At 39.7% G+C, this 72,089-nt stretch overlaps 3 long non-coding RNA genes across 3 annotated transcripts; 1 reads left to right on the top strand and 2 right to left on the bottom strand.

The window, feature by feature from the left end:
- Window positions 1–23,418: 23,418 nt before the first annotated feature.
- Window positions 23,419–55,790, bottom strand: LOC136018997 (uncharacterized). Its single transcript, XR_010614693.1, has 4 exons — window positions 55,542–55,790; window positions 41,362–41,512; window positions 24,706–24,783; window positions 23,419–24,380 (listed from the first exon to the last, which is right to left on the bottom strand). It is a non-coding gene; the product is annotated as an uncharacterized LOC136018997 (long non-coding RNA).
- LOC136018998 (uncharacterized) lies at window positions 45,484–61,558 on the top strand. The gene is made up of 5 exons (XR_010614694.1): window positions 45,484–45,625; window positions 47,828–47,878; window positions 52,300–52,339; window positions 54,439–54,503; window positions 59,189–61,558. It is a non-coding gene; the product is annotated as an uncharacterized LOC136018998 (long non-coding RNA).
- Window positions 55,916–56,994, bottom strand: LOC136019000 (uncharacterized). The gene is made up of 2 exons (XR_010614696.1): window positions 56,661–56,994; window positions 55,916–56,568 (listed from the first exon to the last, which is right to left on the bottom strand). It is a non-coding gene; the product is annotated as an uncharacterized LOC136019000 (long non-coding RNA).
- Window positions 61,559–72,089: the final 10,531 nt, after the last annotated feature.

Below are 72,089 nucleotides of genomic sequence, written 5' to 3'. Positions count from 1 at the left end.
TTGCTCTAGTGGGTGTCAATCGTCAAGACGTGGCAGAAAGGTGACCTTCTAATTCTGCACGGATACTGACTGACTAAAATCCCAGTATGTCCCAGAATGGATTAAGAGCAGTTACCCTCCTTTGCAGCTAACATTGGCCGCTGGAAGAAGAGGTTTTACTCAGACTGCTCAGGCTTAGTCCCTGCTTAGTGCACTAAGTATGGTTTCCAGTCTGTGGACAAAGTAAGACTTGAAGGCCCCTTCTTGCCCCAGACCTCAAGGAGTCAAAGCTGCTACTAGAAAAGATGTCATTAACATTGCTGTCACTTCTTAAAAACAAATAAGTGATATGACTCAAGGAACCCAAACCTAGCAAGGCAGCACAGCGAGAGAAAACACTTAGACTGATTCTCAAACCATAGTAAAACAAAATCTTCCCTGATGCATCCTATGTCACCCCAGCATTTTGGCTCTGAGATCATTTCCATACCTGCCAACCTCCCACCCTGGTGGAACAGACTGATAATGAGGGCCAAATTCTGCTAAATATGCCATTACTTTCTGTGAGAAGAACAATTTCTTTCACTTTGCCTCTATAAAACTATGGGCCCTTTCTACCTTGGCTGAGCCATGCTCTCAGCCAGGGTAAGCCAACGTAGATCCACTGAACTTCAATGGATACATGTTGCTTTACAACACCCAAAACCCTGTGAGAATGCATAATTATAATAATAGCCTAAGATGGAAAAAAAAATCCCTATTAGCATGAAGACGAATTTAGATTATAACTTTTCGGAATCCTATTTTTCCAGCACGTTCCAACAAGGAACTTAAACCAAAACAGAACAGGCTTTAAAGTCTCTTTCAAGACTTAAAATTTCCCTTCCGACCAACTGTGCTTATGTTACCCCATTCACCAGCAGTTATTTAGCTTTAGTCCAGCCTTCCTTCTTGCCCACAATTACCGTCTCCTTTGACATGGTTAACTAAAAGTGAGTATTAATATGGATTTAATGTTGTTTCAGAAATTGGTGGAGCACCGAGGGTGCCAATGACCCTACTTTCACTTTGTACTAAAACTGTGTTGATCTGTGGTTTTTGGCTGCTGCTTGAATTTGACTTGAAGGTTGAAAGTAAACACATCACTCAAGCACATGGTGCATGAATTAAGGTCTTTCTGTCACCAGCCTCTGCTTTTTTTTCCCTACTCCCTGGGTCAGGCACCTCAGAGTCCCCCCCTTTCCCCTTTCCTCTCATGGGACCCTGGGGAAATATTTCTCTTGACATGAACTCCTGCGTGGCTAACACCTGCATTTCTTTCAGTGCACATTTCCATGGGGAAAGTTTTGCTTTTTTCATCTTTTTTTTCCCCCTTATTTTCTCCTCCCCAGAAAATATTTCTCTAAAAATGATCAGTTTTTCTAAGCCACTCCAAACACAGAGACCTGTTGCATTTCCAGCGGTAGAAAGCACACTGCTTGACATTGAATTCCCTTTGGCCAAGAGATCGTCTTCAAAATATGTGTGCTTTAAATGAACAAATTTATTCTGCACTAGTATGGGTTGTGGTGGAATTGGAGACATAGCAAAGCCAGTTTTTTCTGCCTCTCAAAATAAAAATAATAAAACCTATGTGGCAAATTTCTCTTGGCTTTCAGATATTAGAATGCATTCAACACATCTTTGACAAGTTTATACCTACAAGGTTTTGCTGTGTCAAAAACCTCCCTCTTAGAGGATGCCATTTTTAACAGCAAAAAGGGACATTGTTTGTTATAGTTTGAAGTAGCTCCTTAAACAAAATAAATCTATGCTGTAAAATAACTTTTCTCAGCGTAACTACATCAGTGCTTGTGCTGGCACAAAAATGTTGGTTGAGGTGTATGGAGGGGGGATTGTTCTTTTTTTATTTTCACACACTGACATCTTTATTCCAGGGAACAAAATTAAGTGTAAACCAAACATTACTGTCTACAGCATTTTCTTGGGGTCAAGGTTTCCAGGGAATAATAGAAGAAGAAAGCTTCCTAAAGACATATCTTTGAGGAGTAGGGATGGGGGTTCCAATTTACTAGTCTTCATCTTATTGAGGGCAATAATTTCCCTGAAGACTTAATTGGCAGGCTATCACTGTAGAAAACGTTTGCTGCCGGCAACCCTATTATTTTCCATGAGAAATACAGTCCCGTGAGAAAGCACGTTCTCACTCTATTTCTGTGGGAAACACCAGGAGAAGAAGAATTCCAAATCCCGCGAGACAGAGCAACTGGAAACAACACCAGAAGCCCTCTTGTTTGTGTAACTTATTGCAAAAATATCAAAGGGGGGGGGGGGGAGAAGAAGAACATGTTTTCATAAAATTTTCACTTTGCAGGAGCTCAGTTTTAAAAAGACCCTGGATTTATATTTGACAGCCCAAAATCCCAGGGATGTTCAGTCTATTCCAGTTGTCAATTTACGATCTTTAAAGCATTTTTAAAATTGACTGAACCTTAACTACATCCTACCTCATCTTGTACTAGCCAAGTTTTACAGATGCCATCTTAAAAATCAATTCAAAGAACAGCCATAAACTTGAAAGCTTCCTATTTGAAGTGTATATGGCAGAATGCAATTTTGTTTAATTTTAATTGACAGAGATGTCAGCCTAAGAGAATATTTTAGAATATTAGTAGGAACAGTAAACTCCTGCCTTGACACTTTTATGATATAATGGTATAATTCTCGGGAAAAAAATCACCACTGTCAGGATTTACACAAAAGCAGTACATGTTTTACTTTTTCCTCAGTAAAGGAGTGACAAATGTATTACTAATTACAAAATTACTTTATTATGTAGAACCCGTAATAAAACCCTTGACGTACACTCAGAAAGTCCTAGTTTCATTAAAAAAGACAGGATTTTTTTCTTTCTATTTTTCTTTTAAATTAGTATTACTGATCTTCTGGTGAGGTTTTAGCCTGTGGGATGTGGTTCAGTTCACTGCCCTCTGCATTTTTGCATGTTTGCAAGGCCCGTTTGTTCCTAAGGAGACAAATCCTCAAGTGGTGTAAAAATGCTATCGCTACCTGTTTGAGCAACCTGAGAATTAAGCTTGAAGAAACGTCATCAGTTACTGCAAAAGATCCAGATACAGTGATTTCTTTTGGTTTTCTTAGATACTGATTTTTATACATCTTTAAAATTTTTTATATGAAAAAGCAACTTCACAGTAAGAAATAAATGCATGACCTAACATAAGTTACTCATGCTGTAAATCCAGGTGAAATAGAAGTAACGTGCGCAGGAAACTTCCCTAATTTTGAAAGTGGCCAGATTCTGAATCTACCTATTTTTTTTTTTTTTTTTTGCAAAAGTCTATAAAACCAAATACTGAGTTCTCAATCCTCCACTTTGGGTCCCTCTCCAAATTATATGTTACTGTCCCTTTGCACCACTGCTGTAAAGAGAATTCCCAGACAACAAAGAGGACCACAGTGATCCTCTTAGTTTGCAAAGGCAAACTATGGAACTTGGCACTGCTCTACAATAAATAAAAATGCTCCCTAACTCCTCAAGGCCTGATCTACCAAACTACTTAAATATGCAGCTGAGTTTAAGCACATGAGTAATCCTTTTGACTTTAAAGAATCAGTCATGTGCTTAAAGTTAAGTATAGTGCCCTGCTGTATTTGGACCTAGCCTCCAAAACAAAGTATGGCTGCGATTCAGTGATTAATTACAGCCCACAGATGGACAAGCCAGTTGGGTTAAACAAGAATTGGCCCAACCCTTTGCCCTTCTCCAAAAACGAATCTGAATAGAGGTCAAAAGAGTTTGGTTAAGGATGTACTTGCCAAACTTTCAAACCTTTTGAGGACCATCCACCACTAGTAAAGGCTCTCACATTGTATCCCTCTGGGAATCCCATAGGCATAGTCGGTTGTAAACTCATTTTCCTATACGGTCAGGCACGCGTGTGGGGGAGAGGAATGAATGACAATGTGGAATGGCCAAAGCTGGTGTCCTGTGACCATGGAGCTTTTAATATGGAGGCACCGGAATCAGGATTAAGAACTGCAGCTGCTAAGATGCTAAACCCCACATACAGCTCCTATGGCTCAGATGTTATCAAGCGTAAAATCTTTTGAATAAAGCCTTACATGGGGGCACCATTGTAAACTGCTTTCCCAGTTAAAGCCTTTACATACCAGTAAGAGGGAAAAGGTTGTATTTTGCTGTATTATTTTCAGTAATATGCCAAAAGCCACTGAAATCAATTCCCATTAATTTTAAAGGACTTTTCAGAGAAAAAATAATGTCCATTAAAGGCACTATAATGGGACTGCTGCTTAAACTATTCCATTCCTCTACAGATGGACAGGAACTAATTGTCTTCAATGAGATTTTTTGCTATAGTCTCTGTTTATGTTTGCTTATATCTAATCCAAATTTTCTGTCTTTAGTATTTATGTCAATCTCTGACAGAGGCATCAAATTCTAATCCCAGCACTGCCACTATCTGGAGCTGCGGCTATGAGCAAGTTCTCATCTCAGTACAGGTGGCTGACTAGATTAACTACATACCTTGTGTTAATTCACAACCTGTGGTCACACTGCACTTATGTGTATTTAACAGATACACAAACGAATCCTTAGCTGTCTAAATTCTTTCTCTAGCTACCAGAATAAAAGGTCCATGATGGAAAAATTCCTCCATACAGAAAAGCATAGCAGAGATTATGTACCACAGAAACTCAAAAGACAACAGAATCTTCAATATTTTTTCCTTAAATATTCTTTCTTTTTTGATGTTCACTTTCCTGGAAGAAACATATAGAATTTCAACCCAAGCACAAATAACAATAGTGTTTTAAATTGGAATGGCTTCATACAGTTTTTGTTGATTAAGCAAAAAACAACCTAAAAGAAAACTGAGGCCACAGGATTCCAAGACTGAGTCAACAGTGCATAAGGAACCTCTGTAACGAGCAGCATAACATAAACAATAGTTCCTGACTCCTTGAAAAATCAAACTAGCAGCAACAACATGGGTGGAAACACCATCAGTAAAAGAAGACATTGTAAGAGAGAATAAATGGACTGGCAAGAATAACGGGAAGGCTGGAGGTGAAGGGATTTAAGAAGTGAGAAGAGGAAACAAGGAACTGATGGATTTTTTCTGCATTTGTTTTAGGAAATGGGTAGGAAAATAAGTTTCCTCCATCAGGTTTATCCCTCCTTATTCACAGCAGGCACATGGCCCATATGAGGTATTAACTGACTGCTTGTAAACTGTTCTGTTTTGCTAGTAAGCCATTTTTAGCTGCAATTTGGCCGTGTGATGTGTGTACATCTGCCACCCTATAACTCAGCCATGACTTCTACCATGCTATGAAGAAAGCACCACACCTGGATTGGCATCTCCCATGCCAGCGTTCAGCCCTCTGAGATTTGCATTGAGTTTAGGGGATTATCACATTTTAAAATGTAGGCTTTGTAAACGTAGAGTAAAAACAGTAATCGCTAAAGCAGTATAGTAATGCTTTGTGCAGCTGAACAACAACACTGGAAATGGTAGGTGGCACGCCTTTCTCAGGAGCTATTTTTAAATGTATCTGCTATTTTTTTGGACAGCATAAAAAGTTTCAGCCCATGGTATTGACCAACAGGCTATAAACCCTCAGGTTTAAATGAAAAATGCAGCTTATTCTTGTGATTTCTAAGTGAGCTTCAAAGCCACTACAAATAATCACTTAAATACTCTTTCCTTGGTTTTCCAGAACTTTGTGCAGCTTACTAGATAGAGACACCTGAATCAAAATCTGTTGAAGTAAATTAAAATATTTCCATTGACTTCAATGAAAGTTACAACTTGCCCACTGAGTTCTAGCCAGATCTAATTTTAAATGAGTTCAGTTCGAAATCATCAGTCATTCTTCTGAATGCTGTGATGAAAAAAGACTGTATTCCTTAGCTCAGACTCATTGGGTTTAAGACCTGCCACATGGGACTTACCGCATCTGACTAGCAAGTATTAAGAGGCCTTCCTTTTTCATTACTTTTGTCCTCTATATTGCATAAAATCAAGCTCTTTCTGTTTGGGGAAGGGTTGGTTGCAGGTTTTTCTAACATCGGTATCTTGCCCTGCTTTATTGGCTCCACATTTTTTTATGAGATGCTTTCAATATGGATACTTGACAGTCAAATCCTTCCTAAATAGTATCAACATTACAGTGTATTCTAGCACCACAAAAGACAAAAAGAAAAAAAAGGAAAAATAAAAAGAAAAAAAAACACTTGCTGATTTTTAGTAATATCTGGCATGATATTTTAAGGTAAGCAATAAAAAAATGGTGTTGTATAAACATATAAAAGAATGCAATTCTGAAATCTGTAGGAAAATCTGATTTGGCCAACAGTTTTTACACAGATTATCTGTTAGCTTTCATTTTTAACAAACCATGTTATGAGATCATGCCTTGCTGTCTCATCTATCAGCCAGTTTCAATTTTGATGACAGGAGGAGGAGGAAGAATGTCTCAGAAGACAATAAAAATCTCTCACGAGTCTTACAGATGTTTAAGTTCATGGAAATAGGGGCCAGTTAGCAAAGAGGGACCTAAATTGAAGCCCCACCACAGGAAAGAGTGAAATAATCTATGTGAGGAACCTACAAAGCACAAAGCTGGCCTTTGCTTCCAAGCAATGTTTTGAGAAGTTCACATTATACAGATAAAACGAGTACGCTGTTAAGCAAATATACAAGCTGAGATAAATGATGATCACATCGCAGTGGATGTAGAGGCTTGTTCATGAAGGCAAAGATTTGGGAATGGCCAAGTAGTCTGAATAGGCCAATCTCCTGGAAATTCCCATTTCCCTTGAAATGCTGAGAGATTTGCAGTTGTTTAGTAAAACTGGAGTGCTTCTTAGGCTTTGTTGCTTGGAGGCAAATCTCCCCTCACAATGACCTTCAAAGTATATTTCTATACCCCCATGGGCTTTCACATTCAAAACCTATTGCAAATATTACTAGTCAAAAGTGATTTGCAATGGAGCTAAGATGCAACCTGCCTCCTGCAGCCCTTGTTCATCCTAAGTAACAGTTTGCTCCACAAGGATTTCTGCTGACTTCTGCAAGAGCATATGACTCTACTCCACCAAACCTGTCCTGTATCAAACCCCAGATCATGACTCAGCTCCATCCTTCTGAAAGAATGCCGTTTTACCCAAAGAAAAATGATTAAAATGAGGAGACCACCAGATTTAATTCTACATGACCAAGGGTCTGTCACTATTCTCAGCGACTCTGGACAGCACACTTAATTTCCCATGCCCTAATTTCCTCAGCTATAAGTTGTACCAACCTCTGCTGTGGATCAGTACCAGATTTAAAGATGAAATTCACTACATGATGTGCAGGCATTACTAGTTGCTATTTTTTAATAGAATATCAAAAGTGGTCTGTAAACCCGAGCAATAGGAAGCACATGGGAGGCTAGAAGAATAAAATTAGATAAATTGGACCACTTAAGCAATAGAAATAGAAAACCTTTCTTTCATTTTTATGTTATACAGAAGGTTCATTATGTGCTGTATCGACAACATAATATTTTTCAGTGTCACCTGTTCATTAAAGAGTCATTTTAAAGGCACTTGATGGGTTCCAGAATCATACAATTCATCTAAGAAAAGTATTCTTTAGTTTGTATGTTATATTTCTCTTCCTGCTGGTCTGGTAATCCTTAAATGAAATGTCCCAAAGGTACAGATTCTCATCTCACATCAGTGTATATTAGTAAATGCATTAAAGTTAATAGATTATTGTCCATTGATGTAAGAAAATCAAGGTTAATGAGGCTACTTGATTATGCAAGAATTACAGGATTGGAACCTACTGTCATTTAATATTTTGGAAGGTTAGGTGCCTTTTCAAGATAGGACATAATTTTCCTTAACATAGCTTTCAATAGAGGTGCATTAGCCTCTAGTGGCAGTAGAGGTGATATACTGTATTGCTAATTTAAAGGATTATGCATGAAAAGTGAATATATTGCAATAATTATGAAGTCGTGTTTGACTTCACTTTTCCACAAGTGTACTTTGTCATGCTTTAAATACTTCACAGATTTGAAAAGCAAAATCAAGATGCTGTAAATTGGGGTGAAATAAAAAGCCTATTAGCACATTCTTAGAGCAGATTTAGGTTTGGAATATTTTCTGTGTGATTGCCATCATTACTGCATTTATATCCAAGCAGTGCCTCTACCTATTTGATTGCGAGCATGTGTGAGTGCGTGTGTGCATGAGCGTGCAGAAGGGGTCATGACATTTATTAAAGCAGTCAATAAGGCACGCACAGGACAGGCGTCTAACCCTGGAATATATTTATATTTATACTCATTTCTGATATGGAAACTAAAGAGGAAAAATCAATTGGAATCTAATGTTTCATTGTCCTTCACCTTGACTCTTTGGTTTAAAGTAAGCAGTTAAAGAATAAACATTGCTGGGGAGAAATAAATAAATAAATAGATGAAAAAGCCACTCTCTAACATTATTAGGACTTCCAAAGTAAATAAAAAGTGGTAGAGCTGAGAGCAAATTGCTGCAGTGGTGCCAGGGAGAATCCTGATTTTAGCACCGCTGTACCAAATTTGTCATTTAGGAAAGCTCTTGTTCCCTTTATTGAGTTCCACTGTAGTGAACAATTTCTGCCTGCATCCCTCGTGTGTCCTTTTGGTTTATTATCTTTCACTGTGAATTGAGCATCCACAATCAGTTTCACAGGAAGCCTAATTTCACACACTGCTTATACATATGATGAGGACTTCCCTCTCCCTCCCCCCTTCCCCATCCCTTCTCCCAATGTTCTTATCAAATGAAGAATTGTGGATAAGGGTTAGGTGCAGATAAACATGAGTGTAGCACTTCCAGAAAGGTCATGATCCCCCCATAAGGTGCTTCTTGTTATGCCTGACCTTCAGATTTTCATCATCAGCCCGCCTGACAACTTAATAATGCAGAGGTGCAGGATTCATTTCTCCCCTCTGAGAGAGCCAGTACGGGACGCCCTTTTCCCTGATTATTTCCCTGCACTCCCGGCTGCCCTTTATAAGCCAACCAGAACTCCATCAATCATGCTCTTCTCTCCTTTCCTCCTCAGCCCCCAGTCCTGAAAGCTCGAAAGCTGCAATGTCCCCTTTTGTCTTGCGCTGCTACACAGCTACAACAACAGAAACGACTCACCGTCTGAAAACACCCTTAGCAGACAGCAATCCACCTTCCTATTTAAAAGAGAGAGTCCTTCAGCTTTCCACCGTGCTGATTATGTTATCTTACAGAATAGCTCTTCATGGACTCTAAGTGTCAAAGGAGGGAAGAAATTTTAGCTGAAATTAGAAGTTTTGTTCCTTTTTTCTATTTTCCTTTTTTATTTTTTTCCCCTTCTTGATCTTGCACTTCTTTTACTATAGTTCAATAATAATTAAATGAAGAGGAAAAAAAAAAAACCCTTCCAGGATTATTCACTCTCTTTTTTTCTATTCTTTCTAAAGATAAGGGATAAGCAAAGACTTGATATATTCAGTGTATTAAGCATGTCAGTTTACTGAAAAGAAGTAATACAGAAAAGTTTGGAAGAAAGTCGTCTTAGGATAGGAGCATAATGATTCAGATCACATTTTAAAGGCTGCAATAAACTCATATTATAAAATATGTATTCGCTTCACCCCAGCCTTACTAGTGCTTTTTCAGCCAAAGATTCCTAGAGTGAAAACGGGATGACAACGCACCATGAGCATCTGGTGAGAGCGAAGTACAGTATGTTCCATGACAGAGCAGGGATATACCAAGGCCATCTCCTATTGCCTAAAGCAGCTGCCATTTGTATCTCCAAAAGGGAAAGTATCCCCCGATAAGCTACAGCTCAGCTGGGTATGAGAGCTACACTATACCCAGCAAGCAAGCTTAGATCCTACCCTGCCCAGTGGCAGCAGGATGCAAATCTGTGCCCAGCTGGATAGGGAAGTTAATGTGATAGCCCAGCTCACCCGTTAAGTCACTGTGCTGGATCGGGAAGGATAAATAAATAAATAACAGAGCTGCATGAAGCACCGTAAAACCACTCGTTTGCCAAATATCAGCATTGTGGCTGAAATTAAGTTTTCCTCACTCCTCCTGTGCCTGGATGCACTCAGCGCTGGTGCATGAGAAAAACTAAACTCATGGCTGTGGAGTTTTTAAACTGAACTTCCTGATGGAAAGTAAAAACCTGCTTAAAAGCAGAGAAAACAGCCTCAGCTCTATTCACTCTTCCAAACAGGTATTGTGGGAATCATTGGGAAGCCCCTGAATAATGTTTTATTTCATACATCATAGATTTGGAAAATCCCAACACAGATCTGGAGCCAGTAGTGACATACAGAATTGCATTTACTGGTTGTGAAAGCTAAATAACTCTTCGGAGCCTTCTTTTTCTTAATAAAAAAAAAAAAAATTAAAATTTTTCCATGAAGATCTTCTTTCAAACTAATAACATGTCAAAGATTGCAAACTGCCATCTGAAGAGAGCTGGAAAGACTAGCAAATGTTCAGAAGATGCAAGAAAAAGGAGTCTGTCCCTATCTCCCATTGAGTCAATTAGTGCCGTTGCTGACTCCAGTATGATTTGGACAAAATCCCAAAAGATCATCTGGTTCTTTTTCAGACTGTTCTCCTGTTCAGTCAAGGGCTTAAGGCAAGTCTAAAGAACATTCTTAGAAAGACCAGAAAATGAGTCAAACCTAAAAAATTGTGGGGAAAAAAGCTTAAGAAGCAGATGAAAGAAGGAGGAAGAAAGGATAGAAAGGGTAGAAAGAATGAGGCACAGTGCAGAAAAGGGAAAGATCATTCTGAGATGCTACAGAAGAAAAATAGATGAGTAGTAATGATCTATGAGTGGGGGAGAACCTGTCTGAGGGAGAGAGGCAGGTTTGGACAGCAAAGGGAAACACAAATAAATGAAACAGAAAAACAGGAAGGAAAGCGAAGCAAACTGATAGATATAGAGGAAAAGCAACAGGAAACCTGTGGTGCCCAGTATCCTTTCTTGACCACTAGATGCAGGAAATCACACTTCAAAAGGACAGCCAAGAACTGGAGACCTGATAAGAGTGATACAGATGCCATTGCCACCAGATCAAAGTGTAGGGATGGAGAACATAGAAGGAGGAAAAGCAAAGGATTAAAGTAGCAAGAAGTTGATCTTAAATGAGGCTGGAGTCCCTATTTTTTTTTCCTTTCAATTTTCATCCCAAAACATGTCCAGCTTATTTCTCTAAGCAGGGAGGGAGACTCCCTGGGATATTTCAACCACTCCCAAGTCAAGCTCCATTTAAGCTTCACAACCTACAGCAAATGCAAATGCTTTGCTTGGCACTTCTTCATTTCAGTCTTGATCAGCTGCAGCAGCAGTGCCAGTGGCTGTCCACAGCCCTTTGGCAGGGTTTTCCTAGCTGCTTCTCACCTGGGACCCAGGCTGCTCTGCTCCTCTTCAGCTCCAGCCCCAACACCCACAGGGGCACCTTTGTATGGTCCCAAGTGAATGAAGTACAGAAGGACACACAGGGTGAGGCTGCTCTTTGGGGTGGAGTTTCCCTCTGTGAAACACTGATTTTGTAAGCAGGAGGGAGATTGTCCCCTCCTGACATTTGCCAAGGGAAAATGAGGAATTGTTTGGATCCTGACCAGAGGGCCATGGCTACATCCAAGCCCTTGCAAATTGACTTGGCAAGAGAGGATTCTCTCGAGGAGTGGGGAAAACCAGAGAGATGTCAGTCAGAGAAGTAAACACCATATGCTTGTCTCACAGCATCTGACAGTAGTGAAGTGGACAGAGCAGAAAGGCTGGCAGATCTGAGAAATAGGGCAGTGTAAATCAAGACACATTCTCTGCTTCCCAGAGGAGCTCCACAGACATGAGCAGTGTATTCCTCCTAAATCCAGGGGTTCTTCAAAGCCAGTTGGTGTTTTCCATACTGATTATTTACACTAAGCCTTGATTGAATGAACTGTAGGTTACAGAGAGGTGACTTTTCTTGAAACGTATGAGATAAATCCTTCTTGGTCCAGAGGGCAAAGAGTTAGTGAGAGAAAGGAAAAGACTACAGAACATTTAATATGGTGTAATTGGTTCTAAATAAGATCTTCTCCGGCTATATATTTTTTTATTTCCTCAGTGCTGAAAAATTTGGAGGCAAATTTTGCCCAATATCTTCAATTTTCTCAGTTAAATGCTGTCATTTGATTCATGTGAGGGTAGTGAAGGTGGAAGGCAACAGTTCTCTGGTGCTCCTTTGCTTTACTATTCCACCTATTGCCTTCTTTACTTTAAATTTGTATCAGGGCCACAATTCTCTCCCTAGACTTCTCCAGAAATGCTATTAAACAGTGGAGACAGGCTGCAGAGACGCCAGCGAGACTCCAGTCCACAAGCAAAGCTCATTCCTTAAGTCCACCAGTAATTACCCACATGGCATTCAGCCCATCAGGTTGCTACTGTTTTTAGGGATGGTTTTAAGCCTTCAGAAAACTTTCTGAAAGCCTGGAGAAAACATGAGAGCTACGGAAATAAACAGCCTACAGACAAAAAAGGTAGGCTGTTGATAAGACAAGTTGGTGAGGAAGTAAAAACCTAGAGAAAATTATTGAACTTAAGGTTAGAGCAAAAGCTTCTGAAATGTGTAAAGCTGTATTAACCCCACTGTATATTGACAGCTATAAGAGGAAATAGCTGAATTAGAAATTTTACAAGTGTAATCTCTGACAGGTTTTACACCAAATATTTACTTCTTTTATTCATCAGGTTAATAAACTCATAACCTTCTCTTGCACTGGTCATTTTCTGATGGGATTCAATTTTCTCCTATCTGGCCGCAACACGCCCAAGTGTTCAAAGCAAGTTTCAAACACAGGTATATCTTCAGTGCTGCCATTCGGCTCGGAGGAGGTGGCTCTGAAGCCACTGGCTCTGAACCATTTCAGCTCAAAATCAATGGGAGATTTGCTCGTGTCGTGGGTGTAAATTTAAGCCATTCAAGAGTGTCATTCTGTTCAGCAAACCTTTCTGTTCCTCTTGTGAGCTCAACCCAGGAGTTTCCTGCCTTTTAGCTTAGAATTAGGAAAGTTTTGAGCTTTGTCTGTTCTGTCTCAATTATTAGCTCTAGAAAACTGATACTGAGAGTACAAAACCTTCCCTTTCTTACGATTCTTCCCTTTTGTTAACTTGCACACAGTAATGCACGCAGGAAGTCTAACTATTCAAGTAGCTAATATCAGTATGACTTAGAAACTACACTCTAGGACATGGACTATATTTTGTCTGACAATGCACATTTTCTTGGAGTTTCTAGCTTAAACAACTGTTAAAAATCCCCCAAATCACTGTAAAAAGAGTACAGCAGGAATGCTATCTGTGAGCAAGTGGATAGTAAGCAAATATAAAATACATCAAACTGGAGAGTCATTAAAGAAAAATAACTAAAGAGCCTGTACTCTGAATGACTATTTTTTTTTTAATCAGGGAAAGTTAATAAGAGGCCATAAAGCAAAAGAAAATTATTGCAAAAAGAATCTGAACCATAACCACTAACACAGAGAAAACTTTGTTTAAATATGTTAAATGTTGTAACACAATCAAGTTTTTTTGCACCATGTCTAATCCAATGGCTCTTCTTTACTGCATTCTACTTTTGATTTACTATTTTACTGTTAAAAATCACTCCTGGCTAAAGACATACGAAAAATACATCATTTTTTCATTGTATTATTTTTATATTCTTTTTTAATGATATGGTATAAAAATCCTATTCTAATAAAGAACATATATAGCATAAATACACTAAGACACTTTTATATCAATGGCAAAAATCTGTAGTCATTTAATACCCTGGTATGATGGGTTCATCAGAGCTTCAGAGGAGTAACATTTGTGCTAAATTAACAAAAATAAATACTAACTTCTGAAAAATGTGATAGAAAATCTTTACTGCAAAACCGCCAAAGTATTTGTTCAGAAAGACGTATCAGTTCCTATCCCAACTCAAATGAAAACGGTCATTTTCATCTGCTAAATATTTTCCCGGGAATAATCATTGTGCTTGGTGAAAAGTTGAACAAAAGATCACATCAGAATGAAGATTTGTGTAAAGAATGTATCCTACATGAAACTGAAATATCCGTGTCCTCAGTGTCTTTCTGCTAAAGCTCTTCCTTTTCAGTTCTTCCTAACAAACTGCACCCACCTTCCTCAGGTCCCAGTTCAGTGATCAGTACCACTGTACAGTCAAAAATAAATGTACCTTTTTTTCTGTGGGACCATTTTATTTCTCTGCCTTTTTTATCAGTATATCCCAAGTTGGGTCCCTTTCAGAAAATAACACCATATTTTTGTTTAAAAAAGAAAGAGGTAAAATGAGCAGAAAACTACTTTTCTCTGCAGGAATTCACTATTACTTATGTTTTAATATTTCATATTAAAAAGCAGAAGAATATTTTTTCAAAGTCCAAATACATTTGCCAATCAGTTTTTAATTGCTTCATTCTGCCACTCCACTGCAAAGTCTTCCTAACACCTCGCAGCGTGATTGTTTCCTGCTAACAGAGACATTTTGCAGACAGATTGAGTGTCAATATTATTAGCAGCAAATTATTCACATTGCGTGAATAGCCTTATAATCCTTATTTAGTGTGAATATTCAGGAACCTATTGTTTTAAAAATGATAACTTTTAATAAGCTCTTGTGGTTCTGATGGCATCTTATGGATATTATCAAGGTTTTTGGGCAACAGAGGTAGAAATGTTATTCCTCTGATTCAAAGAGTGTCAGTGACACCAATACCAAGTTTGTCTCTAAAATGCTGAAAGCTGCAGAAAACATGTGTAACGACCTTGTGCCCATACTATTGGGCACTAGTACTTTTCTGCTTGTGTGGTACATAGATAAAGGTAGAGAATGTGTAGCTGTATCAACCAGTTTGCTGCTAAAATAGCCTTTCACTGTTTATTTTCCAGCTAAGTCAATTAGGCAAGGTGGTGCATCAACATGCAGTATGTGCTGATTTCAGATATGTTGGCAGGATTTTAAATAAACACCAATGAAAGGAGTATACATCTGTTAAAAAAAAGGCAAGCTTTTAGGGAAATAAATACCAAAGATGGCGTGCTATAACCCAAAACCACAGAAATTGGAAGACTGTTTTGTTGTTGTGTTGGTATTTTTTCTGCAGATTACTTCATTTCCCAAATAGCACTGCTGTGAGATGGCTTTTGGGGAGTTTTTTTTAACAAACACAAAAATTTAATCTCTCAGTTACTATGTTGTCTAGTTTGAATGCATGCATAAATAAACGTTGTTCATCTGCTTCAGATCTAACTTTATGTGAAAGAATAAAGAGGTAGTTTTGAGCTATCTAATTAAAACACTGAGACCTGCCCTATTAATTCCAATTTTATGTCAACATGTGTGCTACCATAATTCAAAGGACCTGATTGTTCCAAGCCTGGCCAGGATTCATATAAATTGTGGAGGCAGAATCAGCAAGCACTTTTTTGCAAGGACACCCCCTGATCAACAGGGCTATGCTCTGCAGGCACACTAACCCAAAGATGTGCGGATAAAATAGAAGGGGAAAGTGAAATGTTCAAGGTCAGACAGCAAAATATGACAGGATCAAGAGTAAAACCTAGAGACCTTAATCCCAAGATCAGTGTCCTACCTGCTGTATCTGTAAGTCAATAACTATCCAGTGTAACACCGAAGTACCATTTTTGATGCATTTGACCCACGAGTTGGTTCTCACTCTCTTGTCTGATTAGTCAAAGCTCCATTTGATGGATTTGTTCCTGCCATGCTACAAAGGGTTAAGAGATGCCACCCACCAGAACAATGACTTTTATGGACAGCATTTTTCCTCCTCATCCCCCCAGCCTCTGCTTTATTAAACACTTGATCAGTTGGCTTAAAAATTAACCATATGGTGCTGTTTGTAGGGTATAGATTTAAGGCTCAGGAAGGGCATGATCTGTTTAGCCTGTCTGGGCAAATGATTTCAGCGTGAACATCACAGTCTATTTACTGCCATTAGTGGAACACAAGCAGAAGACTAGGAAACTTTTAAAACCATGGATCTATGAATAAAGAAACTAAATTGCCCTGAGAAATAATCTGATGACAGTAGCATATAGAAAAAGTGTGAGGAATTGTGAATGCATTGACTTGTTTCCAGTGTATTACTATACTTCAGTCCATTTGCCATCACTTATTAATTGTACAGCCACAGGAACTGAGTGAACTACAACATCTGTGAGTCCACATCATGATTCAGAATATTTGTTTCACCCGTGATAATGCCATCTGACTACTTGCTTTATGGAAACATGCAGGCAACTAGTTTTTGCTCAGACAAAGTTTTGGGGAATAGATATTCTGGCCAGGGAAGTGTTTATATTCCTACAAACATAGTCTTGCATGGACTGAATATTTGATGTTCTTTCTTCTGTGGCTCAAAAAAAAGTTATGTTAATCAAATCAAGAGGAAGAAAAAATAACATGTGATCTAGGTTACTAATATCTGCCAATTAACAATCTTGAGCATCAAACCCATGGACAGTTTATAGGACGAAATGTGGCAGTGTACAGTCATGCAAATAATTACTAAAAAAGAATCAATTTTATGAAAAGCTGCATGTAAGCAGAAAAAGTCACTGTAATATGAATAATTTAAGCAACTTGAATACACAATATCGAGCTTTCTTTGCAATGTCATCAAAATCATAGAAACGGCAGTCAGAAATAGTCTATACTCTTCTGACTTTGTCACCCATGGGAAGTTATGGTACATCTAGGTGACTTGTGAATTTGTCTGTCTCAAAAATGGGTATTTTAAATAATATGAATCTAATCTCAAAGCTGTTTTCAGTCCAGTTAGTGTTTGGGAAATGTTCTCAGATCACTGTGCTATATTAGTTCAAACAATGATGATTATTATCTTTCAGGGATTTTTATCCTCTGTGAAAAGCAAAAAGAATTACTGGCCAATTTTGTCTAGTAAATGCTGAATACTTGGAAGACTTCCCGTTCATACTCATTCTGTGGCTTTCCTGTGTCTGACTTATGTTTATCTTCATTAAGTGGAATAATGCAAGTCAAAATAGCTACAAGTAAACTGTCTGCTGGAGAGGGAACAGTTGTTAGTTCATGGGAAATGGATCGTAAAAAATGTGCTCCTGTGACTTCAGAAAAGAGCTCTAAATTGATCCATTTCCAGTTCAAAACTCCTTAAAGCATACTGAGCAATCTCACCTGATACTTCATCACCTGATGATGGTGATGTCTTTCTAGTTCAGAGGGGATGGATTACTGTGAAAGTTTTTGTCTCTATCAAAGTTCACAGAAAGTCCTGATTCGCATGGGAAAGTCGGGAGAGCATCTATACTTACTGGAAGCCTGTTCAAATAAGCAATTGTCCTGGGTTCTTTGAACTTTGGAAGAGGTGGAGATGCAGTCATATAGAAGACGAACTACTTCCCTTGAAGGAGTACAGCACATATCTGTGCAGATTGATGGAGTCATAAGTCACTAGAAGCTAACCTGGGTACAGCCTGAGGTAAAGCTGAAAGCTAAAGTCATTCCAGGTGGGCTGGTAGAGGGAAAAAACAAATCCTAGACATTCACATATGAGGTCGTAACTTCTGTTCCATTGCAGCCCACATATAAATATTTTAGATTTATATTTTGGAAGTTTTAAGCCTCTCTATAAATGCATTTAACTTCAGGTTTTATTTTAAAATGCCTCTTGAGTCAGTGAGGTGCCACACTCCCTCAAGGATTTCAGGCAAATCTCTTTTGACCAATCCAAATCCATAAGCCAAACCATATGATTCCAAAATACTCTCAATTGCCTCCTGGATCAGATGTCCACATCTGGAAATGATGGATATTTTCTTCACAGCTGCAGAAGAGGGAAATTCTGCATTAGGCTAAAAACACTGTGTAAATTGCAAAGCAGAAGGGTCAGCTTTCTAAAATTACAGTGGTCAAGGCAAGTCAAGCACTTTAATGGCAGGCTCGGATCCAAGATCAAAATCGTTTTACAAATCTTCAAGCAGTTCTCCCTATAAACGTGCAGAACTTTTTGGTTGGTTTTACGTGAAGATAGCCTACGGGCAACAGATTCTCAAAGGTAAAGACTAACCTCCCTTCACAAGGGACACAAAGCAGGTGCGCCCCGCAAGGATGAAACTGTGCCCCAAATTCTATTGATATAAAGCAGGAGAGAACTTTTGGGTGGGAAATTGCTGTAAATCACAGGAAGATCAATTGAAAAGAACGATTCAAAGCTGAAATTACAGTTTTGAGCTCACCCTGTTGAAATCTCTGTGTCTAAAATATGCTTTAAAATGTTAAGGAGTTTGTTGGTCAATTACAATCAGAAAAAGAAAACACTTTAATGAAGAAAATGGGAAGCAACTACGGAATTTATGAGATGTATGACTGAATTTAAATGGACCACTTAAGTTATCCTAAGTACCCCTTTTCTTAGCTTTATGTATAATCATCCATGCTGAGATGTCCTCTTCCTAAGTCTAATAAGAATCACTCTCATATTAAGTGATACACAAAGAATTCATTGGAAGGTATGTCACTGCAGATCATCATTAGCAATAACAGTACATTAATAATTAAAATGAAACAAATAGACCATTTGTCTACCTATGCCTCTGAGTCATTACTTCACAAAGTCTTGTCTGGGAAAATCTTGCTACTTCCAAAATCAAGCACCTTGTGTCAGAACTTAGGTAGAATGAAAGCATTCTCTAGAAAGGACCGCAGTATAGACTGTATAGAGGTTTTCTTATGTTATATTTCTCCATTCAGGTAGCTTGGAAATACGTGAAAATGGTGAAGCAAAAGTATAGTCTGAAGATCTCTGAAATTACAAGATCTCAAAGCAAGGGTGTGCAAATCAAAGTGAATTACTACTAAGCCAAAGAAAACTACATTCAAGTTTGGGGATTGATAGGACTGCACATTCTTGCCAGATACCCATCTAGAACTCTTGAGTGGGGAGCAAATCTTTCAAGATAGCTTTCTCACAATATTTCTAATAGCTTCTGTTTTTAAAGAGGCTAGAGATAACAGGAAAACAGTACATATCCATGTTATTTTGACTCTTGCATCTAAGTGCTGGCTGGAATACAGAGAGCTAATTCCAGAGCTGACGTAAATAAGCTTACTCAAAGACAGTGAGACAACACCAATTTACACAAATCAAGGTTCAAGCCTGGGAAATTTAGATACATGCAGCAGTTTAGATAAGATACATCTAAGCAAATATTTTAGGTATGTATACACATCTATATATAACACTTTCTAAACCACTTTAATCTGAATCTACGTATATGGGCTGCTTAAAAATAAGAGGAATTCGCTCTTGGGAACAGAGCTGGAACGATGAGAGAAAGTTTAGAAAAGCTCCTACTATGGCTGATTTATTTCCTACCCACAAGTTTAGCCCCAGAGCATCCAGTGAAAGAGGCTACTCTCCCAGTGTCATCACTGGAAGAAGAAAAGCAAAAGCCTTCTTCCAGGGGGCACTTCAGAGATGCTCTGAGCGATATGCCGGAGGATCTTCATCTCCCATTTTCTACACAGGGTTCCTTAGGAATGACACTGATATAAGTTAATACTCTTAAATAAACAGTTTCCCTAAAATGAGGCCATTTGATGTCCCTAGAAAATCAAAACTATATGAAATAATCAGCTCAAGCATACGATTAAGTATCCCAGAATTTTAATTCCAGTTTGAAGAGGAGACATACTTCTACTTCCACCGCTCTGCTCAAGGCGTAAAGTTGTTTGACTCAATTCCCCACTCTTTAAAAGGAGAATGGGCCTATCTCCCAGAAAAACACAAAGGTTTCGTGAGTATTTAGAAAGAACATCAGAGATGGATACTTCAATGTTTTACTTGTTCTGGTCCCCCATTTTTCTCAACCTATTCCCCATGCCTCTAGTGGGGTAACATGAAACAAGAGCATTGTAATACTGTGCATTTTTCTTGGCAAAAAAAAATTAACTACAAAGTCCAGGGTTTGTATTTTTTTAAGCAATATTTACACAGGGCTCAAATTATGCGCATAAACATTGCTAATGTATTTGCTATTAGTCTGTGTGACACCTTATTCCTTTAAGTTTGCAACTCTTGCCATGGACTGGGAAAAGTCACTCCTCTCTGAGAGGGCTAGTTAAGATGTATCTTGCTGTTTCCCCATATCTTTAGTATGCAGGGAGTGCAGAGATGGAGATAAAAGGAGAAATGTCTATCTTTGAGTCCTCTGCAATACAGAATAAGTTATCAACCTACTAACATGCATGTCTGAATAGACTCCTTTGGCAGGAGGGAGATTTTATCTGTCCTGACATGTGAATTCCTCCCTCATGTCAATCCATGAAAGTACTAAAGAATAAACTCTCTAGTAAAATGAATGTGGCATACCACTGGGACTTAGAGAGCATCATATTTTCCCCTAGTTACTTTTTTTTTAATTCTCCAACTGAATCCTTGATATCCATATAAATTAGTCACTCTGAAGGACTACTTGAAAATCCACTGCTTTAATCTCGTGCTTGGGGAGGGTGGCTCATTCCACCAAGGCTTGAGAGTTTGTTGTCTATTTTTCCCTCTTCAACTGAGCAATGTGCCTGCATATCCAGCCCCCACGCAGAAGTGTTCGAGTAGCATTTGTGCTGGAAGCTTTGCAGCTGTGCAAGTCAAATGAGCAGGCACTACGTTGCCCTCAGATCTGGTAGGCCCCAAGGTACAGATATGAGCAGTCAAAATGTCCTATTTAGCATCATGAAGTGCCCACCCATGCGCGAGGGAAAAGGATGCGATGTTTTGAATGAAGCTGACACAGCTGTGGTTACATTGTAGGGGCATGAGAGGGAAAGTCACATTGGCCTGTTTGCAGATGAATTATCAATTTGGTTTCACAAATATTTGTCTCCATGCTCATCACCAGCACAAGGGCTCTTCATTCACCAGTCTCTACAGCACCTAAACGAAGGCTGTCTCTCTGCTGAAATGGATCCCTTAGTCTTCACTTATTCAATAATTTCACAACAATAGTGGTGATCTGAGAATAATCGTCATTTTTATATAACAAGCATAATTGAAATACTAAAAAAAGGCAACAAAAAAGAAATAAAAATTGACCATACTTTCATCTTTTGGTTTCCAGTGATTACCCTTAGATATTTGTGATGTACTACACAACAACGTATCAGTTTTCATTGTATTCTGTCAAAGGAAAGAAGTTATACATTGATTTGTGGTGTGCCAAAGTTTTTGTGTCTCAGTTTAGGAATTTAACTGCTAAACAATTCTTACTCCTTTTTACTAATATTTATAATCAGGTACACTCCAGACTCTAATGCCCTTCTTCATTTTCCCATATTTTATTTGCACTGCATACATTCTTTTCACCTGCTTTTAGTGTGCACTACATCTGATGCCAGTTGCAGTCCACTATACTGCTTGTCTTCTGTTCCTTTTCATGTCCGTACATCTATAGCTGGAGTGTCGATTTCAAAACAAACATAAAAACTCAAAGTAAATCCATCAGGTACTTGATGGCCTGGGCATAAACCCATGAAATAGGCTCATAGACAATGACACCCTCTTCCTTTTTGTGAACTTCCAATGGATATTTAGAGATTTGATAGGAACCTACACATTGAAATTATAACCAGAACTCCAAGTTTTAAAATGTACACAGTTGAGGACTATATAAACAAATATAGCAGCCTAATAATCCTGCAGACAAGGAAGGCAGGAAAAAACAGGAACCAGGTGAAGATACTGGATGCAGATCAGAAGCATATTAGGTTAATGAGAAGCAAAGGTATTGAGGCACTGCTACATAACAGGCCAAAGGAGCACCCTCCAGGATTTCTGCAACCAGCCTGTGGTTTCTTCTTATGCTTTTAGATGAGAAACACTCCCTCTTTCTTGAACAGCCTCCAGGGGTGGATGATCCACTGTGTCTATTTGTAATTGAATCGGGGACGGAAGAGCCTGGAGAACAATGCTGATGTTGCCAACGAGTGTGCGACCACCAGCAGCACATGCTTCTGCCTTTAGTTCTCTAACGGAGGAGTCTGAAGTTTTGCCACAACAATAAATTGATGGTGGTGGGTTGTAATGTACCTCATTCATTGCTTTAAAAGAAATCATTTACACCCAAGGGGGCATTTTCAAACTGCTGCTTTCAGGTCTTTTCAGCTAAGTTAAATTAAATCTTTTTCAAAAACTTAGAGATGAGTTAAAATTAAACAAAAGCAAAAAAACACTACCCTCTATTTTATGGATCTAAAGATTTTCCAATAGATTGAGGCTTTTCATTTCTGAGATGGCAAATTCCTCATTTTTAGTGCAAAACTTGGGGGAAAGGGGAAGAGACTCAGGTTTGGAGTTTGGAAAGGTGTTGGTGGGAGGTTCCTTGAACCTGAAAAGTAGGAAAGGAAATAAACATCCAAAGCACACATCTTTGTCCTCTCTTTCCTTTACCCTGAACACCAGCTGGAAAAGTAGAAAGCTTACAAACATATGCAGCATTGAATTAAAAAGTACAAATGCAAAAGCAGCCTGTTAAAGGAGAAGAGTCACACACTGGGTTTAATCCAGAGTGGAGAAAGAAAACAGCACTAATCAGCTGTTTCATATCTGTCTCTCTCTAGACACATATGCACATACACACACAAACACAGTAAATGTGCTTGGTCCTGCCTGTTTCTATGCAAGCGCGTATCACAGAGTAGGCGATAAATCATCCACTTGGGCATGTGCACACAGAAGCCAGTTTGAAAAATACAAGAAGCAGAGGAATTGCCATATTGAATCAGGCTGTTGGTCCATCAAGTTTGGTATCATGCCTCCAGCGGTGGCAAAACCCTGATACTTCAGAGGAAGGCAACCCTCAAAATCCACACAGCACTTAGCTCGGGTCCATAGGTGGGGGAGGGAAAAATATCCATCCTAACCCCTGCAGGCAGTAAATGTGTGTCCTATAGAGCAAGCTTGGATTTTCCCTATGCAGGGCTGCAACTGTAATTGCTAGTTTGAAGCAGGACAGCAGAACAATGTTTGCAAACATTCATTCACATAAAAAGCCGCTAATTCATTTTGACATCATTTGTGACCCTTTTCCAGGAAGGTTCATTGGAGCAAGCAGTTTTGTTTGTGGAAAGCAAAAGTTTGCTAAATACTCTGGAAGTGCTCCTCTGGACGTTTGTTTCAGAAATGACGTACACAAGCTTTTCATTTATCTCTGTGCCTTTCAATCACCCATACAGGAAACAGAGCTGCATGATGCGCACTGGGGCGGTGAAATGATGTCTTTCAAATGGTGACTTTCAAATACTCACAGAAACGCAACAGATCAAACCCAATGTGTGGGATGCAACTTCTGGGAATAAAATACTTTTGTTTCTTTGAGGAACAGCCTGATATTCCTGGAAAATCATCCAGAGTATTCAACCTGACCTCTTGTATCAGCAAAATTCACAGGCTAGATACACACTTCTGGGCTGAACTGAAAGTTAGTGTAAAGGGGAGAGTTTTTGTCACCTATTTCTAGATCAATTTAAATATGCTGTGTGCCACTGCAGAGTTTAAATGTCGGGGAAAAATACCTTGCTGTGTCCTTTCCTGCCCACTTCTGCTCATGTAGTCAGTCATCCCTGCTCACAGTGAATTTTCCTGTCCCAAGCCTCATCTGCAACAGAATCCCCCTGCAAACCCCCAGATCTCTGCCTTTTTATGACTAAGGAGGTAGCAGGGAACTACAAATGGCTTTCACAACAAATTGGCGTCGTTATCTGGTTTAACAGCACATAAAGCTTGCATGGAACTTGTCTTTCTTGTTCTTAATTAGAAGTGGGCGTGAGGGGCAGGAGACAGTGGGGATAGAAAGAGACACAAAAGCAAAGGGTGAGCTCACAAAAACAGTTGTGTCTGGGGTCAGAACGATACTGTTACATTTGTATTAGAAAAGATAAAAAAAAACACGTACCTTAGAAAGACTGTAACTGTCAAAACTTGTCAGCACCAGTAAGCACTGACTCAGACAAAAAGGTTTATCCCGAAACATTTACCTGCTTTAACAAGTCATACATGGTTTTTGTTTATGTGCCATAGACTCTCACTGTCCCCAGGACTGCCACCCAGCCACTTGCTTTCATAACTAGGTTTGCTGATATTTAGTCTAGGCAGCCTGGCTGAGGTCCATGCTGGCTTCCAACAGGTTCATGAGCCTCAGGGAGCTATTCAGTCTGCTTGTCTTGAATGGGAAGTTCTGAAGTGCAGGTTAACTGTGCTAAAATGGAATAAAACTTCGGTCAAGTTGGTAACCTTAGGGTATGTAGAAAGAAGGGTATGAGCCTCTTGCTTCCCTAAAGCCCTCTCAGCCTGCCTTTCTTCTCCCACCTCTTCAGATCAGCCTTGTCAGCATGAACTGAGCAATGCAGGGAACAGAACTCGATGTGATGTTCTTCTCTTAAATCAATTCCTATTACATTTACAATTTGTTTTGTAGCTTCTTTAAAAAAAAAAATAAATTTAAAAAAATAGAAAAAGGGAAAAAAAAGTCTCTCCTGTTGTGATTTCCACACACACCCCCCCCCCCCTCCCTAGTTCCCTACCTCCTCCCTAGGGCCTCAGCTTGTGCCTCTGTGTAAGTCCTGGGGTCCTGAGTGTCAAATGTCAGGCCTTGTACAGAGCTGTCAAAGAGGAGAATAGGCTGAGATGATTGATGACTGCAAAGCCTGAAATCCAAACCTCTGCTGCAAATGCTTCTTTTACAAAAAAGCTGGGGCAACCCACAGTGGCTATATTCAAGGTCAGCTCGCATACCATTACACCCACCGCTTTGGGCTTCTAACAAGCCAACGCATTCATGGAGGATTTCTCATCTCTCTGTCCCTCTGTGCGTGTCTCTGCCTTTCTCTCCTCCCCTTACTCTCCTGGCAACCCCCTGCCAAAATTTTCAAGCACTTAATCCCAATAAAAAAAGGCATGGCCTCTTTTTTTTTTTTATCTTCCCCTCCCCTCCCTTTCCTTCAGGCTGCTTTCGCTACGAGGAGCCACGGGCTGAAGCTTAATGCTGCACAAGTCAGATGACAAGATTATTAATGGGAGCAGGGGAATGTCATATCTGATTTCATGCATATTCATGAACGGAGTCATACAGCTGGGACCATGTGCCATGGAGAGACAGAGCAAGAGAGAAACTTTTACACCCCCTCCTTGCCGTGAAGAATCTGATCCTGGAGATTAAGAGTCCTGCCTTGCAAAATTCAATTGTTCCCTTTATATGTTAATAAAAAAGGGGAACCGTTTGCATGATAATAATGACGTTGTGCCAAGATGGCACGAATATCTCTTTTTATCCCTGTCACTGAAGTAACTGCCCTGAAGCTGATCTTAGCCTGGAGAGCACTTTCTGCAAGGAAAAGAGAATGTACGCTCTCACGTAAAACCAGAATGAATTCCAAAGAGTCCCAACACAGGCTAAAAGAAAGAGAGAAGGAAAGAAAGCTTTCCAAATACTCCAGTGTTCACACTAAGTGAAAGGGGAGACACTGAGTGTGGGAGAACTTTACTAGGGTTCTGATTTGTACTCAGATAGCAGCTGTTTGAAAGAGGTGAGACATGAGGGTTAAAGTACTAATAGTGTTTTACTCTGTAGCTTTACTCTGCAGCTAGCTCCTTTTGTATTTTTTTCTGATAGTGCCTTACATGGGGAATTTTATTCCCACTTTACACCTGGGTAGATTGAGGCATAAAGTTGTTATAGCTTATTGGCCCCATATCAGCCTTATCAGAAAGCTTCCCATTAACTTAGCAGGATAGGACCTATAGGCACTTCAGCTGAAGTCAAGAAGTGAATAGCAGAGCAGTAATGCAGCTATACCAGGGAGCTAATTTCATCTTCTATTCTATGTTGAGAAATAACACATCTTCCTACAGGACAGCAGAACAAATAGAAAAATGTAGGCACTGTGACACTTAGAACAAGATCTATGGTATTTTTTCCTATTCAGAATCCATCAGTATTATTGCTGAGACTTTGTGAGAATTAAACTCTGTTATACCTGCTTCTCACACCAGTTCTAAGTAAAAGTCTATTTTTCAGGCACTTAAAATATTCCATTTGTCTCTGCAGCAGCATCTACTTGTGGAGAGACACAGTCAGCCCATTCCTTTGGACAGGTGAAGACCAAAATAAATAACAGAGGCAGCATGTGCAACTGTGAAATCAATTTAGAATTTAATTGCTGAAAACCATCTGACAATAAACTATAACAGTGCATGAAATGGACCTGTAATAGAAGTGGTGGCTATTCCTGGAGTAATTTAGAATTAGTTGTGGGTAAAGCAAGATTACCGTAGGAGACCAGACTAGATACTGGCCCTAGCAAAAAGACAGATGACTTCTTTGCACCTTTAATTGCTATCATTCAAGGCCAGCAGCATATTCTCTCATGAGGATGCCAAACAGTTCACGTGATCCAAATGCTCTTTGGTACAAGCTGATCTGAGTTGCCCGTAGGGCTATCACAACAGGCTTCCTGGCACAGAATGACAGAATGGGAATGCCTGGGCAGATTCAGGCTTTATGAGAAACAGTGGGTTTATTCTGGTCTGCGGAAAGGGGATGAAGACAGGGATTATTGCTATTTTTCCTAGAGGGCTCATTTCATGACTGCACACAAATACATTCTCAACTATTCAACCCTCGTTGTGAAGTATATACAGACAGTCCATATCTAGACTGGAGCAAGAAATAAAACCAGAAGTATCTCTAGTAAGAACAATTGAAAACTTGCTGGGCTGTGGCTCCAGCAGGTATGGTTTAGCATGTGTTGGGAAAAGTGGCTGCAGTGTGCAATAAATCATGTTTCACAGCAATAGTAGGGTAATACATCTTTACTGGGTAGAGCTGGGACACATGGCAGGAATCTGGCTCCGCCACTGGACTAGGAAATGACCTTGAGTGACTTGCTTTACTTCCCCATCCCTCAGTTTCCCCATCTGCAAATGAACAGCAGAAACTACCTTCATTAAGTGCTTTCAAAGCATTTCATAAAAGATATTTCTGTTATCACTATGCAGATGGCTATGACTGTCATAATCAACTATCAGATGATAGTGACAGCCTTAAGGATTCCGCTTTAGCCCATACATAGCATACGGTTAAATATCAAACCATGTTTTAATTTCTGTATTTGAGGATGTCACCTCCTATCTCTAATCATTTCTCAAGTAGTGGTTAATTTAAAGGACTGAAAAAATGTCATTTTTCTCATTCAAACAAGCAAAGCAAAAAAAAAAAAGGGGGGGGGGCAAAAAAAAGGCCCACAACTGATAGAGATTAGAGCAGTGGGAAGAACATGACAGTGATATCAGAACAGAGGAAATAACATGTTAATGACATTCAATATTCTCCCCGTGTCAAGTCATCAGCATTTTTATTGCCACTTTTCCTCCGAATACAGTATCAGAATTTATTGAGACAATCTGTCTCCATCACCTGTGATATAATATATTTTATTCAATAAGATATGAAATAATATTTATCTTTCAACTCCAATGACTAGTTTTAAGGGCAATAACAGCTTTTTACACAACAGCTACAAGTGCAGAGTTTGCGAGTTTTAATGCTAGACCTAAGGGCTACAAAGACTTTCCCACCAGGTAGAGAACAGTGAAACCAGTTTTTTTGATTGTATGCCTTTTGCTGTGTTTCTCATTCATAAAATAGCTGGTGCCAAAAGACAAAACAAACGGTCCAAATGCAGCTCCTGTGAGCTGGTTGTTAATGGAAACTGAGGCTAGAAGAAGCTGGTCCTGGTCATAAATTCAGAACCTCAGCAGCAGAGCCTGTATTTGATCTCCAAAGGGGAAGAGGACAGCCAAGAAAAACTTCTCACATTATTGCAGAAGGCAGGCAAGCAGAAGAGAAGCTGGAAGAGTGAAATGAGGAAGGCTGAGGGTTTATCCTCTCTGGCAAGGAGTGCATGTCTGCAGTTTAACAGAACCAAACCAGCTTTTCAACCGGCCAGTTCAGGTAGCAATAACAAGCACATCTCTGCAAATGCAGATGCCATATTCCTGCTTACGAAAATGTTTAGGTTTTTGTGCTCCCTGAGGCAACTGCATTTTGCAGCTGTGGAGTACAGGGCTGTTTCCGCTATTTTGGGGTGACACCACAGAAGGGAACCCTGGCTGCCTTTGCCAGACCCCCACACACCAGCTTCCCCTTTGGCTACTCTGTTTTGATTCTCAGTCAGTTTAAGGTCCCTCACAACCACATTGTCATTCACACTATCCCTTAAGTAGCTGTAATTCACTCCACAGCCGGACCTAAGCAGCCGATAAGAACCAACGATTGGCTTCAAAACAACTTTCTTCATGTACTTGAGATATTGTCATGTGGGGCATATACCTTTAAAAAGACAGAAGAGAAAGGGGGAAAGAACCAGAAATGCCTCATTGGTTTGGGTTTGGATTTTTGTTTGGGTTTTTTTTTTTGGGGGGGGGGGTGGTTGTTCTGAGGTAGGGAAAAAAGCAGTAACAGAAAAATAAGATGGAAACCACTTTGAAATATAGCCACAGCTACTCCTGTTCTTGCTCTCCTCCTTTCCCTCAATCACTCCACAAGAAAAAGCTGTGTACTTCAAATCATTTCCTGCCTGCAGCATCCTGATAAAGGCAGGCTTCCTGCCATTTGCCCAGCAGGCTGGCACTCTGTCCTGTGCTTGTTCCCCTTGACACATCCTAAGGCCTTCAATCAACCTGCTCTGCAGATCTCTTAGCTGTGATCTGAGACACCAGATGCAATCAAGGATGAGAAGTAGCTATGCTTATGCCTACATAGCATCCCAGGCAGCAGTGCCATCTCCTAAAACCAGATAATCCCCTCCCAGGCCTGCTTGTCTGCCCTCTTTTTCAAACAGGTCCAGCTTAGCTGACTGGCTCCAAGCTGCTTTCAGCAGGTTGCTTGCTCTGCCTGGGCAGCCCTAGTCCTTTCTTCTTGAGTGGCATTCCTGTTGCCTAGAGAAAAGAAAAATTACTTGGCCAAAAGTGAGACCCATCACTTCATCACAAGCCAGAGCTTTGGAAAGGGGCTGAAGAGCTCTCTGATTCCCTTTGTGCATCTACTAGCTCATCAGGGACAGATTTTCACATGGAGCAATAGCCACAACATCATCTTGTAAAGTTCAGGTTCTCGAAAGCTGGCGTTGGAGTAGCAATGAACACATCAGCAGAGAGCAGGGAGTAACCTGACAGTGTCAAGGTAGGAAAGCAGTCAGGTTTATAGCCCAAGTGACACATAAGAAAAGTGAGGAGACACTAGGAGTTGTGCATGCACCTCTGGAAACATAGAAATGCTCATCTGTACTCTGCTGATAGTACCACTCAAAAATAACTCATCTCTTCATGTTTGAATAAGGGATTCCATCACAGTTCAGTGGCTGCTGTGGACATTTACTAACCGTGGTACCCCCTCCACCTGGCATCACCAGCCACCCTTGTACCAATGCAACAGGTATGAGCAGGCCACATCTGCTTGGCAACAGGCAAATGTCATTTTCAAGCACATCATGTTAAGCCTTCATCCCTGTGGTCACATCCATCTAAACCTTCTGCCAGTTTATTCCCTTTAACTAATCCCCTATTACACAGCCAGTGGCAAATATAAACCTTGTTTTTGAAGTTGCCTTTCACGGGCTAATGGAAAGGACATCGCCGCAGTCGGCACTGAAGCCTACTCCCCAGCCACCCTGGCCAAGAAAAACCCTGGCTTCCCACAGATCACAATGTTTTGACCTTTTTAGCACTGCTTTGCCTGTATCCTACCATCTGCTCCCACCCAGGTATCCAGCAGTGAGGACCTGGTGAAAGGGCAAACATGCAAGCATGGACTCCTACCTTCCTGGGGCTTTGTGCACCCTGGTGCCTCCTATACATCCACCACCAAGTAGATGTGGGCTGACGCTGTCAGAAGACCTCTCCAGTGCACATTAAGGTGTGCTGTCTCTCCCTCGCGCACATGTACACTCCTCCTCTCTCCCCAGCAGTGTGGCTCCTCGCCAGCATATTGCACTGCCTCCGGGTATCTCACACTCCCTTGCTTGGCTGACTCTTTACTCACCTGACCCCACTGGATCTTTCTGATTTCATTCCTGCCTTCCCTTTAGGCACAAAACTTGTCGTTATTACATTTTCCACTCCCTGCTGGGCTGTTGCTTTGCCTTCCTAATAATTCAGGATACTTTCAAGTAATTTGGGGTGTTTAATTTGAATCTTTCTTTTCTTCTTCCTCACTTCAGAGGAAGTAGGTATGTATGCAGAGGAAAGGAAGAAGCTGCTTCTCTCTCTGCACATTGACAGCCTTGCACTTGTGTGTGCATGTCATGCATCTTCTAGATAGTGATTGATATTAGTAGTCTATATGCATATACATATACATAGTCTGATCATTGTAAAGCTCTACCCACTCCCTTCTCCTGTGGCACTGAGACATGTTGACCTCCCATTGCTTCCTATTCACTTGACACCAGGGCTTCTAGTTTTATCCAAATGAGCAGGCTAAATGAAGTTCTTGGCACATTTTTTTTTTACTTCAGAATGGAAGACAAAGAGGTCTTTCGAGACTGACTTCCAGAAGGAGCTTCCTTTACCTTTGCTCCCTCCCTCACACACCTCAGACAGCGGGCAGCCTAGGCAAATCAAACAGGGAAGTCTTGGGAGGTAGAAAACAGTATCTGCTACAGTTATTTGTCATCCGATCTGATTTACTTTGCACACGTTATCACAGTCCCAGCTCATATAAGAAACCTGGTGTGAGCAGTATGGGGTGGATTTGGCCCATCATGTTTCCAGCAGAAGTACCCAGAGTTTTATAGGGCTTCAAATATTGCAGAATTGTCTTCCCCCTGTACCCTCATCTTAAGGGGCTGAACTTCTTCAATGGCGCGACAGCTTCACTGGTTGATATTTAAAAAAATATTACCAGACGCCTCATGTATATCAGGGCATTTCAAAGTCCCATTAAAACTTCACAAACTTGGGTGCCAGGTAAGAAAAGCCTGAACAACACATCCAGAGATGAGTTTGGAGCAAACCTGTCCTTCCTTGTATGCATCAGAAACTGCAGTGATGCCACCATGTGCTGACATTAAAATTCTCCCGAGGCTTAATTTCCTGTTCTTTTTCTCTTGGAAGCCTATAACACCTTTCAGGTAGACCTATGGCAGGCAACAGTGGAAATGGGTGAGGTTACAGACCCCTGCCAGTGCCAACTGGCACAGGGGCACCAGGAACATTTTGAATTTGCTAATCCCTTTTCAAAAGACGCAAATTGCCAAGGCAGTTCTAATGCCAACTTGGCTGCTTCTCTTCAACCAAAGAATTTAATAGAGCAGAGGTCCCCCGAGAAGGAAAAATAGATTACCCCCCCCCCCCCCAAACTTTGGTAGTTGGTTCTACATACTGTGAGCCTCAGGCTGCTACTTGAATTTCACTTCAATCGTTTACTGCAAAGTATCAGCTATTTTTTTTTCCTATCCGCCTGGTTGCTCTTTAAAGGAGAAAATTTCATTAACAAACCATGGATATAAAATATGAAATCAGAGATCAGCTACTGCAGAGGAGAAGCCAAACATCACTAAAAAGGATTAGTTTCTTTCACTGTCTAGAAATTTCTCATGGAAGACCTTGGCTGCCCTTTTGATATTAAAACTTCCTAACAAGTATTACACAGGAGTTTTAAATTAGAACTTGCTGTCACTGGGACAGTTATAAACTCTTAAATATGTCCCTCTGCAAGTTGAGCTCCTGCAAAATGCATGTGTGCGTGGTGGAAATCACTGGGAAATGGGTGTGTATCTGTGGAAAATTGCCAGTCGGACCCATTAATTACGGCAGGAGTTCTGCCAGCCGATTTATAAAATGAGCACCCAAGTTATTCCAATTAATTCCCATAATTCCACTCTGGATAGTGAGCCACTAGTCAAAGTAAAATAAAAGTTTTTGCTCCCAAGTGTGACCTAGGAAAACCAATTTTCTTTCCTACCGTGAATTCAGTAGAGTTCTTCTGGTTTACGCTGGGGAAGAGGATCATTGCTTCCCAGGTTGCTTTCTAATTAATAATTATATATAGTGCAGTTGGGCAAGGTTACAGGCCCCCTCCAGTGCCAGTTGGCACAGAAGCACCAGGAACATTTGAAATTTATTAATCCTTTCTTTTTTTTTTCCTTCAAAAGATGCAAATTGCTTTAAAAAAATAATAGTACAAGAAAGCAGTACTGAGAGTTTTAGGCACAATCACAAGTCAGGGACAGAGGCACCTGCCTGCTAGTAAGAAATGTTGTCAGTTCCATTTCCATGGCTTTCTTTTGCCCTTTACCTTCTGATATTGGCCTCATTCCCAGCCATCACCTGAAAGCCTAAACAGTGTTCCAGGAAGCTGTAACTTGCTTGTGTGTGTGTAAGGACTTTTGGCTCCCTTGGATGTCTGTATCAGGTCTAGGAATATATGAACTGTGACTAGCATACCAATCACTAGAGGTAATTGGAAACTCTGTTTTCCATGGAAATTTAAAATTTGTATGTGAAAAGTCAAATCATTTTGGCGTTTGAGCATTCTGTTTCAACAGGACATCAAGGTTTTCTTGCAGAGTGAACGTTTTATTTCAAAGGGGGAGAAGGGGAAGAGTATATTGTTAGCTCAGAAACAGTTTCAGACTTTCAAGAGAAATTCAAGCAGGCTGCTAATAACACTTCAGTGGTATCTAGCATAATTGAAAACTCCACTGGAGCCAATCAAGTTAAGCCAGTGTAAAAATGGTGCAAGTGAAAAGAAGCCAGTCACGTTAAAATGGAACAAATGTATAAAACCACATTTCCTTTTCACCTGTTGTAGAGGGTCTTTTTCCCCTTTCCTGGGGAGTCAGTCTATTCTTCATTCTGTTTCAATTCCAATTTCTAGTTCTTAAGCCCATGAGCAATGCAGCCTTTTCTGGCTTTGAATGCTTTATAAGAATGAGTAAAAAAAGTACTGACAATATTTTCCTTGAAAATATTTTTGTTCTAAACATACAACTTCTGGTTTGGACTTTGAGGTATTTGCTTTCAACGTATGAGAGTGGAGTAAAAAAGAACCTGACTCTACAACCTGTTATCCAATACACTAGATTTTCCAGAACAACTTATTACATCTGTTCTATATCATCATATCTTAGGGTTTTTTTGTGTTCATGATGTCATCATCTCCCAAACCCACAAACAACATGAAGATTACTCAGGTCAATTGCAAATCTTCCCTTCCTCCCAATTTTTTCTTTGTTTGTTTTATTCTCTTTCTGACAACAATAATCTCCTTTAATTGCCGCTTCTGCCAGTCACACAATGGACCTTGCCTTCTGTTATCTGACCAGTAGAGCTCGTAATTAGTGCTTAATTATAGTTTATAGAGCTACTTTGGTCTGATAGGAAAAATCTGCTTTGTTACAGTCAATGAAGTATTTAAAGCTATGTCCAGGATTGGGATAGGTTTATTAAACACTTGGGTAAGCAATAATAAACTAACATTGATTGAGCAACTCGATAGCTTTCTTTTATGCACTGGTTTTAGGAAAAAAAAATAAAAAGATCCAGATAGAATTAAAAATAACTTGGCATGGTAATGGAATGTCTCCGCTAAGAACACACGGCTGCCAGTGGGGTCTATCACATTGAATGTAACTCAATCTCAGCTCCAGAAAAGAGCACTTTGCAAAATATGCGGCAGCATCATTGCTATTATCTGAAAAGGAGGAGGGAGAAAGTATTCACTAAGGTCCTTCAGTCTGTTCAGAGCTAAATAAAGAATGATACTGCTGAGCATGGGTGTGTTTCTAGGGGAAGCTGCCAGAACTAATGAAAAAGCACAGAGTTGATTTTCTTTTTAATTTTGCTTCCCTGCTTTCCAACTCTTTCAGGAGAAATTGGAGAATGTCCTGAAATCAGGACTATTTCGAGTTTTACACAGCAAATTCTGATTCAAACACATTTCATCTGCCTGCAGGTGCCCTCACACCTATCAGCTAACTGAGACAATATTATTCTAGGCTTGGTTCCAGTAGGTCTGCCAGGCCACACAGACTGAAATGGGGAAAAGTGAAATAAAATGGCAATTTTTGAGGAACAGAGGAGGGAAAGGATTGTAACATCATTCCTTACTAGTTTTCATGGCAGGCAGTAGCCTGTCTAACCCCATCATTCAACCCTCTATATCAACGCAAAGATTAACAAGAGGTACCTTTCAAAGGACAAAATTATCATTTTTTTCACCAGGTTTTCTGAAGGGAAATTATTTTAAAGATCTGCATAAGAATTCAGGATATTCTCAGTGGGGGGCAGGAGGGGCAAAACTGCTTGTTGAGTGGGTTACATGTATCAAACCCAAACCACCAATTACTTCAGTCATATTAGTTCCTCTCTTGGTAGGGGTGTTTTCCACAGTTCTTTCCTTTCCTCCCGAAAATACATGTTTTCATATCAAGTTATGGTGAGATTCCCCCTTTTTCAGTTTGATGTGGGGCTTTTTTAGCCTTTGCTGGGGGAGGAGAGAGAAAAAGAAAGGGGAAAGAAAAAAATCTGCAAGAACAAAAATCACCAAAGAAGGTTTTTCTAAAGTGACAGCAGCATCCTTCCTTGTTTGGCTGTGGACAGATGGAAGGCCACTGAAATGCGCAGCTTCAGTCTATAGCCTGTTTATTCCTTTCATAAGTTTTATTTCTTTTTCAGGGAGGCTGATTTCCTCATACTTGAAACAAATAGCTAAACAGATGATTTATTCATTACAAGAGGTAGAGCAGTGATTATATTTGACCTTTTTTTAATATACCTGGTTGTGGTTATTTGAACAGACTCGGATTAGAACAGGATTGGACATCTCTGAAAGTTGCATTTGTCCTGGTGCTATTGAGTTTGCTTCTGTCTCTTCCCAACTGATGAAGTCATATTGTTATCAGTGATATATATATAATACCGTAACACGGTATCGCTGTATCTTGGGGAAGTGGAGTTTGCACAGGATGCCTGTGCTGAGCTCATAGATGAATTGCTATTGTCCATTATCATTTATATCTAATATGATCCATTCTACACAGCTCGTCTCTAATCCCCTTGCTTGTTAAGGAGCTTAAAGAGTAAAATCAGTGATTTTGGGGCCTTTTGGAGTTCAAGGTCAAAGTGATTATTTCCTTTTTTTTTTTTCTTTTGAAAGATATGGACCCATCACCATTTCCAAAGTTCAGTTCTTTCCTGGTCCCCTAATTAGAAACTGTACCAAGAGCATATCTGGAGGCTTTTATACATGAGATCAACCCCTTGCCCTGGGACCAATTATGGAAAAATAGCTTTACACATTTCACTGTTTGAATACCCGATGATTGTACATGCTGTCGTGTTCTATAGTGAAGCCACGATAAAAATCATACCATTAGCAATATTGGTCTGTACCATTATCATAGTTTAAAACAAACATACTCACATCAACACATAAGCCCATCAAGCACCCCTTCCACAAATAACATACACTTGCATGCTTGAAGTCACATGCCTTGGAAACTCATAGTAAAATATAATCATAAGTTAAAGTCACTATCAGATTTTCCTCTCTTGAACGCTTCGCACTTTAGCAAAATGCAGGTTTGTGGAAAACCCAGGAAGACAATAAAAAAATAATCTCAGTTGTTGAGTAAAATCACGTATTTCCACAGAAAGTACATGTTTCAATTATTTGTTTAGTTAAAACCTGATCATTCTTAGGTACATATAACCATTCCAAATTCATGCAAACTGCTAGTATAAAAACATGGTTACACAACTAAGAGCTTGAATTACTGCTTTACAATCTTTACAGCTCTGACACATATATTAGGACATATCAGACAGGTAGGTATAGATACACATATGTAGATAGGCGCAAACGCAAGTTGGCAATAAGCATGCGAACCATTATCAGAGCATGTCCCTGTGCGTAAACATAAAGCCTCCTGTAACAAGTGATTGCCTTTCAAATTTAACCAGTGTCTGAATGAGTTAAAAAAAAAAAGGTCAGAGATTAGAAGGGATTGTTTAGGATTCAGGAGAGAGCTTTATGTCCCCCATTTTCAGAGCTGATAAAACATATAATGCGGGAATGTCCCTAAAATGCTCTTATTGCTCCCTCTGCCTATCAGCGCTTTCGTCCAGAGGTTGATGCTCATGCTGCTGATCTGAGCCCTGGTCATTGACCTCCTACTAACCTCTGTAGTAACCCACAGATATTTAAACCAAAGGACACTGTGGAGTTAAGCCTGATCTGGTGAGAGACAGAATCAGTTCCGCAGGGATTGAGCCCATGTCCAAAGTGAGTGGTACAGGAGAAACCCAAGGAGTCCTTTACTAAAAGAGCTCTTCTACGCCATGAGTACTGGAGACCTTTGCAAGGACCCGCTCTATCTAAAAGCATATTAGGAATTCAGATCAGGCAGTACCAGCATTTATCAGACATTTCACTTTTAAGAAAATGCTGCCTAAGCATGACTCCGTAAGTGGCTCCATGCTCTTGAAATGCTGCTGAAAGCCTAATGGAGACGGCTCCATTACTTTCACCAGCCTTGTTCAGTACTTTACCACAGGACAAAACACTTGACTTCTCTCTTTTTTCTTTCTTGAAGTCCATAATGAAGACCAAATACCACTTCTCCCATTAATTAGCATGGCTAGAGAGTCACAGACCCCCTTTGATCCTTTGAACTAGTGCTGATACTCAGAGCCTACTGCATCTAAGCCTCTAAGCCATTCTCAGTATCTATCCTACTCCTTCTCTGCTGTGCACAGCTTAAAGGAAAGGGTTGATACTAGGTCAACAGGGTCAGGGTCTGCTGTAATCCTGAAGGAGAGTTCATGGTAGAGCCTGAGCATATCAAGCCGAAAAAGAATGTTTAGATTACCACTCACACAGATCTTTTCTGAAGTGATTTACCCCTAGGTTTCACAGTTCTCCCGGGGCAGGGCATCCTAAAGGAATATCACAAGTAACAGACTCCACAGCCATATTATTTCCTTAGGATATTACCAAAACAACTCCATCCATGTAAAAGAACTTCAGTGGCACATAAGTGGTCCAAGGGCTCAGTAAAGGGCCAAAAGCATTATGGCAGGTTGGACCTGTAAACAGTCTGATCCGTACATCTGCACTGCCCGAGTTGTTTTTCCTTTCAACAGGAAAACTCTCCCCTCCACCAGCTGCCAGTTCTCCAAAGGCATTTAGTATCATAATGCTAATAAATACCTCTATTCCTGTGCCAAGTCTTACTGAAACTAACCATCAAGTTCAAAACTTATGGGGGAGAGACCGGCAGATGGATGTACAGAGTCAACGATACGTTACTAAATATTAACAGGTTCTTCCCCAATGCCATTTTAGCTTAATTACTCATATCAGCACCTTCTCAACTAAACAGATGAGTTGCATCATGGGCAAAAGATCATGAAATAGGACCCTTGTTGAGGCAATAAGGGGAAATGGGTAAAGGAGTTCATGACCTTCAATTTGAATCAATCCTTACCAGCTTTTTAAATTCAAACAACCATTAAAAGTAATTCCAAACAGATTCTATCTGCCATAATAGTGACTAGCATGCCCAAGAGATGGTATTTAAAGTACCTAGTCACTAAATTTCATAGTGCTTTATAAATCAGTACCAACACTGTGAATTACTTGTGAAAGCAAACTTGTCCTCTTGCAAATTCTGGGACCAATTCTGAGAACATAGATATGTTTCTGTCCACTTACATCAGCCCAGCAGCAAGGTTAACCTAAATGCCTGGAAATATTTAGTTTTATAAACCCCACTGAAAAGTAATCCAGTGAAATTACAAAGGGGAAGTAGCTATCAAGCTACTTGCATTTCATTTCAGAATAAGGGGTGTCTGTTCTTGCCAGTCCCTCTGTGTGAGGACAGAAGAATAAATATATATTCTTACCATGTCAGGAGATGGGAATGGGAGAGGCATTGTGAAGGCAGAAATGGGGAGGTCGGTTGGGATGGATAAAGGAAACAGTCCAGTCAAAGCAACAAATATTCACCCAGCTCATGTCAAAAAAAGAATTTAAGGCTTGTAACATATTGACAAATCCCTCACCAAACCAAACTGCAAGTTGCAACTTGAAAAGCTGAAGCGTGTAAACACTTGCAAAATAGACCCTACAGCCTTGATTCCAGCTCTAAGCCAAGTAGGTTGTTACTACCCTTTGCATGAAGCACAGATAGCTTATTTCTGAGAAATCATCTCCCAGAGCAAAAGCGGAGAGGTTTTTCCCAGCTCTGTAAGGGAAAAATGCCACTTTCAGGCTTCCAACAGGGAAAGGGAATAATAAAGGGGGAAAAAAAAGGGTTTATAAATTATAGAAAGCAAGTTGACAGTGTGTCCTTATAAATATGAAGATTACCTATGCTACCTTCATGAATCTGAAAAGTCACATTTAAAAAAAGTGTTAAAAACTACAGATTCAGCAAACCGAAAAATAATGGGCAGGTTTTGCTGACCAGGGAATAGTCTGCAATTTAGTTCTTTTCTTGTTTAACATTTACTGTATATTTCACCATCCAGAAATATTATTATGTTTACAGGAAAAGCCCCGTTTTTCACAGAAAGGTCCCACTATTGACAATATGAATATCACAGTGAAATACAGTCTGATACCTTGGAATATCCTCTGAATCTATTTAAAGTCCCCAAGGAAAATCCTCTTTTTCTAAAAACAAAGATATTTGTTATGTCAGCCAGTATATATTGACACACAGATATATATGAGTGTGTGAGCCTGTATGAAAGTCACACACATAGTTTCTTGCTTGCAGGGTTACTATTTCTAATAGCTCACCAAATCACAGCATTAGGAATGTTTATGGGTAAAGTGATGGACTGGTCAGTTTAAGAAACACATAAACATGCAAATAAAAGTGTGTCCTTTCTCTTATCCAATGCCTATATACATAGTACATTTTATACTATAAATTATGCTGATCTCAACTGAAGAATCTAGGCACTGCCATTACTAACAGTTAATCCTGTTCTAACCCATAACAAGTGTTCACTTTAGGTTGATAGTTACTGGAGCCTAAGATGTCCCATCTAATAAATGCTTTGAAGCATCAGAAAGTGCCTTAGTCCCAGATTGAAAGTTGCAGGTCAGGATATTTTTCATAAATTTAAAATAGATAAAATGCTCCATTACAAAAAGTCCTTTTGAAACTTGAATGGTAATTAATTTTAGCAACTTTAGTAACAGAAAGACTATATATTTTGATTACGAGCACAAACACTGAAATGGGTCACTTAATGCCTTTAGAACTTCCTTCCTTGCAATACTGAGGAGCGCAGAATTAAATCAAAGCTGGCCTTCTTTAGCTAGAAAGGACTGAGAGTCAGACTACCCTGAAAATTTCCCTTTTTTATCTGCTGAACACAACTTTGGTTTTCTTGGGAATTATTTTTTGAAACACACCAAGTTTTCTCTATTAGTGCTGTATAAATATCATCTCCAGTGCAGAGCCTGGAGGGAGTTCAGGAGTATGACTTAATCAGAATAACTAACATGTATTCAGAAGTTTGGTTTGGAAAGTAGCTGAGAATACTGAATAGATTCAGCCAGCCCTTGTTTGATTAAATAGCTTCGTACTTTACAAGGAAGACAAGTTCTCTTCACCATAAAAAGAATCTTTCCAATCTGACACAGTGCCCACCAGATCTGCATTTGTCTTCAAAGTCCTGTTGAATTTTGGGAGCATGGAAATAAAGAAATGTAAGGGAAAAAAAAAAAAGGATTAATAATTTTGAATTATTGAGCAAGGTTAAAATTTACATTTTCAATTTGGGAGATGAAAAGTTTTCTCTTCAAACGATTTTCTACTGAGGGGAGGGGAAGCAGAAATCACTTTTCCTTAAATAGACCCTTCCTATAGAAGGAAAAATCTACTTTGCTCCCCAAAGTTTGATTTTCTGTCAGGAAAGCTGAAATGATACTTCCTGTAAGCCAACATTGAAAGTTTTTGTCCAGTTTAGATTAAAGTTTGTGAATTAATCCCACTATGCAAAGCTGGAGATAGAACTGCTTTGTATGGATAAACAATGCTAAATGCACAAATGAAGACTACAAACCAGCTGTATCCTAAGGAAATAACCAAGCTCGAACCAAATCTGAAGGATTTTTGAAGTCAATACCATTTTCTTGCCCTGCTTCTAAACCACATAGTGACTCTGGAGATACTCAGTGCAATCACCCTGGCCAGAGCAGTTAGCCCACCATAGTGGCACCAGTCCCAGCGACCTGTGGGTGAATTAAAGACATGGAAAAAACACTGCCCTGGAGGGATGTGACCCAGCAGATTTTCGATCAGTCATACAACTTCCTGATGCAGTGGCCTTGGAGGGGTTTAAGCAGGGTGCAAACGGAGTGCCTCCATTGTGAGCTGCAATTGAAGTTTGTCATTTTATCTCTAAAGCTGTCTTGTGCTTTCCCCTTTTCTCATTTGCGCACCTAACATAGTATTTTCCACAGTGTACATTTCTCTTCTAGTAAACACCTTGACATTTCTAGCCCAGCTTTTACAAAAAAGAAGTATGCAAACATATTACTTCCTTCCAAGAGCAACTTAGTCTCATTTATCCCCCTGAATCATCTTTGGTTACAGCCTGCTTTTACCCCAGCTTCCACGAGCAGATGCAGCAGTCAAACCAGGGATGCTCATTCCATCACACCACTGTGGCTCTCTGCCTGCCCTTCTCCCTTGAGCCCGCCACCACCATGCTGGTAGATGCTCATAGGGCACCCCACCACAATCTGGGACCTCGCTCCTAGTTTAGCAACTCTCTGAATCCTGGTTGTATCAAACCATCTGCTTGTGCTGTGTGAATCCAGAACAAATCCCAGGGGATCAGCAAATGGCTTTTAAAAGTAACCTGATCAGAGAGTTCAGTTTTGCCTGCATTTGTTACACGGCTTGGAAGGTGGCGTGTTTAACGTGGCATGACCGACTGCGGACAGGGTTGCCCCATTGAGCTGTCCTCAGGTGACAGATGCCTGGGGTAGGGACAAAGGGCGTGATCTGGGGGGAAAACTCATGCTTTTCCACCGAAACCCACCCAGACCTTGCTCCTTAACCTCCAGTGATTCAATAGACTTTAATATGGGCAGGGGAAAAGGAGGAGGAAGTCAGGCTCCCAAAACTGATTTCATTCCAGGTAATACTTACACAACAATCTGTTCCTTTCAGAAGGACACAGATTAGGGAAGTATTTGGTCAAGGGGCAGTAGAGGGCACTCCAGGCCAGATCAGGTTAAGTTTTGGTCACTTTATCTTTTCTTGTTGACGTAAATGCTTGAGGCCATGGCCTGGGGTTTTCCTGCAGAAATGTGTTTACAAGCAGGTCAAGGACTTGCAGACAGATAACCATTAGCAAAACAACTTTTCTATTGACAAAAGAGCACAGAATAGTGTTGGCAGATGAATTCTCTTATTTCATTAAAAAGAAAGATAGAAAGAACAACAGAGAAGTTAAATCAAAAGGCTGCACTTCATGTGACTCTCATGACTCCATTTTCCAGCTAGGATTTAAGATCACGGCTTGTCCCCCCATCCACTTCCAAAATGATACTGAGGGCTTATGCCAAGGTGCTGTATTCAGTAATAAATTGAGCTGGGATTTACTACTGGTTAGCAAACATGTGAGGTTTGTTAACATATTTGCTAGCTCCAATTCTGTTTCCAAATGAGTCTCCAGCCTGAGGAAACACTTGGCCTAGGAAGCTTACCTGGTTTCAGGTTTCCTTGCAACCCTCCATCCCCTTCCTACTCCCTTCAGCCCTTAGCAGGTTCACCAAAGGTTTTGGGAACGTTCAGGAACCATTCGAGCAAACCCTGGCCAATTTAGGAGTGCATAAAGCACATGAGAGCTGCAGCTCAAGGGAACCCAAACAGCTCAGGCTCAGTTTTGTCCTGGCTCAAATCCGTGTCTGCTCAAAACCCTCAGAGCTTAAAGTCAATCGATGCCAATGTTTGTAACCAACCAAAATTGCTACCTCTCTACCCAAAAGTACTGTTCTTTGTGCACAGGAAAGGACAGGATTTTAAACAGCCATGAATACAGCAGACAAAGATTTTAACAAAAAGTAGTCAGAAAAAAAAAAGACTCGAGAACCACTGTTATTTGCTACCTGTCAGTCAGGGTTAGGATATAACCAGCGGGGGAAGTGGCTTCTCGGAAAGCCTTGTTCAATCTTACTGGAGGAATTTGTGGTCTATTCTGTATACAGTTTGTGGTATCTGAGTCACGACCTGACTCTAAGACATGCTGGATTTTAAATGGCAAACGCCGTCTCTCTGACAGAGGCCTCGCATTAGTCAGAAACCAAATGTGTGTGCACTGGGGAGAGCTGGGACATTCGATGCCCAAACAATAAAGCAAGCAAAACAAAATGAGCTAAACCAACTGGAATCAGCAGAAGAGGGTTCATGCAATTTATCTGTCTGTACAAGCAGGTTAAAATTCAGCCAACAGTGCAAGCAGCTTCTATATGAGCTTGAGGGAAAGACTGGTGTGTGCCTTTAGGCACACAATCATGCCTGTGGTTTTACACACAATGCAGGAAAAGTGAAGTTATTTTCAAGGACACGCTGGAAACTGGGCAGAAAGTACAGATGGATTAAATCTGAGTTCTCATTAAAATAGTGACTCTCCGTTTGTTTTCTTTTGAGTTCCTTCTTGATCTTCCCTCCCCATCCCTTTTCTCACTCACACACACAACCTGCCTTGACATCGACAAAAGGTCAGGAGGCTATTGCTAACTTTCGCCTGTGGAAGCTGGACGATGTGGCATGTGCAGGCTCAGCATCGAAATGCCACTCAAAACCCCTGCCTTCACCCCAGCCCTCCCTTTTAAAGAGACAGACACTGTGAAATAAGCTATTTTTCAAGGAAGAGCTGCCTTGTTTTCATTAACCAAGACATTAAGTGCTACTCCACTGCAGTAGCATTCGTGCTTTTCCAAAGCCACTTCCCTCCAGCCCCATTAATACTATTAAAAATTCAATAACTTTTTCTATCACCTTTGTTTAAATCATATTCCTTTATGAAGTATAGCTATTAAAAATGCCTGTAAACTCTTCCTATTGAAATGACATTTTAAAAGGCTTGATTTGAACATGGCTATGTCACTTAAAGTGGAAAAGTTTCTGTGAGTTCCCTTCCAAGCTGTTAAAGATTAGCTTGATGTAGATAAGACTATTCCCCAAACTCATTATCCGTCTTCAAAATGCACCTTAAGGACTACTTAATAAAGTCAAGGTTACATGAAGAGTATTTCGGTGAAAACCAGTGAATGACTATTAATAAATCTGCATTACAGATTGGTTATTTTGTCTCTGTCTTTCATCTAAGCAATAGATGATCCTTCTGTTCTTTTTTCCTTTTTTAACAATAAGCATGTGTTGCCTCCTTGTACGGGTCACCAATGAATCAGAGGCAGCAGCAGTAGTAGAGAGCATTTTACCATGATTACAAATTAATGTGATCGACACAAGTAAAATATTTTACAGGGAAGGGTCACCAATTAAACTATAAGGATTCCTGACTGGGCCAAGCTTACATTTAGGAAGAAAATCTTCATGCTGCTTTTTGGATAACAGCATTTTTATTTCTCCTGAAATCTTGTTTCCTATGTATTTCAATGTTATAGGTATGAAATGTTAATCCCATGAGTACCAGCGCCAAAGAGCAGCAAGCTCCTTCAGAAGTGAAACACTACAACTTTTTGAAATACAAATAAATCCTGCCAAATAGTTTTCCTAAAGCCTTATCATCTGTTGTCCATAGCACTTCAGAGCTGCTTTTTTAAGAGTTTTGCCGGTGTTGTAGGGCTCCGCAGTTCCCAGTGCTGAGGACCGTCATAAAGCTTCATCATCAATTGTTTCTGACAGAGCAGATTGGAAAGTTTCTGATGTCTAAGGACTGGAGTCTTATCCTGAAACTGGTTTCATTGATCACACAGCAAAGGGCACTGTTCTGCCCTAGGTTCACATACTGGAACAGTTTTCCCAGAGAGGTGGTGGATGCACCATCCCTGGAGACATTCAGGCTGGATGCAGTTCTGGGCAACCTGATCTAGGTCAAGATGCCCCTGCTCACGGCAGGGGTGTTGGACTAGATGAGCTTTGAAGGTCCCTTCCACCCAAACAATTCTATGAGCTTCCTCCTGCTATGGAGAGGATCAAGCTGCTCCAGAACACACTCATATTTCTCCCTGTTGACATCCTACTCCTCTCTATGGAGAGGATCAAGCTGCTCCAGAGCACACTCGTATTTCTCCCTGTGGACATCAAGGTGAGTAATATGGGACTACTGGAGACAGGGAGGAAAACCTACCCCAGCCAAGCTGGCTGGAAATTTGGACTGAAAATCTGAGGATGAACTCAGCCTACCTTTTAGATTTCTCAGTACCTCTAATGTCTAAGTACTCTTTATTTTTTTAAAACTATTTTTGGTTTCAGCTGAAAGCAGTCAACACAGAAGTTCACAGCTGTGTATGCAGCAAAAGGAACCACACAGATTTTTTGCTAGACTGACTTGCTGGAAATTGTTGATTCACTCTACATGGAAGAGCTCCAAAATACAATCTGTTACCTGTCATTCAGCTATTTCAGAGGAATTTGCATAACACAGATGTGTCCATATTGGCCATGCTCTACCTTGTCCACTAAAGATTAGACTGATTCAAGGCCAGAAAGAAATAAACCCACAAATGTCTGTATATAATCACTAGCTGCTTTATCTTTAAATATTTCCATGAACTCTATGATTGGAAACTATGGAACATGTATTTTTAGAGATGGGACTATATATTTTGCCATCTCATGTACTGGGGCCCCTCAAAAACTTTTGGGTAAATCCACAGGGATTACTGCACACAACTGAAATCCTACTCAAGCCCATGCTCAGGGTTTGCCAGATGGAGAGCAGCTCTTGTCCAATAGTCACATACTTTATTAGTATGATGCTGAACTTGGGCCTCTCAGCAGGGTATTTTGCCTTTATCAGAGTAAATTTAAATACATCCACAATGCCAGCAGAGGCAAGCCTACCTCAGTGTGCATGTACAAGCATAATAATAACAGCAGCAGCCAACAATTACTCTACAAAAGGTTGGATCTGTTTACAAAACACAACAGAGATTTTAACCCTGAATTTAGGTTCTTCGGTTTAGGGGGTTTACACAAAAGTTACGGGAAATCTGGTAATTAGGAGACAGGCCCTTGTGCGTCTCCTTATTTTACTTTCCAGATGAGATCCAATTCACTCTGTGCTTCACCTTTAGGAAAGAAGACTGGGACAGGACCTTGCAGTAATGCTGAGAGCTCATGTCATTGCTGCTTGGGAGAAGAGCTGGGCCACCTGCATTATGCTGAAGGAGAACTCTTTCTTTATTCTTTTTTTCCACAGATAGCAAAAGATTTAGAACAGGTGAGTGGTATCATACAACCTAAACCTTTTATTCTGCATTTCACATCTTCCTGATTTATCTAAAATGCATGCTACATTGAGTGAATTAGGAGGTTGATTGAAAAGTACATTATATACTAGTTACCTGTGAGATGTGCACTTTGGAAGTAAAGGTTTAGGGGCACAGGAAAGGCATATAATAAAGAGTGGTGTACTTTGAAAGGTCTAGGCAATGCTGCAAGAAATGACATTACCTCACAGTTGTCAAGGCTCAGAAGTTTTATTACCAAGGAATTTCACTTTTGCCTCCTGTTCTTAACACATTGACCAGTTCTGGGACTGAGAGGATTTGCTGATCTAATATAGATAGTGATTTCGTAGGTTTGTTCAGATTTATATAGACAGCACCCTGGGATCAGGAATTACATTTAAAATGTAATAAAATGTTCTTGTGCACTTTTACTCACAAATACTGTACTTAAAAAAGTAAACATCAAATAATCTCAGATATCTTTCAAGAAAATGTTGACATAGCTCCAAAAGCTCATACAGATGACTGAATAGTTTTCTGAGTAAACTTAATAAACTCATATTCTTATTCTTTCAGTGTAGCATGAAGTATCACATCATGGGGGAGACAGAAAACTGAGCCATATAATTTAGCAGAAATCTATTTTAAACATATATTTCAATGTATGAAGATGGAATATAGACATTTATGTAGGCATGTTTTTATAGTATTTACAGTCTTAGGATTTAAGAAATGATAGCAGTTAAGTTTCACCCATGTAAATGAATCAAATCCACATTGCTAAAAATATGTCCCTGTACCTAAAGTGAGACCTCAGTCCTTTTCCACTCAGCAGCAATTCTACAATAATTTCAAGGGGCAGGATTTGACCCCCTAATGTGTTCAGAGGACTTTGTGCAAGTTAGGAGTTTTAGCACAATTGCTCCTCTAAGTAGTCAAAATGATTCATCTACATTATCTGTCTTTATTAAACAGTCATTTACCCTAGTGATTCCCACTCAAGGGAATCTTTATTATTCAGACAAGCCCTTACAGTCATAATGACACAAAATATATAGGAATGGTTAATAATACTGTTATTCCTATGTCTGTGGGTAAACATCAGCTGGTAATTTTATATCAACAGACAGGAGCAGAAACAAAAATCTACAGTTTACATAAGCAGGCAACCCATAATAATGTGCCAGAGGTCTGGTGAATACTTTAAAGCAAGACAGACCCCTGGGAGACACCAAATTTGGGTTCTTAATGTATTTTGCCCAGCAACATAAAAGGAAGTCTTTCTTATAAGAATTAATGAGACTGCTGAAGACTGAGCAGAAGTATCATGTAAACTCTACTGAGTCTGTAGCAGTACCAAAGCTGGTGGCATTACTGTTATTATCAACCTAAAATCATTTAAGCACAAAATACTAAAAAGTATATTCTATAGAACCTGCTTATATTCCAGGTTAGAACCTACCCAAATCATTGATGGTGCCAAGGCCACCTCCAGCTGAAGAAGTGCCTTTGCAATCATTTCTCCCTCAAAAAACCGCACATGGACAATGCAGCTTAATAATATTGGTGTGTCTCACGTCAGAACCCAGAATTAAGTCTGAAGAAAGGCCTCAGGGAGGCCTTTTTGTGGTTGGGAATATCTACAACCCTTTGAAATGTTCATAATAATGCCAGTCAGGGCCCCCACTTCTAAGTCAAGGGTAGGTGGAAGAAGGGGGTTTCCAATGTAACATTAGGTTGGAGCATCTTCATAGGATTAGGTGAGCATTTTCACCTCCAAGGCACTTCTAATTTCAGATGTGTTGGATGCTGAGAAGGCTCTTGATCCTTCAACTCTTATTCAGTGGAACAATGTATATTTTTAAAACTTTTACATCACTTTGATGAAGATCTGGTTTGTTAAAGTCTTGAGGGAACAGACTGCACATTTTGTGGGTTTTAATCATCTACTGAGGGACTGAAACTTCATGATTCATGAGGTTTTGTAGACTTCTGTGTTTCTACGCAATTGTTTTTTTAAGAAAAGATAAATTTTATCATCCCTCATAGGCTGCTTCAGATAACAGAGGCCTTGGGGGAGCCTCCAAAGCCACTGTCCTGTATCAAACCAGTGCAAAACACTTCATTTTGAAACTACAGCTGAAGCAGTCCAAAAGTCTGAGCGAAATACTACTAATTTTTCTCTCCTTTAGTTTTCAGATGTTCTGTGCCATCCCCCAGCGTAGTACCTCGGCCATGAGCAGGTGAATTAGAGCTGTAGAATGAACACTGCAAGACTTTATGGAGTATGCTGCTCTTTGATCTCCCTGGTTTCTGCCCATAGATGAACACAGCAAGCTAAGCACAGCAATTAGCAGTAACAACTATTAACAGGCTTCACAATAGACACAAAAGGACACAAGTAGGTGGTTTACAGCAGGGCAGATAAAAACAAAGTGGGTACTTTCTTCACACCACTCCTCCAGCAAGTTTAGGCTAAGGGACAAGAGGTCGAACTGACAAAAATTCCACTTCTAGTAAATAGACCTAAAAAATCCCGTATTGAATTTGTGGGTAGTCCCTGCATCAGACAAAATACATTTGTGTTGTCCTTAACAAAGACACCTATGAACAAAATTTATGGGGATAACTATTCTTGGCTTCAGTGCTGACTTAAGACTGAAGAAATCAACATGGACATCACCATAAACACTTAGATTTCCAAGCGTAAGGAAATTCAAAGGAAAATCAGACACTGACTGCTTTGCAGAAGCATAGTAATTTCTATTGACACTATTGCCCAGGGAGAGGGTGTAAACAACAAAAGCAGTTATATTGCTCCACAACAGTTAACAAGCCCATCCTCTACCCCAACCAGCCCTATGAAAAGCCAGGGAGAATACCTTAAGCCAACCTTCTGCTATCTGGCTCTGGTGCTTAGACCTCAGCAGACCTAAGGACTGAGCTGGGCCATGTGTCTGGAGGTTGTTCCCTGTAGACCATTCAGCTGGGTAGCCCAAAGTGTATCCCATCACATACCGTCCCTTCCCAAACGCTTCCCAACTGCCTGGGAAACAAGAGCGAGGGCACGAGTGTACTGTGTGATAGTTCCATACTGCAACTATGATAGATCACCCTGATTTTTCATGCTGCTTTAACAGTAGAAGCAGCATCCCCCCTGTCCCCTATAAGCCTGTAAATGATGGGGCCACATTTGTTTGGTGCTGTTTTGACAAACAACACATGCTGATTAGCGTACCCCCATCACAGGATAGATTCGCAGACATGGCCTAACAAAATTCATTTTTCAAAACAAATACCAGCCTTTAGAGACAACTCATAAGAGTGTTGCATCAGAGATATCTCCAAAGCTGACATTTTCAAATACACATATTTATACTATATATGTGTGTGTATATATATATATATATATGAATAAGAAGCTGGAAAGGAAAAAAAAGAAGCAATAAATCAGAGAACATCTAAGGATTTTTAGCCATAAGCTATTTCTTAAATCAGGAAGGAAAATATGCATTAATCAGAACATTAGCTCCTGACAGTGCAACAACATCAGGAACACTGCTACTGCACAGAGAGTCATGAATCACTGTAGGCCTACAAAACATTTATATAACTTTAACATCGTCATTGGCTTTGATCAATAATATAACCCATGAAAGATAACAGGTTCATAACTTTCTCCCCCAGTGTGAACTCTGGATGTGTAAAAATCTATAAAAATAACAAAAATAATAATAAATATTTTTTGTCACCCAGCATTATGTCCGAGGGCATCTCAAAGCAGGTTAGAGGCACAGGCTGATTTTCTACAGCCATTACAGAGTACTGTGAAATCAAAGTAGACAAAAAGTTGTGCTGCAAACTCTGGCTGATGATGTATTGAACAATATCTGCTGTGCACGCTGACCATGCCCTTCTACCCATGATGGTGGGTGGGTTCAGAGGAAAGAACAAGATAAAGCAAAGATTTTGGTCAGTAGAACAATCCCTACATGAACATCTGCAGCACACTGAATCTGGAGGAATCCCTAGGATATTTTAGATGTTCAATTTGCTTGCTGCAGTGCTGCTTATCTGGGTTGAGAATCTTCACAGGAGACAACTTTATGAGCATTTACTTTCTTTTCAGCCACTGACTTCAAATGCTTACTCTGAATAAATGGAGAACCAGAACACATAGGTGCATAAAAAATGTTGAGCTATATAATGCCCTCTTTAATGCCCTCCCCTTTTCTTTCCAATTAATAACTCTGGAATTTGTAACTAATCTAACTTGGACCTGGAAAAAGCACTTGGATCATATCCCTTAATGGGTATCTTTAGCATGGTGGAGATAACTGTAAATTATCAAAACGTCTGTTAAGTGAGGAATGGGACCCTGCAGCTGAAAGAGTTTCCATGGCCTTGCTACGTGCCAATGTTTAAGATTGAGTGCTTCGGTGAGATGGGAGTTATATTTAAAACCTCTATATACATTTATATCAACTTAGACTTAAAGAGACGTTTTATCTTTTCCTCTCAGGGAAAAAGTGTCCTTGGATTCGGTTTCATTTAATCACATTTTGTTCCAGCTATTGGTGAAACTTCTTATGGCATTGATTGCTTGAGGTTTGCTTTAATTCCTTCCTTCAAGAGTGAGTCATGCAACGTATTCACTACTAAGACACATTTTTGAGAGCTAGCTGGGGAAGCATGGTGGAAGCAGATATAACAAAAAGCTAGATTTTCCTTCCTTCCCCCCCCCCCCACCTTGTTCTTTCACCGAAACATGGTATATGGTTAAAATCTATTAGGAACCCAGTATGTTGTTGTAACACCCTTTCTTCACATCTAATCTGTAGAACCAGCCATCTGATCCCAATTCTACTATTACTGTAACGGGCATAACATGGATTGCAATCCAGTGTCGGGATAAAGAGCACATAAAACCTTCAGAAGCATTTGTCAAGATTTTTCCTTTATACTTACAGATGTTACAACCAGAGGCACAGAAGCAGAGGACTCTCAACACATATGCTAACAGATACCAAGTGCTAAAATGATTTCTAATATGAAAGCCTATATAATAAAACTGGTATTTCTGTAAACATTTTTCTATGGCACTTTGTCCCCCATAAACTCTCCCTAATGCCCTGTGCTTTTTAATGTTATCTTTATCTTAAAATTTTCAGAATCTGAATCACTAATACAGCTGTTTGACGATGAATAGACCAAATATATCCAAAATTGTATAACAGTTTTGACAAATACTTTTCTTTGTTTGGAAAGGGCTCGCTTTAACTAATCAACACTAGTCAGTATGTGTCTGGAGATGCTAATCACCTAGTATTTTTTCCATTCCCTGATTGGAAGTCTGCAAGTTATTGTAAGGAAGATAAATGTGTGATTATACACATGTTTGAATATTTCTCAGATTAAAAGTTACTCTTGACAAAAATTGTATACGTTCAGTGATTCAAAACCATATGTATAAGTATCCACCGTCTGAATATCCACAATAATTAATGATGTGATCTCTTTATATATGCTAAATAAAAGCTATCACTATCATTCATAAAGATATCTGAAAATTTATTGTTGTTATTACTCAATTGCACTTTCAAAACTATTTCTCTCAATAGGAAAGTGAAAGTCTATAGTAAGCAAATATATATATACACACACCTTATCATACTTAATAGATCTCTGTATCTTAATTGTAATGAAAAGATAAAATAAGAAAAAATAAATCACAGGTATGAGAACACTTTCCCAGCAGCATTAATGTATCAGTTTCTCGACTGTGTAAACTAGTGTAAACCGAGTTAGGTCAACATAACAAAACCAGCTGAGACCTCTGAGCCCTTCTTAGGGAAAAGTACTTACGTTTTCTGCTTAAAACAATTTTACAGCATGACTGTACTCACGTTTTTGGGGGGTTCTGTTTCCTTTTTTGGTCACAGAGAAGTGAGAGTTTAGGAGTAGGATTTTCATTTTGTTTTTAATAATTCACCCCCAAAATTATCCTCAACCATTATTTTTTCCCTCTTAAATAATGAGAAAGCTCTAGCGCTGCATGTCAAAATTCTACTTTTAAAATATTCTGCAGCACAGCAAGGTAGACTTTTGGTATGTTGGCTTATTAAAACATATATATTAATTTGGTTGTTAGTCATATCAGCCTAGAAAATTCACTTAGTTCCTCAGACAGTACAAAAATCAGTGGACCTCAACTGTCCTTAATTACTTTCTCTGAATGTGATAACTCTTCTCAGTGGGTCTGACATCCAGAGAAGCCAATGTACGTCCACACTCTTTAACCCTTTTGGACTAAGATATATACATCATTATTCTCCCTACTCTTTCTTCTGCTTTTCAAAAACAACAGAAAATTAAAATAAATGTTTACAAGCCTTCAATAGATTGTGCAATATTGGCCTATTACTGGCAGGATCAGGATATGAAATCTGAATATATGAATTCAGGTGGGGTTTGTGGTCTCATGCAGTCTCACACTCCACACAGTAAAGGTTTAACTATAGACAGAACTGAATTTTAAAAGATAAGAACTCTCTCTTAAGAAAATGTGGAAGAAAATCTTCAGAGCTAATAGGACACTTGCACTTGATAACTTGATCACTGAACATAATGTTACTGAATTGCAATCTGTTCCTTTGTCTTCCAGAAACTTCCAGAGTCACAGTGAAGTTTCCTGCAGTTTTAAGGTACGGCTGAGTGAGAACTGTGTTTTTTCTCTAAAACAAAATAAAAACCAAGATCAGCTTTGAGAGCCACACTCTCACACACACTCGCTCTCCCGCTCTCTGTTAGGCTTCATTTGATAGCTATGAACTGTGGATAAAGAATAAATATGGCTTTTCAGTGCCCTAGGACTCTCACCTGACTTATTTATGTCTGACCTGGTAGAACACCACTGACCTTGGAAAGTTTAATTGAGGCTGGGATTATATGGCACTGCTTGAGGCCACCTGAATTTAGAGGGTGTGACACACACTTTCTCTCTCTGTTACTGACTCTCTTATCTGCTAGGGGTTGCACATGTGGGTTCACATTCATGCACCCCAAATTGAGCCTAGCACTGGGAAAATACCTGCACTATTGTAAGCCTACAGTGTGCAGTACCATAAGGGAAAAGATTACTAGTGCCAGGTAGAATGCACGAATGCATAAGGGTTGTTTGGATTTCTGTGGGTCTGTTGTCTTTTTTCCTTTCACGGCATGTTTTCTCTGAGATTCGATTTTTACTGTTGACTCTTAACTTTTTATAACCTGATTCTGCCTAAGAACTGAGGGCTTAAAGTGCGGAGGAGAAAGAATTATACTGACACTGATTATTCACTTGTACATATCATGTTTAACATTCTTTAATTAAATTTAATTAAAGCATATGATAAATGCTGATCATTTTCACTCCTTTTTCAAGAAAGTTACAGATGCTTAAAAATCCCCACATTGAAGTTAAATGTAAAGAGAGAGAAGGAAAAAAAAAAAATAAAGGGGGAGTGCAAGAAAAAGATCCATAAGACTGAAAGGTAGAATAAAATGAAATGGCATAGATATCTGTTAGCCAAAGAGTACTATCTTTCCTACTGGAGATTGTCCCTAGATGGATATAAACCACTCTCATCCGGGTTTCTTCAAGGCAGAGGCCAACATATACGTCATATTATGCATGGAGTCTTTTTATGGCACAGAATATTGTCCACTGGAGACCGAGCAGACACCACTAAGCAAACCTCACCTAAGGCCACAGGCAAGCATCAAGCCCAAAGGGGATTCCTCTCCCATGAAAAGCACTGTCTCTTTTCCAGTCTGTAATGTATATTTTGCCCTGTCATTTAAAGTTCATCAGTGCCAAAGCCCTGAGACAGCCCGGCTTGAGCCAAACAGGTAGATGCAAACAGTGAACTGCTGGAAAGGTTAAAATATTCCTGGATGGAAAGAGTCCAAAACCTCCTCGGAAATAAAACAACTCCATGATGCTTTCAAGGCCAAAATTATCCATTCTATGCCTTATTTCCAATGTGCCGCCAGACTGAAAGTGTGACCGTTTTCTGTTTGTAGGTGTCATAGGAAATGAAATGAGGAGAGAGTTGCTGTTAAGAGCAACTGCAATTCCCCTACCTCTCTCCAGCAGACTATGCCATGAATAAGGATATCTTTTATTATTTTTATAGTTCTATGCAGTGATGTAGAGCTTACCCGAGTCCTGAGCAAGGTGATACCAAGATCTAGACACATTAAAATCCTGGATGAGCTGTCAATTAAATATATGCTCTTTACAATTCTTGGTCTGATTCCCAGTGTCTACATTATTAAATCCACAAACATTGCCAGCTAGGGATAATTGCATCTGTACAGGAAAATATCCAAGATGGGTGAAGAAAGCACCACAGTAAAGCTATCTGCTGCTGTCTCTCATCATCAGTGACGTCCTGCAGATGCTGCAGACAAACTGTATTTTTGGAGGTCTCTAATGAACGAAAGGGATTTTAGAATGAATAAAGGACCTCAAGAGGAAATTCTGCTTTTTCCTCTCTTTTTTACCAATCCCTCTCTTCCCACTTGGTGAAGCAGCAGCCCTTTCCAACAGCCAAGAATAACACCAGTCCATGTAGCTGAACTGTTTCAACAGAGCTATGCTGTGCTCCACAAACCAATTCAATACGCTGCGCTGCTGCCATCCGACAGCCTAGCTCTGAACATCTGGTAAGCTGAATACTCACTCAAAACCAGACATTGCCACTACTGATCACAGTAACATTTACACTGATTTTAACTCAATTTCCATCCAATTCAACAGCCTTTATCGTGCTCTCAGAACTGACGGTCAAGATTTCAGGATTCAGTGACTTACTAATTCTACAGGTAAGTCCCTAAGCAGGCCAGTAAGGCTGTCCCACAAGTGTATAATTAAGTCTATAAATTAAATATATATAAAGATTCTCATCAGTAATCTGGACCTGACAGACTTTCAGTATAAACTGTCCTCCATTTATGTATTATAAATGGGAAAACAGCACTAATACAGATACACTTCTGAAGCACTAGAGACAATAACAAAAAAAAACAGTGTAAGAAAAAAAAGGAAAAAAAAAAAGATTTTTTTCTGTGATCCTTATTTATTACATTTTTAATAGAAAGTCAGTGGAGGTCTTATCTGATGTCATTTGGTTTAGGTTCCATGGTATTTTTTGTATTTGACCAAATTCCCTTATCTTCTCATTGCTTGCGTTCTGCTCTGCCAGCATCCAGCAAACTGATATACTTATCTTCAATTTTATAATAAAGTTTTAGCTTCCACAGGATAAAAAAAAAAAAAAAATGGGGAAAGGAAAATTGTGTCCAAGATACTAAACATATCAGGCATGTGCGAGTGTCAAGGAATCCAGCAGTTAACCTTCTTCTTACCACAGAAGCTTTAATTGTTAAAGACATTTAACTCACAGACTCATGACTGTCTTTTATGCAAATTCTTAGTTATTGCTATTTATATGGTCAAATTAAGAAAACTGTTATGATCTCAGGCACTATGCAGTGAATATTTTGGAGCAAGGTTGGTGATCATTAGTTTTCTGTGATTGCGGTTAATAACCAAAGGTGAAAAGATAATTAGAAGTGACAATTCTGAGGCAGGGAAAATAAACCAAGGACTAATGAGCAAGTTATTGTGCAAGTGTCCATCTTCTCTTTAGAGCTTTATTCCCCACTCTGTCATGACATTTTTTCCTTCTCTTTCTTCATTAGGTTTCACACTCGCTATGTCTCTTCCCTATCTCCTCACCACTCATTGTCTCCAAAGTTCTACCAAAAATGACCTGAAAATCAACATAAACATAAAAGCCATCTCCTGACTTACCCTGCTTGTCCATTTACTCTGCTTATCGCTTGTTACATGTGACCTACCTTAATTTGCTGCGAGGATGTCCTTTCTTGCTTATACTCCTTCCTCAGAGGTCCCATCTTAAGAAGAGTCTCTTTCCTCTCTGTAGAAGCCAAGATCTGACTTGCAAAGCAAACCAAACTCTTTCAGTCATCCATTTGCTTGTCCAGCTTATAACCAAGGCACATTTGCTAAGTGTTGAGGATGAAAACATAACACTTTTTGCTGTTTTTGCTATAATTAAACAAAAGAAAATAGTGTAGAAATCAAAGCTAAAAGACCAACAGTACCAAAGAGAACAGAGAATGAGAATATAAGTCAGGATCTAGGTTCCCAGCTGAAATAAATCAGTCTCATCAGTGACAGTGGAGCAACACCAATTCAAAACATCTGAGTATCTGGCCCAAGGTGAGCTTTATTTTGCTTTGATAAAAAAAAACAAAACAACATACCATATCAATAAAACTGGAAAACAAAGAACATTGCCCTAGTACGTCAAGCTGGGCTGGGTCTGAAGAAAGGGAGCTAACTGGCTTATTATATAGATGTTATACTTTGACAAAATGTGACAACTACACCTTTTCATTTCCCCAGTGGCCTCCAGGAGACTTAAGATTTAGTATCCTATAGAACACTTTAAGCTTGAGAAACTTCTTCTTATGGTTTCTTATGAGTCCTGGAGGCTGTGAAAGAGATTACAATGCTTTATATTAACTTCTCTCAGCTTGTGAGAGATAAGCTAGTGGACTGATACCAAAGTCTCCCCCCTTTTCACTGATCTGCAGAAGTGGTACATCTGAAACTACAAGTTCTTCCCCTCCAAGTCAGAAAACGAGCCATTTGCAACAGCAGCTCCACAGTTTTTCATAGCCCTGCCAAGTTCCAGGCCAAAAGTGTCAGCATTGCCACGGCTTCTGATCTTGTGCAGCCATCAGTTGAAAATGTGCAATTTCCATGCACATCTATTCTGGGCTCTGTGCAATTGCAATCCCCAGGATAGCCAAGGCATGGTGAGATGAAGTCTGCTTACTCTGTTTTGAAGTCAGGTTACTGAAAAATAAGAAATAAAAAGAAGTGAATAGTAAGAACCAAAAAGAAAACAAACAATTCTTGCATGTATTCCATCCTTCTTTTTTTCCCACCTGACAGGGTCTGATAAAATCCATTGGAAAATTTTGTTGTGGAGTAGTGGATGAAAGAATAAGCTTCTACGTCAGGAGTTTTGAAGGCTTGTATTACCTGCACATCATTCAGCTGTTCTCAGAGTAAAGTGCATGCAATTTTTGCTAGCTGAGCACACAGTATAAACAGAGCCAGCTCTCCCCAACGTTCCACAGATGGAGATCCACAGAGAAGACAATTTGTTGTGTGTCATCTAAGCAAGGGAGGTTGTGGCTGAGTTACACACTCATGTGCTCCGTTTCTCATGTCTATATGTCAAAGGTTAGTTCTGACATATTTGTATTCCTTGTGATGACATTTCTTAAAACCATGCAGTTCTGGGAAACAGAAAATTGACCAAATGCTCTTACTCAGTTCAATGAATGACCACAACGTCTGTTCTTCCCAAGATTCTTAAAGCAGCACAAAACTGGAGAGAGCTGGGCCCACTTTAGCTCCTGGTTAAACAAGTTTCTGAGACATGTTATATCCTACAGTCAAGACAAAATAGGGACATCTGTCCCTATGCAGCAAAATCCCCAAAGGACTAATCACCACTGTCTATTGTTAACTCCAAAAATCCCACTTTTGGTAAACTCTCCTCCATAAACTGGGAGTTTCATACTTTGCACATGTGGGAAAATTTAGCTCAGGGAGGTGTCTTATGCCCCATTCCTTGAAATCAGAGTCTTTTAGGCTGAGAATTTCCTTTTTAAGGGAGTGGGAAATGGCTGAGAAACACATTGAGCTGAAAGACCACAGGAGAAACACAGCACTGTGGAAGTATTAAAAAGAATTCAGAGGAAGCCCTGGGCCACGAGCCGGTCCTCCTGTCCTCTTTGGAGAAAGTGTTCTAAAGAAATAGGGCAAACAAGGGATTTTTTTCATTATGTTACTTCTAAGTGTGTTTACAGTGTGTCTTACCTGGAGGAATATGTATCTGGGTCAGCGTAGATCTAGGTTGCTTCTTATCTAGGGCTTATGGACTGTTTATATTCTGCAGCAGAACCTCTACCATGCAAATGGACAAGGTTATTTCTAAGTTTTTCCTACGGTGGGAAACCCCTTTTTCTCATGCCATGTAGACAAATTTAAGAATTTTAGCTATGTGCATCCACAGCTAAAGATGAGATCAAAGACCTCTTTTTTAATGCCCAGCACAGGAAGTCAACTTAGAAGACTGCAGACTGAAATTCACAGGGATCTTCAGTACAAAACACTTCCGTACAGCGCTGTCAGCTTAAACATTAAGACCCTTGTTAACATCTTACATGACCAGTTGGGCTGAAATCAAGCCAAAATCTTTTAGAAGTTCAAGTAGCTTCCCCCCACCACCACCACCCTCCCATTTTTATATTTCTTTGAGCATCTGAAATTTTTCAGTCCAGGCAAATGGTTCCATTTGAAATATTGCAAGAGATCTCTGGTTCCTGTGAGGCTTTGAAAAGGGTTTTGCATCTGCAGTACATTCACCCAGGCAAGCCTCGGATAAGCTTCCCAATTTGAATGTCTACCAGCTTATCACAAATACATCTCTTTACACTCAGACCTTTGTATGTGGAAACAAGAAAGACAAACTCACAGATAAAACAAAACTATGTACATATACACACACACGTAGTTACTTACATGTAGTTAGATATAAATTTAGCATACATCATTCAGACAAATGACAATAGAGACATAAATCTTGTCTGCAAATTTTCATTACATTAAAAAAAAAAAAAAGGAGCATTTGTATTTGAGTCCCTTTGCTTTTCAGTTACTATCAGACCTTGGGTAACGTTACTGCGTATGTGTGTGTGTGTGTGCGAACACGTGTATACATCTATGTACATGTGTCTATACATAGATGTGCACTTCTGCATTTCTCACTTCAGCCTTATTTGGGTCAGATATATTTTTTCTGCTTATTTACCACTTCCCCTAACTTGGTGTCTTTTCCCCTCAGCCCACTAGGTACTTCAGTTTCAATTGTACAAGAGGCACAATTTGGGTTACAGTGTTAAGAGATTCTAAACAATACATTTAATGCCACTAGGGGCCTGTAACAACATCCCGAAGCAACAGGCTATCTTTCCCTAGGTTTAAAAATTAAGATTCACTGGAGTATGAAGGTCAATGGGAGACTCGGGAAAGGGCAAACGGTCTGGTATGATTACACTATGTCTGAACCAAGCTGGCTTTCCCAACAAAAATGTGTCAAGTAATACAGACAACTCATAGATATGAATTTCTTCTCTGTGTTTCTGCCAGTGCTATATTTGAAGAATCGTGCCAAAGAGTTTAGTCCCAAACCTTGTGTTTTGTATTAAATAACAGGATTTAATAAGAACTGTTTATATTTTCATTACATCAGAAAAATGTAATAATAAACCTATGGAAAGATTCCTCTTTCCCAAGCTCAAATTTTAACATATCCTGAAACACATAAACTGAACCACAATTGTTATTGAATGACAACCAGCAAAAAAAGTCACATCTGCACCTCCTCTTTGCCTTTCTCTAGGACTCTGCATCCAGCCTGTAGCCCCTTCCTTGATGACCTTTTTTCCCAGGACAGTTCAACAGCACACAGAGGACCAGATGAGCTAGCAGTAGGCATTTCTGTATATCTCCCTTGACCAGTGAACATCCTTGGACTAATGAAACCAGGACACCTAGAAGAGGTGACCAAAAGAGAGACCATAATGCAACCTGCTTTATACTGCAACATACTGCAACAGTATGCTCCTGACTACTCTCTTTCATGGGACATCCCTACTCCTGAATCTTGTGGTTGTGTACAGCAGGGGTAAGCAATAGCTCCAGTACTGAGAGATGCTAACCCCACAGATACCACTCTGTACAGTCAAACAAAAACTTCCTGGAGGCACCAGACCTATTACAAGGACGCAGTAAATCCAGCTGTATGCTGCCGCAGTGAAGATGCTAAATGGCCTGCTCACCCAATAGTTAGGAGCAATTGGGAGATAAAATGACTAATTTAGGCTTTGGTCCAGTGTAACAAAAGTAGATCAACACACATGATTATAAGCAATTAAAGGTCAGATCCATTGAACTCAAAGATACAAAGGAAGGTTTTGACTGATGAAGAGTGACAGCTTCTTTTGGGACATCTGATGAGTTGACTGTCCCAGATGCCCATCCTACCCCTCCTTCCACAGCTATGAGAGCTATGGAGTCAGCCAGCTCCTGAACAACGTACAGTTTGAACACTGTTTGAAAACCAGATGAAATTGGTGATTTAAAATGCTATGCATAAATGTATGCAGCATGCATAAAATGGTATGCTGCAAACGATGGTGTGTCAGGTCCAACTGACAAGCAGTATAGATACCTTTGCATCAGCAGCAGTGATGAAGGCAGCAGCCCCATCAGATGTCCCAAGAAAAGCCATTTTGTCAATCAAAGCCTTTGTAACAGATCTACACATGAACATTTCAGCTTGTGAAATTCACTTTTCTTGAGAGATATGACAAGACCTCCAAATTCATGCAGACTTACTTCAAAATATGGCCAGATGGGGTGTAAGAGGGATCTATCTGTTGCACTGACCCCTGTGCAGAATTGCAGTCTAAGGGTCCTATCCTCTACAAGAGAGATCTGGGCAGAGATAACACATTACCCAAAACCATCTGAACATCCTGCAGATTCTTTCTGCAAATGACTAGAAGTTAAAGTAAAACAATAAAAATAGTTCATTCCCACTCTTTCATTGTTTACTCTTCACTGGACATACCACAATAGAAATAAGGGATTGGGGAAAAAAAAGACATTTATGTTAGCAAAAAGAACAGTTCTATCATAATATTAGCCACATATGGTCCAGTGTTAGTTACCAGACCTTGAAAACCAGGAAAAAAAGGCATTAATAGGAAGGTTAACACAGTTCTGGCTGAGTGGGGAAATGAGAAGGCCAAACGTACATTAGTCAAAGAAAGAAAAATAATATCCCAGAAAATGAATAAGAGATAACTATCCTCCGAATAATACTATATAAATACATTTGCTGTAGGTCACATAAAAGATTCATGGCACACACATGTACAGGTCAAATTACCTTTAAATATTAAATTTCTTTCCAGCGGGGAAGAATTTCAGATTTATGCTGTTTTCATAAAGAAAAAGGATGCACCCCATGCATTATTATTTGCTGACAAATGATAGCTTCTGGGTTTGCCTGCGAGATATAGGTTAGAAACTGTCTTTTTCATGATTAAAAGAAGGAAAAGAGTGAATCATCATGAAATTCATTTCTTACCCAAGGAGTTTCTGCTTTCTTTTGGCTCATTAAATCAATATTTTCTTACTGTGGAACTATAGAAGTTAGCATTGGAGAACACCTATTAGGTCACTTAAAGTAGTCCATTTCCCTGCTAATGTAGTATTTTTCCCCCTGCAGCATATTTGGGTGGCCTAGCTTTAAAAGATTCAGCAACAGGGTTACATTGTTCCCTGGAGACATGATTCCGCACACACCTCAGTGTTCAGACATTTTCATATTAGCAGGTCTAAGCAGGAATAACAGAACCACAAAAACTTATGATGAAAATAAGGTATGAGCTCAAAGCTCAGCATGCAACGACACAGAGTGGTAAATCTATCAAACAACTGGTAACAAACCATTACTACTGAATTTATGGTTCCAGTTTGGCCTTTATCAGTTGAAAACAAATGTGTTATTATCTTTTGGCTCTTTGATGGTGCCTGTGGAATGAGCTGTGACTCTTCCAGATGGATAGATGTTCAAAGCCTGCAACCAGCTTCTCACGGATCACCCTGAAAACTGAACTCAACTCTTGATTACAGTCAAGCAACTCATTCATTTAAAATACGTCTAAAGGCCCAGTACAAGCTCATACTAAAAATATCTTCCAAGCACATTATAATATCTATCTCAAAATACTCTGAGTGCCTTTAATAATGCCCAGATAAAGATTTATAAACAGTCTTAATTGTGTTGTGATTCTTCATCTAATCTAAGAGAAACTGGGTTTCATTCCAGACAAGCTTAACCACCCTTCACTTTCAGTGCAGTTCAGAGTGACAGCAAAACCAGGGGGAACACCAGAAGGTGCTGCCAGGTTACGTTCAGGATGGAGCAGGAGATAAGTGGTAATACTGAGTTCCAGAAGAGATTAACCGTTTGTCTCTGGTTCTAATGGCATCTACTTAGAAAAAGAAGAAAAACATCACTGCCATTTTTTTCTCTACCTACAGAGTTTAAGAGACTTTTTTGCTTTCCACATGTACTCAAAGTAATTGCATGGACCTGTTCACTTTTAGAGCTCTGAGTCATAGGGCTCTTGTGGATTTAGCAACAGTGAACTCCATCATTCCCCATCCTCCCTGCAGTAGTTTGAACTAATATTTCTGACTGCAAAGTGGCTGAGGAGGTACCTCCTGCCACCCCTGCAGTAACCTCTGGCAAAGAGGCAGTAACCTCCGGCAGCCCGGACCACCCGAGTTTGTGAGTCAGAGCCTCCAGGCTATGAACTCCCAAGCAGGGAGGCAAAGTTCAAGGCAGAACATATTGCACAGAGGAAGCTGTCTCCATGAGCTGCTCGTTGGAAAGTACAGCACATTTTGTCTTCATTCATTCAGGGGTAAATACGGAACCAAGGCTAAGTCACTTCAAGGGTCTTCTGTCACGCCTTGGCTGTTTGCATGTAAAACTTGGTCCTGCAGGAAAATCCCACAGTCACATTATTGACTCGTCTCCCTCGCTGCCTCTCTGGCAGGGTCTGCTGGAAAACTCTTCCCCAAGCTTTATGCTATGTACCAAAACCTCTTCCTGGTGAGGGGTTTCGTGGGGTCTTTGGGCACTGATGTGCAGCTAGAGCAAATTAGGTCCGGTCTTCCAAGGTAAGAGCCTCCTGTGGCTCACCAGTCTTGGTGGCCACACTCTGCAGAAGGCAATACCAATTCAACCAGCATTATTTCCTTAGGATTATTTTTAGTCATGGGATGTCCATCATTTGCAATTAAAACCCTGTTGAGACTTCTTGAATAGGGCTTTTTATATTGATTTAAATCAACATAAATAATAAATACAATGAAGTATACCACTTCAGCCAGGAATTGTCAGACATGGGAGCTTAAAATTCACAGCCCTCAAGTCTTCATTAGACAAATAAAACTCAGTGGGTGGAGAGACCCATGGAAGGCAAATACAAAAGAGGCATGTTACACACTGGTGCAAATTTGTTTTCCTTTCACTGCAAGTGAACGCTCAGGGGAAAATGTTTGCAGCGTGAGCCCAGCTCTAATTTCAGTAATCCCCACAGCTTCTTCTGAGGGCAGGAAAGCCATTCTTTCCATTCATGGCGTTGACTTTTTGTTGCCTCCATGCTCCGACCGCTCCTGCAGACCATCTGGCAGAAGTGAACTGGCTAACCTCATTTTCCAAAGTGCACACCTCACCCCATTGCTCCAGCCACTGTCCCTCTGCCTAAGGACACAGGCACAGGAGATTTTCTTTTTCTTTTCTCTTCCTTTTCTTTTCTTAGTGTTGAGGCTTTAAGAGGGATAGTGTCCGTCTTTCCTACAGCAGCCCCTTGATCTCAGTGTGTTCTCTTTTCCCTTTCTTTACTCCCACCTCTCTCCCTGCCTGCTTTGTGTTTTATCTCTGCCTGTAAAGTTGTGTGATTATGGATAGAGAAGTCACCACACAAACAGGATAGAATTCACCACAATGGCTGTTTTGTTCATATACATTTCACTGTCTGTCTCTTGTCGGAGTGTGGCTATCATCTTCTACTAACAATATCCCTGGGTAAATGATAAAGTCAACTCTGGAGTAAAGCTAGACGTTTTATCAGCATGTTCAAACTATCCCCTTACAGCTCTGTACTTGCCAACTGCACATCCTTTTCCTACACAAAGACTCAATGCACATTAAAAAGGCACTTATTGAAGCTGGTGTTTGTTTGCAGAGAGGGTGTGGATCCTGCTCACTGTGGCAGGCACTCTCCATGTTTTTTCTCTCATCACCCAGAGACAACTGGGTGATGCAGTTATGCTCTCTGACAAGCTCTTGGCTCAAGTTCGAGGTTACTTTGCTTCTTGCCAGGTCATTCTTCTTCATTCCTCTGCTGATGCTAACTGATGGATTTCCCCTACGCTGACGAAGGAGTTGATCTAATGCCTTGCTGCAGGAGAAAAGTCACCGCAGACAAAAGATAAAAGATAGGAAGCTCTGAGATCTGTGTTGGCTGGTATCCTGAAGCCACAAGAAATTGATAACAGGAGACCTTAATATACTATCCATACGTCAAAAGGCAAGAGAATGATAAACCTCCAAAAGTCTTTCTCACTCTCAAATTTGGCGATCAGATTAATGCTGTGAAACATCTCCTAATAAAACTATTGCATCCACATTTTGCCAGGCAAGGATTAGCAGCCATCTGTATTGATAAAGTTTGACCTGTAAGACAAAGTAAAGCTGTGAAGCAAAGGTGATTCTTAAATTCATTTATTTCTCTCTATAACATAAACAGCAGTTAAGGTTAGTGGTTTTGGATGTGAGTGCTATGCTTTGCCTGGAAATGCTCGTACGATATTTGCCTCTCTGACGTTGGGATCTGAGCGGATTTCTCACAAATTTAATTCTTTTTCGAGTACGGTATCCCTTTCTCTCCACGCTTTTCCTTGTGTCTGTTGAAAATAAAGAGCCTTTGCAGAAGAACTGCTCTGTCTTCAGAGTTTATATAGCAGTTAGTGCAATAGGACCCTAATCCTGGCCGGATGTTTAAGAGATTAGGAAGAGGAGGAGGATGCCTGTTTATACAGAAGGCTTTCTCTTGTTAGTCAAATAAAGAGAAATTTTCCTATTGGTTTAATTCTTAAATGTTTTGACCTCTTACACTTGGATTAAATTTGGCCTTTTGTTCTACTGCAGAATAAGACAGTGTGAGAAGAGATGAGCTAACTACCTAATTTAGTTTCATAGGGGTTAACGCAAAGGTTTGCATTGCTCAGTTTCCAGCTTCCTACATCCCGAGCTAATTCCACTTCAAGCCCAATGGGAGCTTAGCACCTGAATGGACATAATGTCTTAGAAGTCAAATAAATAAGAAGAAAAGGATGAAAGATTGAATTTAAAAGGAATGAAAAACATTTTTCCTTGTCTGAGGATGTGAACCCTTCCAGTTCTGCCTGAACTTAATATTATTGAGGAGAAAAAGACTGCACTATAATGACTGCTTATCTCTTTCTTTTCTCTATTTCCCTTGAACAACGGTTGGGAGTTTTCATTTCCTATGTCATTTATAATGTGCTGAGTTTTGTATTTTTGTTTTTGTTTGGCACGTGTGTTGTGAAAAGAGGGACTGTTATAGATTACATCACTCTTCTTCACCCCAACCAGCATTAATGATAAAGTCACCATTTCTGCTTGTACTGCAGCAGGCTCTGATCAGGAATGGATGACTTGCGCAACTATATACAAATTATAAAGCTCTTTAACACTTGGTGACTGATCCAAATCCACTACCTACTAACAGTAAGCTTAGGCAAAATAATGTCTCTAATTTGAAGGCATACACACAGTGAGAAACTGCTTCTTAAAATGTCCGCTTTCTGGTAATTTCAGCAGAAAAAACAAGCCATTAAAATGGTCTTTCTAGGTCAGGGTTATGGCACATTGGCACACATATGTGTTGGATGTGCTTGGCAGTACCTGCCCTGTTCTGTTCAGTATGTAAGAATGTCCATCTGGAATTGTAGAAGTTACCACAATTTTTCTTTTTTTTCCATTCTGGTCCTAATCCAATTCCCAAATCCAATTCCCATCAATTCCCTGGGAGTAACCAGAATGATGAACTTTCCCCAGATTTGTCCCAGTGAAAACTTGTATTCCTCATTTAACTTTTTATCCTCAAGCCAAACCAGCTCTTGTCTAAATTGCTGCAGTTTGTAATAGTAACATTTATAAAACCTTTTTCTCCCACATCATCTTTCTAACACATATAAAAAATGCTGTACCGTAATTGACTGACTGTCCCAGGTCATTCCTCCTGGGGACATTAGAAAAAGTTTAGATTTAAGATCTATACTGAAGTGTTGCCATCAAAGCAGCATAAAAGGTTTCTGCAATGTTAGATGCTGTTCTGCCTCTGCCTTGACTAACAAGTGGCTTTAAGACTGCTAAGCAGCTGAACACATCTGGCTTCAGTCACCTAAGCTTGCAGGTCACTGGATTGCTCTTTCTGTTGTCTTTTGCCATAAGGATTTTTCCCAACTAGATCGAAAGCTTTTAAGTAGTTGTATGTTTGTGCCAAACACTAATTGAATGAAAGGGAAAGATGTGAGCCAGATGCAACAGGCTAAATTCCCTCTTGAAGTTAATGGAGTTGCTTCAGATTTAAACCAATGTATCTCTGATGAGGATCTGGCCTAGACGTTCAGTTCCAAGAAACAGCAAGACATATTGAAAAATTGATACAACCTTGTCTGAGAAAGAGCAGAAGAATCTAAGAAAAATGTGATATACAGATCAATTAACTTTTGATTAAAGATGCCTATTTCCTGTTACAAGCAGCACCATGTACTCCTCAATTCTTCAAACGAGTGGAGGATTTTGCAGAAGTCAATTTATCTATTTTGTTGGACATACTTTGCCTGAGCATCTTTTATCTGCTTTTTCATGTCAGAAGACTGACTATTTTGCACCTGCATAGCAGCTTATGAAACAATGTTTATCGGGTATCTTCACTATCAGTAGGTACATGAATCACTTCTTTAAGATACATCCCATTGGAAGGCAGCATTCAGAAACAGTGACGGCTCAGTGGTAGAAAGAAGAAAATATGTGGAGTTTTAATATTTAAGATACTTCCTCGACATTATGATCTAAGTTAAAGAAATGATCTTCTCCATGGTAGTTGCTATTTTCCTACGGAGTTCCCAAATTAATGGGGAAGCCCATTTGAACGCATAACATAATTTTGTCACTAAAAATGTAAAAACCTATGGATTTGAGCAGGAAGATGTCTTATGCTTAGGAAGTACTACTATTTTATGTTTCTTTTCCTACTTCAAAGCAGTTTTAACGTGAACTGAAATTTCAAAACAAACTTTTATTAAGAGTCAAAACAAAACATTTCATCTGCGTAATATCAGGGTATTCATGCCCACAGTGACCTTTTAAACTTGAAAGAATTGCACAATAAATACTGACTTTTCTTTCACAAAAGTCACTTGAAATGAAAAAATAAATCTATGCTTCGGTATAGACACATGATATTTCAACATTACTGAAAAACTTTATTGCACTCTTTCACAAAATCAAATGTCATTGAAGCTGACGTTTTGCTCTGAAATAGATTATTTTGTTAAAAGCTGCATTTTGACTCAGGAATTGTTCAACAAAATTTATAGCTGGCTTGAAATTGGGCTTTCTCCTTTTGAGAAAAGTGGAAGTCAAGGTGCTGGTTAAAAACCTGACCACCCATGAGAGGTTTGCTGTTGGCTTCAATACAGCCTGGATTTCCCCCACGGAATTCAACGGCGTCATGAAATTTAGAAGTACTGGCTCCACACTATTCAATGGCAGCAAGAGATTAAAGAGGAGTTACACAGGATGGTGATAGTAGAATGTAATGTATATGGTTCAGATTTAGTATGTATCACAGAATAGGCCACAGAGGTGAAAGGGCAGCTGGGCAGGAATTCCAGCTGAACTAGCTCACTTGTCCCTAATCCCTGCTATCTGATGAACTGCCCTGGCAAGGACCACAGTAGTACAAAAATTATGCCAGTGTTCCTGTGTCAAAGGTGACGGAAAGCTAAAAATCACTTTGCATCAGATGGCTGTAAAAGATTTCCAAAGTTTGTCCTGGATCAGTTTCCCCAGCCATTGAAGAAACAAAAGTAGAGCTCCCCATCAGCACGTATCAGCACTCATTCCTGTATATCATTTCCTAAAGGCTTCAGCTCAGAGACTCGTTTTGTCCATCAGCTTGGCTCAGAGGTGTGTCAACAGGGGAATACGAAGAGACCAGACTTAAAAACACTGTCTGAATTGGAAAACAATCCCGGGAATGGAGAGGAGGACAGAAAAGAAAAAACCCAAACCACTCACCAAAACAACCCAGAAAAGCAAATCACTTTACATTTATGAGAATAAACCAGGCTGCTCTGGTCTGACAGGGCATACCTGTAGGGCTACATACAGACTTTGATTAGCACTTAAATGTAAACAAAAAGAATCCATTTGCATTTTCTTTTCTGTGGCCAAACATAAAGTGCTATGATTGCCATTAAGGGTCATTGCTATCTTAACACCATACCTTAGACAGTTTGTGCCCATTGTTTGCTTGCTGCCTCTCAGAACTGCAGAACATCTCAGGCTGCAGGCATTTTTTCCCTGATGTTGTCTTTGTCCTGTTTTAATGCCATTTTCTGAGATGTGTTTATTGCAAAAAGCACATCCCAGAAATTTCTTTTTCTAGACCTGAAAACTGTCCTCCATGAGAGCACGTCACTCACCACCTCCTCATGCAGACTTATTTAAGTGCTGAGAGCCTCATCTCATATATGCATACTTACTCAAGTTCTGGGGTGACCAGGCTCATAAAGCTTCTTTTGACCTTAATGGAGTGTAACCTGGGCACCATCTTGGCATCCACTTATGCCATAATCAACATTTAAATTAGTAAATTCTTTACTGATACATGGCTTCCCTCCCCCTTTTTCTCCTTTGTCTCTTTTTTTACAGTTCCAGGGAAAGGGAAACAAACCACAAGCATTCATTAAGCAAACAGCTGTGGACTGGAAGAGATCAGAAGTGCAGTCTGGAAACCATGTGTGCTTCTTGCGTTACGATAATTAGGAAATGATGATCAGCACAGGTATGGAAGCACAATAGTCATAGGTATAGAATGTATCCAAATCCTACTCAGTATAATAGATCCACTCTGAAATCTACTTGATCACTGCAGAGCTGGTTTGCAGCCCAGAGAGCATAAACATGCAGCATGTGAAAGTACTCAAGTGCTGACAGAGTCCCCTCCCCTCAGAAATATGTTTATATAGAACATAATGCAAACGTCAATTAAAAAGATTGTGTTTAGCTGCCACATTTTATTTTCTTCTCAACCTGTGATGTAATCTGTTCATCTGTTAGCTGTTCACTACATTAGGGACCTATGTATCCCACCAGCGATGAACGTGTTGCAGAGCACTGTGCTCCTTCTGAATTACCTGAGCCAGGTAATGTTATACATTCTTGCAGATCTGCCCAACAACGTCTTACCGTCTCAGAGTGCCATGGGACAGTTTAACATGTGAATCACTTCACTGGTGTCCACAAATTAAAATCACATGTCAGCATGCAAAGCATTCAGCTGTCACATTTCAATTGGAAATAGCCTTCCTTATTTCACTTGAAGCACCAAAGACTTTGACTCATCTCCACAATAAATTATCCTAAACCAGCTTAAACTATCTCGTCCATATATCACTTAATATTCTTAAGGTGGATTGAGTAAAAGGACCTTTGGTTTCATGTAGCATCCATACACTATGGGCATGTTGCAGTGTTCATCAGATGGGCTGTGGGACAACCCTGACAACCATTCCCCAACTCAAAGCTGAAGTTAACAGCACTGTAGATACTTTGCCATTGTTATTATCTTGTTACAGTGTTATGCTGAATTGGAGGAGCATCTATTAAAGAAAAAAGTAAATCTCATTTTCCACTTGGTCACTGACCTCCCTGTTAAGAACACACACATGCACACATAAAACCAAATTATATTATTAAAATACATCTGGACTAAGAACTTGGATTAATACTGATGACCAGGTTTTCATAGGCTTCCCAGCTGACTTTGGCAGTACACACCAATCACAACTGACCACACTTGGCTTCACCCCAATACTCGCAGGTTTTGCTCCTAAAGATGATGCTTTTCAACAGTGAATGCCCCACCTCCTTACCTGTTTCCCCACTAAGAAGAAATTGAGCAAAAGCAAATTGTTTATTTTTCCACTCTTTTTAATGTGGGACAATGGACTTGATAATAAGGGATCTCCCAAGAAGAGGTATAGGAAGAGAAAGGAACAGATTTAGTGTTTTCCCTCATGATCAGACTCAGAAATACTTCTTTTCACGTAACCATCATGTGTGACTACTCTGATCACTGTAAATATTTCCAGAGCACTTTAGCCATGGACCTGAATTGCTGCTATACTGAGCACCAGGAGAGACCCCTGGAAATTAATTAAACCCACAAAATAATTATTATAATATATAATTATAATAATTATTATAATAATTAATGTATGACATTTATCTTTCCTTTTCCCCTTTCCCTTTATCTTTTATTTACAGTTATCCTCTCATTATAAACAAGGTCATCCTAAAATGATGAAGACACGGTAGAACATATGCTTTGAGGGGTTAGTGCTAACCCTGTACAGTTAGTCTTTTTATAGGGAAGCCCTAAAATTACAAAGGGTTTTGTCAAGTCCAGAGGCCTTCCCAGTGTATTTCAATAGAGCAAAAAGCCTGCTCTAGTGAATGAACACCCTGTTATAGTGAACAATCATTTGGCAGCATAGGTTATTTTAATGGACACATCACTTTAAACGAAGCCTTCACCATCTGTTCTGCCCTCTAATTACAGATGCAAAAAGAACATAATTCACAATTGCATCATAAAAAGTAAGATATAAGTGATTTAAATGCATGTGTATGTTCTTTATTCAATGCAGCATGCAGCTGTTATGTTGTTTTCATGTTTCAGACACAAATCAGGATGAAAATGACTCTCCTTTGATAGAGTGGATTCCTTCACACAGGACATTTTGTGTGCAGCAAGCAAGAATTTGCTAAGGGCAAAACCTGTAGTTTTTCACATAAAAACCAACCTCAGACTCTGTAAGAAGAAGATAGAATTTATATCCCTTAGCCAGAGGATGCGCAGGGCTGTGAGAGAGCCTGTTCACAGCTACTCCTTTGGAGTACTGACAGCAAGAGCAGTCACTGATGCTCCACAAGGCTAATCCAGAGGATATTGAAGTCCCAGAGGGGTTAATCCATTGGTATCAATGGGTCAGAATACACACACATATATAGAACTTCTTTTATTTTTAACTTTGGTGTTCCAGCAACATATTTCTCCCTGTGTTGCCATGTTTTCTTCCTAGTTTTGCCTACTTTAATTCCCTGGGAATGCAACCTTGTCTTTGACATTTAACCCCAACATTTCGGCCCTCAAACACCTTGCTATAGGGCAGAAGTCATGGTAAGGCCCTTTCTCCATCCCAATGCACTGGGATGGGTTTCAGCCTAATAGAAGATTTCACAGTAGCTGCACAGAAGATAGCTCAAAAAGAGAAATTGGAGAGTTCCTGCTGAGTAGGAACTCATCTATCAGCAGCAGAAAAAGGCAGGAATATGCAAACAAATAATCCATTCTAAAACTTAAATGATGCCATAAAATGAAAGAAATGCCAATTATTCTCATGTGAGCCAAGATAGTTAAAGTGCAACCTTTTATGGGACTAACAAATTGGTTAGAAATACGACACACAAGCTTTCAGGATGAAAATGTATTTTCTTCAGGTGTTGGTAGCTTTTAAATTGAGCTATAGTCCAATCCAACTTTTCCGTAAGGATCAATGTGGCTCCAGACATTTTATTCTTTCTTTCTTTTTTTTTTTCAGTCTTTTTGGTCCAATAAGTTTTCCTTAAAGATAGCTGTTATTTTTTATCTACTTAGAAAAAAAAATCAAGTTTCGAATGAAAAATCTTTTATTTTTTCACAATCCCACAAAATCAGGATGTTTTTCGTTCTAGCTTCAACAGGAAATGTAGTTTTAACAGAACTTTGTTCTCTGTGTAGTTCTCAAAATATAAATGCCCACCACCTTTCTCATTCCAAGTTGGAGATGCTTCTTTTACAGATTTGCTCACCTTGATGCAAGAACTTAATAATATCTTGATTTAAGTACACATTTAAATATGCACCTAACTAAGCACAGAGTAGTCTTAAGGTCTGCTGCATATCCAAATGCATATTTTCAATACCTATTTGTCAGAATAGCTGACTCCAGAAGATGATTTTAACTCCCTTTCCTTGCTGTCAAGAGTGAACTAAAAGCCACAAGACCTTAATAGCTTCCATGGCTTGTCTTACTGGAGTGAGCAGTCAGTGGTCTTACTGGAGTCAGATTTTATTAGACTAGATCTTATTGCATAAGATGAATATGAGGAATATTTTTGTCTCACCATCTTCAAAGTGGGGATAGAAATGTTATCACCTTCCTTTGAAACGTCTTGAACTCTTCAAGTTTAAAAAATCCCACATCAAGGCTTCAAAAGTATCTTTTTATAGGTAAGGTGGATGGAAAAATGAAATTGCAAAATTGCCATTAGCTATTTTTGTCTTTCCCTTTGC

The sequence above is a fragment of the Lathamus discolor genome, chromosome 8 (assembly GCF_037157495.1).
Source record: "Lathamus discolor isolate bLatDis1 chromosome 8, bLatDis1.hap1, whole genome shotgun sequence".
Lineage (NCBI taxonomy): Eukaryota > Metazoa > Chordata > Aves > Psittaciformes > Psittacidae > Lathamus > Lathamus discolor.
Note: the sequence above shows the minus strand (reverse complement) of the source record. Positions and strands in the feature narration are given on the sequence as shown.